We start from the raw sequence: 67,889 nt of genomic DNA, 5'->3' as shown, positions 1-67,889 counted from the left end.
GGGTACAAGCTGGTCTTCTGCAAAGCAGGGCCACCCGAAAAAAACTTTGCCATGTCTCCAAGAAACTTGCACTTCAGGTTTAAAAGTGACTCTGAAGCACTTGCCCCAAGGTGACTTTGTCCTCCTGTCTCAAATTACGATTTTTTTCCCTTTCTCCCCACCACTAAGCACATCAGAGAATCATCTTGGCAAGTTCTTTTTTGTAAGTTTTTTTAAATGGTATTTGAGTGCTCTTTATGTGCCAGGCACCGTACTAAGGGCTGGGGTAGATACAAGCTAATCAGGTCAGACAGTCCACGTCCCACATGGGGCTCCCTTTTACAGAGTAGGAAACTGAGGCAAAGAGAAGCAAAGTGACTTATCCAAGGTCACACAGCAGGTACGTGGCAGCGCTGGGAATGAGAACCCAGGTCTTCTGACTCTCAGGCCCGTGCACTATCCACTAGACCACGCTGCTTCTCACCTAGCCACCCTTCCTGCCATTTTCTGTTCTTTACCCACTTGTCGCAACTGGAAAAGGACAAGCTGGCATGACCTTGGCACAAGGTTAGCAGTTGCTGTGCCGATGGGGGACATTGCCCTGACATTGGCAGTCAGAGGGGGCCAGACCTCCCTGGGATGCTGTCTCTTCCCTGAGGGTGTGAGACTAGACAGGGAGAAGCTGATGGTTGAGATCACTTTGAAAACAGCCAATAAAATGTGACTCATTTAAAGTGAAAGCATGAGCTGTTTCAGAACAGTGGTGCTTGATGATGATAATAATCATGGTATTTGTTATTCTTATTATTAATAGTAATAATAATAGTATTGGTTAAGCACTATGTGCCAAGCACTGGGGTAGATAAAAGGAAATCAGGTTGGATACAGTCCCTGTCCAACATAGGGCTCACAGTCTTTCATTCAATCAATCATATTTATTGAGCGCTTACTGTGTGAAGAGCACTGACCTAAGCTCCTGGAAAGTACAATACAGCAAATACAGAGAGGCAGTCCCTGCCCACAATGGGCTCACAGTCTAGAGGCGGGGAGGCAGACATCAATACAAGTAAACAGGCATCAAGATAAATAAATAGAGCTATATACATAAGTTTTATTGGGCGGGGAGAAGAGGGAAGAGCAAAGGGAGTGAATCAGGGTGAAGCGGAAGGGAGTGGGAGCTGAGGAAAAGTGGGGCTTAGTCTGGGCTCAGTCTTAATCCCCAATTTACAGATGAGGTGACTGAGGCCCAGAGAAGTGAAGTGATTTGCTTAAGGTGACAGAGCAGACAGGTGGCAGGGCCGGGATTTGAACCCATGTCCTCTGGCTCCCAGACCCGTGCTCTTTCCACTAGGCCATGCTGTTTCAGTGCTTGCTATGTGCCAAGCACTGTACTAAGCACTGAGGTAGAATACGAGATCATCAGGTCTCACAGTCTTAAGTAGGAGAGAGAGCAGGTTTTGAATCCATATTTTACAGATGAGGAAACTGAGGCCCAGAGAAGCGAAGTGACTTGCCCAAGGTTACACAGCAGGTAAGTGATGGAGCTGGGATTAGAACTCAGGTCCTGTAGACCCCCAGGCCCAGGCTTTTTCCACTAAGCCAATCTGCTTCTTTTGATGAAAAGAAAAGGCAAATGGTAGCCTTGGGAGGGGCAAGGCAGGGTGGAGGTCAGACTGTAAATTTGGCCTGGCAAATTAAAGCACTATCCTGAAAACATCCAGCTAGTTCTCTTGACTGATTCCATGATGGTAAGGAAAAGAGCACTCGTCAAAGTAGAGTTTTCCCAAGAAAATAATGTAAAGTGCATTAGTGCATTCCCAAGATCCCAAAAATTGTCCAGAATAATATGGATGTATTTTTTAAGTCATAAAAACACACAAATGTAGTTAATGCTATTTATTAGCTTACATGATCAAAGAGCAATGTAAATATGTACTAATAATAAAAGATTATGAATTGAAACAGTAAAATGTTAATATGTAAAGGAAAGCAATGTTGATTTGATGGTTACCTCGTTCCAGACACTTCGGCACATCTACTTCAACTCCGCCTGGACTCGATCGTTTACTCTGTTTCCTATTTAATAATTGGGGTATTTGTGGAGCGCTTACTGGGTGCCAAGCACTGTTCTAAGTTCTAGGGTAGCTACAAAATAATCGTATTGGACACAGTCCCTTTCTCAGACGGGGCTCACAGTCCGAGCAGGAGGGAGAAGAGGTGTTGAATTCCCATTTTTCAGATGAGGAAACTGAGGCATTGGGAAGCTAAGTGACTTGCCCAGGGTCGTGCAGCAGACAAGTGGCGGAGCCGAGATATGAGCCCAGGTCCTCTCACTCCCTAGGCCTTGCTCCTTCTTGCCTTGTAGCACCTGACTCTGCTCAGAGCTGCCTGATTGCTGCAATTCAGTTTACACCTGTATATCCCTGCTACTTCCAGTCGGCCACGATTACTGCACTACTCGGGCTTTATTTTGAGGTCATGATGTACTTTATCTATCTACAGCAGCAGCTCATCAAAACCAGGTACGTCCAAGTCGTAGCATGCACGTACGCAGCCCAGACCGTTCTCACAAAGCGTGAGACCGCTCAAAGGAATGCTGACATTTAGATTCAGTAGCCCTGTCTCAAAAAAGGCATGATCATCAGGGCTGGCCTGGGTAGAGGCCAGGTCCTCTCTCTACCCAGGCCCAGAAGTGAGACACACTTACACGATGCAAGTATGTCATGCCATACATGGCACGCAACATGACATCATGCATCGCACTGACAGGACATCAACATATGATACTCCCCCCTGCAACCCCCAGGACCAAATAATAATTTGCAGAGTCAGCCAGTCCTGCCAGCAAAACAGGAAATGCTTTTTGGGAACACCTTGTGACCCCCTGGGCTGCTGAAAATGTGCAACATCAGAGGAGGCGGGGCGGGGGAGCCGGGGTGGCAAGGAACTCTACATAAATGGAGCCACCGTCTTTAGGAGGTCTGATTTGGGCACCATCTTGTCAGTGCCCCTAAGCAACAGCCACCTTGAGAGGTGTGAGGAGCTGTGACGTTACCCTGAGGTGATTGCTTACCTCAATTAACATCTGAAGCTGGCTCTGGTTATAACTTGTGGGTGGGGGCCTCGGGGGAGAGGAAGAAAGGAGGGGGGTCACTGCATATCGGCTTTGAGTGAAGACTGAAGTCCCCTAAAAGTAACCAAGTGAATTTGCAGATGTGTTCCCTCTCCATCCAGCACAGACTAGCAGATTACTCCCTTCCCTAGGAAAGATATCCGTACCCATCAGGAACAGTTCTACGACTGTTCCCTCAGGCTGGGGAAAGATGTGGGGAGAAAAAATGTTCTTTTTGAGTCAGTGGAGGAAAAGGACTGGATTTCAGCCAGTTTCGTCCACCAGCAGTCCGGGCAGCCAGCCTTCTCTTGGCCATCAGTGATATTTGTTCAGTCTCAGCTAGTGTTGATCAAATGAAAATCACTTTAACCCTGTGTAGTGGAGGTCTCAGGCCCCCACCGTAGTGGCAAAAGCACAGGCCTGGGAGCCAGAAGGACCCGAGTTCTAATCCTGACTCCACTTGTCTGCTGTGTGACCTCGAGCAAGTCATTTAACTTCTCTGTTCCTCAGTTCTCTCACCTGTAAAATGGGGATTAAGACTGTGAGCCCTATGTGGGACAGGGACTGTGTCCCACCCGATTATCTTGTATCTAACCCAGTGCTTAGAACAGTGCCTGGCATTTATTTATATTAGTGTCTGTCTCCCCCTCTAGACTTTGAGCTCCTTGTGGGCAGGAGTGTGTCTGTTGTTATATTGTACTCTCTGAAGCGCTTAGGACTGTGCTTTGCACACAGCAAGTGCTCAGTAGAAATGACTGAACGAACATAGTAAGCGCTTAAATACTACAATTATTACTATTACTGTTATTATTCACCTTCCAAAAAGCCGCCAGCTTCGGTGCTGAGTCTTGGTGCTCGTCATTTAATTGGAAGGAAGCAGGCTTCCTCTCCCTCAGTTGCTTTCAGGGAACCACAACTTTAAAACCCTCAGAAGTTGAAGACAGATGGGGTCAGTAAGAAGTGAGGACCAAAAGGCCAGTCTGCAGCAACAGAATCACCTATGGTTTTTATTGAGTGTTCACTCTGTGCAAAGCCCTGTACTGAGCCCTTGGGAGAGTACACAACAACGGAACTGGGAGACGCGTTTCCTGCTTGTAAGGAGCTGACGGTCTAGAGGGGGAGACAGACATTAATGTAAATGGCCCAAAGAGAAATGGGCTAACCCCTGTGCTACCGAAAGCCATTCGAGGCACTTATTAAGGCGAGACAGCCTGGTCTGGTGGCTAGAGCAGAGGTCTGGAAGTCAGAAAGACCTGAGTTCTAATCTTGGCTCTGCCACTTGTCTGCTGCATGGCCCTGGGCAAGTCACTTCACTGCTCTGTGCTTCAGTTACCTCATCTGTAAAATGGGGATTACAACTGTGAGCCCCACATGGGACAACCTGATCAACTTGTATCTCCCAGCGCTTAGAATAGTGCTCTGCACATAGTAAGCGCTTAACAAATGCCACCATTTATTTATTTTTATTTCTCTGCATCAGTTACCTCATCTGCAAAATGGGGATTAAAACTGTTGAGTCCCATGTTAGACTGTGTCCCACCTGGTTAGCTAGTGTCTACCCCAACGCTTAGTGCAGCGCCTGGCACACAGTCAGTGCTGAACAAATACCATAAAAGAAGCACTTTTTTATTTTTTTATTTTTTAAAAAAAAAAGGATCGCTACTCACCTTTCCCCCAAGTCTGAAACTCAATAGGTGTCTATCCTTCCAAAGGCCATTATTGAGTCATGGAGGCTAAGGGGCAATTGGACTGCAAATCACTCCTGAACTGGTGGGGAACAGAGTGTAATGCCCAGGTTCCAAACAAAAGAGGAACATGCTGGAAGAAAAAGTGCTTCGTGCCCAATCGAGGCTTGGGAGAGAAAACCTGCCGAGAAGAGTTTTACTTCTGTGGCTCCCTCACATTTTGTCAAGCTGTCCTTCTGTTGGAAGACAACACAGCTGATGGTGAGATTGTGTCCACGTGAGGAATCTTGTGGAGAAAGAACTGCCCAAGAAATTATAATAGGGCACTTTTCCTGTCTCCTTTCCATTCAGGAAGAGTGGTGCTCAGGTAAATTGCATGGCTGCCTGACCCTCAGCAAGAGGTCAGACTCGAGTTCACCATCAGCAGTTGTTTTTGCAGAGGTGGTGATGGTCCGCGCAGAGCCAATCACACTCTCCTGCCGTCCCTCCCCTCCCCCGGGGCCCAGCAGCACACGCTGCAGGATAGGATAGCAAGGAGTAATGGGCACAGATGTCACCATACCCTTGCCCATTTTATAAGCCACCGTTGGGAATTGCACTCAGAGTGGCTTAGTGAGGGATCGGAGAGCTTTACACTTTCTTGCAAACCCCGAGGGAAAACCAAAATTGAGAAAGATAATGAAAATGTCCGCCTCGGCACCACCAGGCGGGCCCAAGCTGGAAAATGGCCGGAGCATTGGGGCGGGGCTGTCGTTTCAGGGTGCAGCATGGTGCTACTGGTCGCTTCCACTTCTGGACTGCTCTGCCCGGCCTCGGCAGTTGTCCGACTGTTGCCTTGGAGAGGGAAGGCCCCTCCAAAAGATACTTCCAGCTCTCGTCTCCATGAGCTTTCCTCCATCAAGCCATACAGCCTCATCTGCGTGCTGGGATCTCAAAGGCAGTTCCCGCCCTCCTTTTCGGCCAACGACTGCTCTCATTGTTCCAAAGCCCTTCGATCAAAAGGCGCTTAAAAGTTGTCGATCAGGAAGGGGTGGGCTAGAAAGACTTATGAACTACGCTGAACCGTGTTAGCCGGGAAGCTAGAAATGGGGGAACTCTGCTTCCCCAAAAACCCTCCCCACCCTCCTTTTCCTGGGCCAGGTCAGTGGAAGGATACATAATAGAAATGTTTTATCCTGCTTGCTACTCTCTTGCCAGGTGAGGCACTCACTTCCTCCATCCCAAGAGACGGAAGAGAAGGGGTTCGATAAGGAAGAGCCAGCTGCAAGTTGGGGGGAGGGGGAAAGAGAAGGAAAACACATTCCCATTTCCCAGTAAGAACCCAGAGCTGAACAAACACCAGTTATCTGGGTCTGAATCGTGTCAACATGTGCAGCTTTTCATGAGTTTTAAGTATTCATAACAGGCCCGACCCCACAGATATAACCAGGGAGCACTTCGGGCTCTTGCTATCAGAGTAGAGAATTTGAGGAATTACTTAGACGACTCAAGCAAGAGAGGGTTTCATGGACTCACACCAGTAATTCACTTTGTAACTGGAAAGCGGCATAAAAGTCTTTCTTCAGCTCAAGGGAAATCCCTTGGCCCTACCTCATCCCCAGAAGTCCAAGGGAAGAGTTTTCTACCTAAGGCACAGCTTTCGGCGTGGGCCCCAGGAACCCCAAATCCCACTCTGTGACACACATTACAGTATCCTATTGGTTTCCCACTTCCCTCCACAGCCAACAAAAACTCACAATCAACTGCCCACAGTCGACTGTCCGCCGACTTTCCCTATTTTACCGTATCAGCTCAGAATAAGGGCCTAGGACCAGAGAACCTGGATTCTAATCCCAGCTCTGCCACTTGCCTGCTGTGTGACCTCGGGCAAGTCAATTATCTTCTCTGTGCCTCAGTTACCTCATCTGTAAAATAGGGATCCCCCCCACATACACACACCCCTTTCCAATTTAGACTGTGATCCCCAAGTAGAAGGACTGTCCAACCTGATTATTTTGTATCTACCCCAATGCTGAACACAGTAACTGGCACATAGTGCTTAACCAGAATCATTTAATAATTGAAAAATAAATCAGGTCTATCAACTACCGTGCTCTCAAGTGCACTTCTCTGTGCACAGTTAACACTCAAGTACCACCAGTTGCTATGCCTACCCCCACCCACGGGTGAAGGGGCTAGAGCCATGAACTTTTCTAACGAAAACTGGGCACGGGCTCCCGTTGAGTGTGACGAGCAATAGGCTTGGCTCAGAAAACCCTATGGGCATCAAAAGAGGACTGTACAAAAGCATACTGGTGAAATAGAGCAGAGCGGAGCGGCACCAGAGATCTTTGTTCTCGTTGCACTGTCCTCCCCGATGGACCAGTTGGAGCTGCCCACCTACAAACTGCTTCCAAGCAAGAGGGAACCACAGGGGGAAAGGGACAGGGTTAGCCAGGCTCCATAGGGGATCACGTGGCACTTGAGACCCAGGCACCAATACTGTCCGGGAGTCCTTGGCTTCACCATTTCCATCAGGTCAGTCAATGGCCCTTCCATTATTCTCCGGAGCCAAGTGACGCTTGTCAAAGCAGTGCAGGGGAAGAGTCCCAACAAGACAGCTCAACTTGGTGACATGCTAGCTGCAGTGGCTGTGTATATAGGCAGCAGCTGCCAGCCCCACTCCACAGAAAGGGCTGAGCAGTGCCAATTCAAAGAAATACACACATACTTCTTTCTCTGCCACATTTATTATTTTTTTTTATATATAAAAGTCAGCATTTTGGAACATGATAGCTATGAGTTCCTCCATTGGGGGGGGCCGGGGGACGGGGCAAGAACACTCCCGAGGGGTGGGGGGGTGGGGGTAAAGAAGAGCAGTCTTCAGAGGAAGCGAGTTACTGTTTCCCAAGCAGGAAAAAACGAGGATGCAAGGCTGGCAGTCACAGAAGAGTGCCGACGTTGCAGGAGACAGGCACACCACCTTTCTCGCCACTTCCGGGGAGGAGAGGACACTTGGGGAAAAACCACGTGCTGCAGAGCATGAGGGCACAAGCCCAGCACATTCCATACACTGTCTTGGATGATATTCAGGGTGTTGGGAGGAAGTTGCAGGGCACTCACACTCCACTCGTCCTGCCCTTTGGCTCAGGGAAGGAAATCAGTTCCAGAGGGGGAGGATGGAAAGCGGGGGGGAGGGGGAGGGTGGAAATAAAATAAAATAAAAAACAAGCAGGTCCCATTGGAAATGCAGGCAGTTTTGATTGACAGAAGCAGACTCTAGAGCCAGCTCCAAGTTTTTGGTAAACAGCCGCTGCATCTCCACTCTTCACAAGGCCAGAAGAGCCAAGTTCCTCTCAGTCTTGTTCCCCAAACCAAGGAGGAAGCAGTGGATTCAGGGATTATATGGTGGTTTTCACCCCACTCACACCTTCTTGGAGGAGTTAGAGGCGGGGAGGACATGGAGGGGAGAGAGGAGCACTCACAACATATTAGTCATGAAGAAGTATACATATATATATATCCCCCTTCACCACCCCTGGTTACAGCCTAAGGGTGCTGACCAATGAGATCAGACCATGTGATTATTAAAGCATTACTTTTAAAAATACCGGTGATCCATCTTTAGCTCAGTGAGGGGAAAAGGGGAAATTAAAAGGGATAGATGGAAAAAAAAATTTAAGCACCCTGTTATTCAGCAGCAAGCTTCAGGGTTACACACGTGCAACTCTTGTGCCTAAATAACAAGCATCGACACACGATGGAGAGTAAGGGAGGGCAGCTCTGGTTACAAGAACAAGGCATGTGATTTTTTAGGATAGATTTCCTTCAGAGGAAGGAATGTTTTCTTACCAGAAAGCATGAAATGTCCTGGGCTTTTAAGAATTAGAAAAAAGAAAGCATTTAAAAAAATACTTCTGCTTGTTCTGGGGATCTTAAAAAACTGTTTTAATCAGCAGTGCCCAGGGTGGTTAGTTCAGTAAAGGTGCAGCGAGCAGCTACAATGGGAAAAGGCTGATACACCTTTTGAAGAGTGTCAGGATCCAAATCCGACTCAAGAGGAGGGATGAGAACATCCCAGATGGGAACATAGGGATGGGTGGACGATTCTGCAGGAGTAACTTTTATAAGGAGCCAGCAGGCAACAGGCAAAACGCCATCAATGCTCTGCAAAATGTTCAAGCAGCAATTCAGCATCTCAACCAGATAACACTTCTGAAAAGCAACGTAACAAAAGCCACTGGACGGAATAAAAGGATGCCTGTCGATAACTGGTCCCGGCCAGACCTCCTAAACCCCCAAGCACGAGGCAGAGGACAGGGAGCCAACCAAGGCGCAGGAACTGAGGACCTCATTCAAGAGCGAGTTGGGAGAAGGGGTGTGCTGGCCAAGAGGGGCTCGTGGAGAAGATAAAAATGTTGGCCGGTAAGACTAGGGGGTGAGGACTGAAACAGAGGCAGGTACAGGCCCAGAGAAAGGCTTAGTAGCTGTTCCAAGCACTAGCCCAAGGTCAGAGATAAGTCAATCCAATTCCCAGGCTATTTTTTTTTTTTAAAAAGAGAGAGAGAGAGAAAGAGAGAGAATGGTGAAAATAGGGGAAAAAAGAAAAAATGAAAAAGGGGGAAAAGGATAAAAGGGGAAAGAAAAAAAAAGGGGGGGGGGTCCTGATAGTTCTTTAGTTCCTAAAAGCAATGGGCAAGGAGGGAAAGAGAGAAACTGAATTCTCTATACTAGGAAGTCTCAAAAGTCAAGTGCTCAAAGTATAAAAAGTAATAGAGAATCGTCCTCTGGTGCCAGAAAGCTACTGAAGTTTTCTTCTGTGTTTAAGTCCTTGGTGAAATTGCTATTGTTCTTTTGCTGCTTTAAATAAGTATGTACAATGTAGAAAGTCCTTGTTGGGAGAAAAAGCTATTTAACAAGGGGCCGGGTTTTGTCATCATCGCTGCACTGATGGGCTTTGTATTTTTTCACTTCCGCCATGTATTTTGCCCACGCGTCTCCTTTACTTGTCAAAACCTGCAGAGGGGATGGGGAAGGTGGGGGGGAGGGGGAAACGCACACACAAAGAAGCTATGAATACAACAGAATCTGGCCGGACGGCAAAGCTTGGGAACAAGCTGAGCTTCTGAAATGGTTACTCCCCTTCCTGAACAGTAGCCAGAGGCCAGCCCTTTCAGGACAGGATATGCTCATGGGAAATAAAGGCTAACAGAATTCCCAGAGTCTAGCCCCCAGCTCCACTCCTCAGCTCCTCGGTGACTCTAAGAGCTTGGTCGAGCAAGGACACGACTGGCTTATGAAAGAGGAAGTGCAACATGAGGGCACTTAATGGGATCTGGTCTCTTGACTTCACCCTGGCTCCAGACCGGCCCTCCATCTAAACCCAGGGATTCACCCCCAAGCCCCCAGTTTCCCAGCCAGAGGTTGCACTTCCGACGCCAGAAGAAAGCTTGTGGAAGGGCGTTTCCGCTCAGGATCCCGCCATAAGAAAGGGGGAGGGAAAAGGAGGCAACCCCTGATCCGGGGGGGCCAATCCTTCTCCCCGACATCGACTGGCCTCAGGGGAAAAAAAAAAAAAAAGAATCGTTTGCGCTTGGGCACTTGGTGTCGGCAATTCCCGACACCCTGACTTACCTCATCCTCCGTCTTCTGCTTCTTGGCTACTATTCCTGTCTTGAGGGCTAGCTTGTTCCCACCTCTCCGCTTGCCCACCTGAGTTAAGGAATAGAAGACTGCAACCGTTATAGGAGCCCTGGAAGCTGCAATGGCAATGTAGCCCACTACATAACAGGACAGGGAGTCCTTCATTTAGATCATCTTAGCTTGTCATGCCTGTCGTTCAGTACAGTCGAGCCTGCCCAACCTACGCAGCAGAGAGGAGTACAAGCAACTCTTAGGATGATGCAGGAACCTGCTCGGCAACAGGCAGCGGGCCTGCCGGTGCCCCCCATCTGACTACATCCCCCGCCCGGCCACACACGAGCCCACCGAATCCAGGCCTCGGTCCTCCCTGGGGCCCCCAAGCCCAAACTACTCTAGGGGAGCTAACGCTGGAGCAAGCCTGAGCACTGGCGGGGCACCCCAGAGGAGAGAGACTGCAGCTTCCGACTGATATTCTCGGCTTTAAGTGGGCGAGGTGGTGTCTAGAGGGAGGAAAAAAATAAAATCGGACCGATGGATCCATCGAGTCTTTTCTTCCATATTTACAGTCCCACGACACGCCCCATTTTGCCATCTCCCTCTCTGGCGTTGTTTCTAGCCAGCGCGCGCACACGCGCGCGAGCACACACTTCCCCCAGCTCAATTGTTCTAAATGTTGACACAAAGGTAGTCTTTATGGGGGGGGGGGGGAGGAAAAAAAGGAAGACAAAGAGACGGAGAAATATAAACCCCGACTGCAGTCCGCGGATCCATGCGCCTGCTGTCTTTGCGGCCCCCCGAGGGTGGCGTGATGGCGACACCCCCCCTACTCTTGCAAGAGACCGAAGCTGCGGGAGGGGAGGCGTCCGGGGTGAACAGGGTCGGGGGGAGAAAAGAAAAGACGAGGCGGGGAAAAAAAAAAAAGGGGGGGGTGGCAGGAATCGTCCAGCCGGACCCAGACGGGTCCAGGAAGTCACAAGGACAAAAAGGCAACTCCCCCGCCCGCCTTAAGCAGTCTCTCGGCTCGCCCGGCTTCCTGGCCTACTTCGAGCAGAATCCATTATTAAGGTCACTTAAAATGAGGGAGGCCACACGTGGAAAGACGGGGCCCGCGGAGAAGGAGCTTCGCCCCACCACTTAAAAACGCTCCCCCGCCGCCTCTCCTCCCTCCCCCTCGCTTGCATCTGCCCCCGATTATGCGGCTCGGCTCTCACTACGCTCTCCCTCCTCCTCCTCCTCCTCCTCCCTCCTGAAGTCCCGCCGAGAAAGCGAGCCTCCCCCCCCCCTCGCCCTTTCCCCGGGGGCCGGGGGTTTCGGCGTCCCCGACCCCTCCCCCCGGAGAGTCCTTACGAAGCTGAGTGTTGGGACGGGCCCAATCTTCCTCTTCTGCTCCCCGGGGGCCGCGGCTTGAGGGCCAGCGGTCGAACCCCCCTGGCCCGGGAGCGGCTCCTTCTGTTCTTCTCGGCGCCTTCGTTGCTCCTCCTCCATCTTCCGCTTAAAAAGCTCCAGGAAGCTGCCATCGTTGGCGAACAGGTTCACCCCCCCGGAGGATGAGCCGCACGCGTCGTCCTCGGCGGCGGCGACGGCGGCCACGGGCCCGGCAACCGGCCGGCGGACCCCGCCGCCGCCCCCCCCCCGCGGGGCCCAAGGGCTCCCGACCCGCAGGATCCGCCCGTCTCCCTCGGGCCGCCATTTTGTGACCAGGTGCCGCGCAAGGGCCTGTGGGAAGAGCCTCGCCGCAAACCCCTCCTCTCGCCCCACTTCCCGGGCCCCTACCCCGGCCGACCATTCCGCCCAGAAAGCCGCCTCTTCAGCCCTCAGCCCCCTCCTGGCCCGCCCCTCGTCCCGCCCCGCGGCCGATGGGGCCGGAGGCGGGGCTGGGGGAGAGGAGCATAAAGAACCAGAGACGGGCCCGCAGCCCCCTCCCCCACTTCCCTTCCCTTCCCCGGTGAGGCGGGTGCCTGGAGATGTAGAACAATATTGACTGGGAGCTACTGTCTCCCTTCACGCTTTGGGGGATGATACCACCCCAATGCGGATGATTTTCCTCCCCTCCCCCCGCCAAACCTACTCCGTGTAGTCTCAGGGTGAGCCTCGTGGGGCACGGGGACTACCTGACTGTACTTAGTTCGTCTAGTGTTAACCTCCTCACCGGGGCTCCATCTCGCCCGCCTCTATCCTCGCCGACCCCTCGCCCACGTCCCGCCTCGGGCCTCGAACGCCCTCCCTTCGCTAATCCGACAGACGATCGCTCTCCTGCCACTTCAAGGCCTTTTTGAAGGCCCCTCTCCTCCCAGAGCCGCTTCAAAGCCTTTACGTAAGACCCATCTCCTCCAAGAGGCCTTCCCAGACTAAGCCTCACTTTTCCTCATCTCCCTCTCCCTTCTGCGTCGCCCTGACTCGCTCCCTTTGCTCTTCCCCCCTCCCAGCCCCACGACACGTGTACATATCCGTCATTTTATGTGTACTGATGTTTGTCTCCGCCCCCCCCCCCCGCCCCCAGACTGCAAACCCGCTGTGGTTAGAGAATGTGACTGTTGCTATATTGTACTCTCCCAAGAACTTAGTAATAATAATAATGTAGGTATTTGTTAAGTGCTTACTATGTGCAGAGCACTGTTCTAAGCGCTGGTAGATACAGGGTAATCATGTTGTCCCACGTGAGGCTCACAGTCTTCATCCCCGTTTTACAGATGAGGTAACTGAAGCACAGAGAAGTGAAGTGACTTGCCCACAGTCACACAGCTGACAAGTGGCAGAGCCAGGATTCGAACCCATGATCTCCGACTCCCAAGCCCGTGCTCTTTCCACTGAGCCACGCTGCTTCTCATGCTAGTACGGTGCTCTGCACACAGTAAGTGCTCTCGATAAATACAATTGAAAGAATGAATCCTATTGTACCTACCCCACCTTTCAGCTCAGTTCTTTGCGCAAGATAAGCACTTGATCATTTGTTTCATGGCACACTTCTTCTTGCATCCCGGACATCACCACCCGGGTGGCCTGCTGGCACTCTAAGCTCACAAACTTCCTCCCAAACCCACTCCAGCCAGCTTTTCCATCCCAGTTCACAACAGTTTCACATCACCATTATTCTCCCCATCTGGGGAGCATGGTGAAATATGGACTGGAGAGGGGAGAGACAGGGAGATCAGCCGGGAGGCTGATGCGGTGGAGAGTCAGGCTGTGTGAGTGCAGAGACCGGCATAATGTGTGTCTGGATGGAGAAGAGGCAGATTCAGGAGATGTTGTGAAGGAAGGACGGATGAGATCGGGTGGTAGTCTAAATGTGGGGGTTAAAATCAATCAATGGCATTTACCGAGTGGGCACTCAGTGCAGAGCACTGTATTAAGCACTTGGGACACTACAAAACAACAAGGTTGGTAGATTCATTCCCTGTCCACAAGAAGCTTACTAGTCTAGCCGGGGGAAACTGACATTAAAATAAATTAGGGCTCTGAACATAAGTGCTGTGGGGCTAAGGGTGGGGTGAATATCAAGTGCTTAAATAATAATTGTGGTATTAACTAAGCGCTTACTATGTGCTAGGAACTGTACTAAGTGCTGGGGTGGATACGAGTAAATCGGGTTGAACAGTCCCTGTCCCACATGGGGTTCAGTCTTAATCCCCATTTTACAGATGAGGTAACTGAGTCACAGAGAAGTTAAGTGACTTGTCCGAGGTCACAGCAGACAAGTGGCAGTGTCAGGATTAGAAGCCAGGTCCTTCTGACTCCCAGGACCCTGCTTTATCCACTAGGCCAGGCTGCTTCCTAAGGGGACAGATCTAAGTGCAAAGCTGATGCAGAAGGGAAAGGGAGTAGGGGAAATGAGGGTTTAGTTGGAGAAGGCCTGTTGAAGGAGATGGGATTTTAATAAGGCTTTGAAGGTGGGGAGAGTAAGCATCTGTCATATATTGAGGGGGAGAGCATTTCAGGGCAGAGGCAGGATGTGGGTGAGGGGTCAGTTCATTGTATTTATTGAACGCTTACTGTGTGCAGAGCACTGTACTGAGTGCAGGGGAGCGTACAGAATAACACTATAACGGACACATTCCCTGCCCACAAGTCAGCAGTGAGATAGACGAGATTGAGGTACGATGAACAAATGTGGAGTGCAGACTGGACCGTAGGAGGAAATCAGTGAGGTAAGAAGGAAGGACCAAGCTGATTGAGTACTTTACAGCCAAGGGTTAGGAGTTTCTGTTTGATGGGGAGACGGTTGGGCAACTGCTGGAGGTTCTTGAAGAGCGGGGAGATGTGGACTGAATGTTTTTTAGAAACAACTCAGGAGGGAGTTAGACATTAAAATAAATAATTTACAATATATAATTTAAAGATACATACTGTGGGGTTGAGGGTGGAAGGAATATCAAATGCTCAAAGGTCACAGATCCAGAAGGGAGAAGGAGACAAGGAAAAGAGGGCTTAATCGGGGAAGGTCTTTTAGAGGAGATGTGACCTTAATAATGCTTTGAAGGTGGGGAGAGTGGTGGTCTGGCACTTACTATGCGTCAAACACCGTTCTAAGTGCTGGGGTAGCTAGAAAGTAATCACTTTGGGTGAAGTCCCTGTCCCGTGGGGGGCTCACAGTCTAAGAAGGAAGGAGAGCAGTTATAGAATCCCCCTTTTATGGATAAGGCAAGTGATGGGTCCACGGTCATGCAGCAGGTATTGTGGCCAAGGGGGCCTGAGAACCCAGGTCCACTGGCTCCCAGGCCTATGCTCTTTCCACTCTGCCCCCTGGTAAGGTAATAATAATAATGTTGGCATTTGTTAAGCGTGTACTATGTGCAGAGAACTGTTCTAAGCGCTGGGGTAGATACAGGGTCATTAGGTTGTCCCACGTGAGACTCACAGTCTTCATCCCCATTTTACAGATGAGGTCACTGAGACACAGAGAAGTTAAGTGACTTGCCCACAGTCACACAGCTGACAAGTGGCAGAGTCGGAATTCGAACCCATGACCGGGCTCTTTCCACTGAGGGGGAGAGCTGTTGGACTGCCAAAGATAAACTACACTTCGTTTAGTCCTTTTGCGCTTAAGACTCTTACTTGCCTGAAATCGCTTCCCAGCGCCAACCTGGCTTTTTCAGGAATGGTTGCTCCCCCCCGCCCCCCCCCCCGGTTCTCCGGAGTGGGGAGGGCCCTGAGCCAATCCGATGAGAGAGAGGGCGGGTCCAAGGCCGGAGCCCCCCCTCGAGGAGAGAAAAAAAATAATATTGACAGGGAAATGAACCTATTGGACGAAGGCTCGATGTAACGCCATCGGCCACGGCTACGAGGAGGAGGAATGTGATTGGTTGTTGCGAAGGGGGTGGTGGGCGGCTCTAGGGCGTTGGAGCCGAACGGAAGAAGCCAATCGAGGGGGAGATCCTGAGAACGGAAGCCAATCAGGTAAGGCGGGTTAGGATGGACGGTACCATTACCGGAAATAAGCGGGGGAGGCAAGGGGGGAAAACGGTGGGCAGGCGCCGCGTTAGCGGCTTGGCTGACCGCTACCGCCCAGCAAGTGTAGACGTAGAAGAGAGTCGACCCTCTCTCTGGGACTTGGAATCAAAAATTTATTTCTCGCACATCGATCGATGACGATGTAACGATCGCGGTCCCCCTAGAGGGTGGTTGAGTAGTTGAAGCTCTCCAGGTCACGTGAGCCGCTTCCAAAATGGCGGCCGGGGCTGCCGGCTGGGGGCCGGAGGCGGACGAGTTCGAGGATGCCCCTGATGTGGAGCCCCTGGAGCCCACGCTGAGTAACATCATCGAACAGCGCAGCCTTAAGTGGATCTTCGTCGGGGGCAAAGGCGGAGTGGGCAAGACCACCTGCAGGTGGGGAGGGCTGAGGAGAAGAGGCTTCGGGGGGGGGGGGGGGCGGTGTGTGGGATGTACCAACCTCGGAGGTGGGGGCGGTGGCAAGGAGGAGTAGTTTTCCAGTCGGCGTGGGGGTTGAGGGAAAAAGAGTGCGACACGCCACCCTGAGTCAGCGGGGGAGGGAAAAGTGCCGATTCACCGTGGGTCATCCAACCGTTGAGGATTGGTCCTAAGGGGAGGGGATTTGGGGCCTTCGTCGACGTGGGTAGCTGAAAAGTAGTGCGAGCAGGTGTCCTTGCGTTCCCTGTGAAGATGGCAGAGTCCCCTGGATTATGCTACTCATCTGGCATCCATTTTATGCCCACGCCTGCCCTCCCCTCGACATCTTCCGTGGTCTCTTCCACGCCTCACTCTTTTCCCTCCCTGGGCCCCCGCTGCTCCGTTTTGCGTGGGGCCCGGTGTTCCCCCTCACCCCCCTCGAGGACGGGGGTGGAAGGGAGGTGAACGCGGCTAGCAGTTCTCTGCTGTCTTGTCCCATCCAGTTGCAGCCTGGCAGTGCAGCTGTCCAAAGGGCGGGAGAGCGTCCTCATCATTTCCACCGACCCGGCCCACAATATCTCCGATGCCTTCGACCAAAAGTTCTCCAAGGTTCCCACCAAAGTCAAGGGCTACGACAACCTCTTTGCCATGGTGAGTGACCGAAGAGGGCGGAGGGGAGGGGGAATGGAAGAGAACCACCGTGGCGAGGCCTTTGGCAAGAAAAGAAACCACTCTAGACCGCAAGGTTGTTGCGGGCAGAGAACGTACCTACCAGCTCTGTTATAGAGTGCTCTCCCAAGCGCGTGGTCCGGTGGTCCACACGCAGTAAGTGCGCAGTAAATACCATCGATTGATTGAAAAGACCACCCCTGCGTGGGAGTGAGTCGGTCGCGGTTCCCCCAGAGAGCTCTGCTGAGCTCTGAGACTAGGGGTCTGGTGGTTGGAAATTCCCCCTCAGGTCCCTGAGCCTTTTTTCCCCACCTGTCAGGCAGAAGGAAAGCTGTCCACCTCACCCTCTCTTTCCAGACCAGGCACAGGGTCCTGTGCGTAAATTGATTTTTGAGCACGAGGAGGATGATGGCTTATACCACTGAGAATGACAAGGGAGAACATGCCTGAGGAATTGGATCCTAGTGTTCGTGGCTTGTGTAGTGACACTTGCTCTTCTCCCTGCCAGTCCTGTTCCCTCTGGGGCGGAGAGTGCAGCGGATTGTGAAGCGCATGCGGAGGGTTCGACTTTAAAACAAAAACACACACTGAATCCGTTTATGGTCGAAGTGACCGCCGTACAGTGCCGATTGACGCTGTGCTGTAGCACCAGAACCCAGCAGGCAGTAGTCACATTAGCCGCTGTGGTCTTCGCTGCCCACTAGTCAGTGTCCTCGCAGAGCCGAGGCTAGAACTCTGGTCTCCCGATCCCCAAAGCCACGCTCTTTCCACCGAACTAACGTTAATGACGTGCTTCTTTCTCTGTCTCCCAAGCCCTCTCGGTGCTCTCCCATCTATTTTCATCCCGGGCTGGGAGGGGAAGGGGTTATTCTTTGCATTTTCAGATTGGAGAACCGAGGTCCAGAAGGTTAAGTGACTCTCCTGAGGTCACACAGCGAGTCGGCAGCCGAGCCAGGACCGGAACCCAGGTGACCCGCCTCCCAGCCCAGTGCTGCCTACCCATTGGACATAGCTGCCAGAAGTCAGCTCTGAAACCCAGAACCTGCTTGTTCAGGGCTCCTGTATTCGTGCCCTCTCAGTCTGGGCCTCACCCCGTCCTCTAGTGGGTTCCACTCCATGGGGCATCCCCTCTGCAGGAGATCGACCCCAGCCTGGGAGTGGCAGAGCTTCCCGATGAGTTTTTCGAGGAGGACAACATGCTGAGCATGGGCAAGAAGATGATGCAAGAGGCCATGAGCGCCTTCCCTGGCATTGATGAGGCCATGAGCTATGCTGAGGTCATGAGGTGAGGAGGGTAGGGGAAGGGGTGATGGCGATGGTATCTGTTAAGCGCTTACTATGGGCCAAGCGCTGGGGTAGATACAAGGTGATCAGGTTGTCCCACGTGGGGCTCACCGCCTTCATCCCCATTTTACAGATGAGGTAACTGAGGCACAGAAGTTAAGTGACTTGCCCAAAGTCACACGGGTGACAAGTGGCAGAGCTGGGATTAGAACCCATGACCTCGGACTTCCAAGTCCGGGCTCTTTCCACCAAGCCACGTCCCTGCCGGGTAGAACCCCTTGGACAGAGGGCCCCCAACAGAGAACCGAAGGAGTGGAGAGGAGCCGGGATGTCGGTGTCTGACCCTGCCACCAGAGCCTTTCCGGACCTGCTCTTAGCAGGTGGCAGCGTAAAGTCCACATCTCAGACCCTGACGTCCCAGCTCTCCATGCTCCTCCTCCTTGTGAGCAGGGAACATGTCTACCTAAACTGTTGTACTCTCCCAAGCGCTTAGTACAGAGCTCTGCACACAGTAGGTGCTCAGTAAATACCAGTGATTGATGTCTACGCAGCACAGAGTGAGCTATTCGGCAGCTGTCTCCCTGTTTCCTCTCTCCTCTCTCTCCTCCTACCCTGCCCCAGTTCGCGCTCTTCACTCCTCCCACGTTAACCGAATTGTACTTTACTTGGGGCTTTCTCTCGGTCTCACCCACTGCTTGTGCCTTTCGTGCTGCATAGAAACACCCCCCCCCTCAATTTTCCAAACCTCTCCCTCCCCACTTGCTAATCTTCCTAGAAAGCCACTTCTTTCTAGAGGCCTTCCCCAACTGATCCCGGCCTCCCTTTTCATAATCTGCCAGCCAGTTTAGCACTCAGGTACACATATAAAATTAGGCCAATAGACTGAGTAACTGTAGTTGTAGATATAGACGGATGGATATGGATCTGTATATCAGTCTTGGTCTATTTGCCTACTTTTGACGGGTGTTTGTTTTTTTTCATTTTTTTTTTTAATACCCTTTGCATATGGTTTCTTCTTCTTGTGCCTGTTGGCTATTGCCAATTCAGTTCTGCCTGTCTTCCCTCTTTATATTGCAAGCTCCTTGAGGGGCAGCACCACAACTTTAACTTCTGATGTGTGTTCTCAAGGACCTAGAATGGTGGTCTGTGCATGGTAGACAGTAAATGTTAGTGGCGGTGGGTGACGTTTCCTGTGTGTGTGCCCAGGCTTGTGAAAGGGATGAACTTCTCCGTGGTTGTATTTGACACGGCCCCCACCGGCCACACTTTACGGCTGCTCAACTTCCCCACTATCGTGGAACGAGGCCTAGGCCGGCTCATGCAGATCAAGAATCAAATCAGCCCCTTCATCTCCCAGGTAGCTGGGGGGCTGGGGAAGAAGGGGAAGAAGGCGGGGGGCACAGCCTCGTCTTACCGAAGCGATAACAACGGCCGGGGTTACCCTTGCAGATGTGTAACATGCTGGGCCTGGGTGACATGAATGCCGATCAGCTGGCGTCCAAACTGGAAGAAACTCTGCCTGTCATCCGCTCCGTCAGCGAGCAGTTCAAAGACCCGGTGAGGCTGGAGCAGGAGCTAGCGTGGGCAACGGGCCCCCTGATCCTGGGAACTCGAGCTCCCAAGACCACCTTCCTCCAGCAACCTCTGCTTCAGAACAGATCGGGCCCCAGGCTCCTGACTTTTTACCTCTTCACTCCCCCCAGGAGCAGACCACCTTCATCTGCGTGTGCATTGCTGAGTTCCTGTCCCTCTATGAGACCGAGCGACTCATCCAGGAGCTGGCCAAGTGTAAGATCGACACCCACAACATTATCGTCAACCAGCTGGTGTTCCCAGACCCCGAGAAGCCTTGCAAGATGTGTGAGGCCCGGCACAAGATCCAGTCCAAATACCTCGACCAGGTACGGCTGCCACCCCGGCTCCACGTAGCCTAGCGCGGTTGCGGCCTGGCGGCCAAGTCCCCCTGCCAGGTGGTGAAGGGAGAGGGCGCGGCTGTAGAGCAGAGGCGTTCAGTCGCCGGGTCCACGGGGCCGGGTTTCCCCGCTGACTCCGTCGGAGTCCCCTTTGGTTTCCGAGGGGGAAGCAGAGGCCACGACTCCAGGGGAACTGCTGCCTCCACCCATCTTTCCTTTCCTCCCTCTCTCCCTCCCTCCCAGATGGAAGACCTGTATGAAGACTTCCACATCGTCAAGCTGCCGTTGCTCCCCCATGAGGTGCGAGGGGCCGACAAGGTCAACACCTTCTCCAGCCTCCTGCTCGAACCCTACAAGCCGCCCAGCACCAAATAACCACCTCACCCCCATGGGACTTCTCCGGTTCTGACCATTCCACTCCACACCCCCGGCCCACCACCTGGCAGATGAAGGATGAGGGGGGCTGGGGAGGGGGAGGGGGAAGAAAGAGGGAGGAGCAGGGGCACCCACCCCAGCATCAACCTTTTAGCGTCTCCCCCAGCCCTCCCCTTCCCTAGAGCAGCAGTGGCATCAGTTGTCCGGGGGGCCTGCATGGCCACCTGTGGTCGCCGCCCTTGGGGAGCGGAAGGGGAGAGGGTATTTATTTTCTTTACGGGGGCCTGGCTGGAGTGAGGTTTGATTTGGTTGAAAATACTCTCCTCCCCTCCCTGTTCTTTTCCCTCCAGGAGCCAGGGCTCTAGTTTTCGCAAAGGGCGAGTGCCCTGTAGTGCCCACTCCTCTCCCTCACCATCCCCATGACCTCCCCTTCTCCCATTCCTCCCCACTTCTGTACCACCATTCAGTTCTCTTCAATAAAGAAAACTAATTACCAGTGTTGGTGCCTGGCTGATTCTGGTGAGGAAGGAGAGGCAGGGTGAGATAAAGGCAAGGGCTTGGCCTGCTGCCCCCAAAGGCGGTTGGGAGATGAAAAGGGGAGTTAGGAGATGAGGACAGGACCCTGCCTTATAGAGCGAGGGGATGATGAGGATGATAACGGTATTTGTGAAGCGCTTACTATGTACTAAGTGCTGGGATTGGAACAAGCAAATGGGGTTGGACATAGTCCCTGTCCCACATGGGCCTCACTGTCTCAATCTCCATTTTACCGATGAGGTAACTGAGGCACAGAGAAGTAAAGCAATTTGCCCAAGGTTGCACAGTAAGCAAGTGGTGGAGTCAGGATTAGAACCCCTGAACTTCCGCCTCCCAGGCCCATGCTCCATCCACTATGCCATGCACTTCAGTAAAGGAGGGTGAGGCAAGGCTTGCCTGGCCCTCTTGCTCGCTTGTAAGAGGCAGCCCCCCTGGAATAGAGAGGTAGAGGCAAACCCAGGCCTTCACCCACATTTCATTGCTCTCAGCAGCCCTGCTGCTCCCCAGCCCAACCCCCCTGCCTCCTGGGTTTGAGTGGTGTTCCAGCTTCTAGGGCCCTGGATCCAGTTCCTGCTGCCAGCCTGGGGCAGGAAAGCTCAAACTCTGGGAATGGGTGGGGGAAGAGCCTCTGCTGGCACTAGCTCCAGTTCCCTGCAGGGTGACTGCCCACCATCAACTTTTCTCTGCAGGGATGAGAAAAGCTCAGTGCCAGCTCCGTTCTCTCCCCTTGTAATGGATGTTCGCTGGGCGGCCTTGGGCTGGGAACCAGCCGTCCTCATGGCACTGCTGCAGCACGGGCCTCTCGGCTCCACTAGGACACTAGAAATTTAAGGGGGGCAGGGGGCGGGGGAGCCCATGGGAACGGGGCCCGGTGGGGCAGGTGAGCAGCCAAGGGTTGGGGGGGAGAGCGCTGGCACCTGATTGGAAGCAGGAGGGAGCCTGAGCCGGATTACTTGGCAGGAGTGCTGGCCTTGGCAGCTGTTTGTCCAGGGAATAACGGCAGGGCATTGGACAAGGGCTGGCCATGGGATTCGCAGGAGGGGAGGGGTCAATCCCCCAGGCACGCCACCTCCCCCCACTTGTTTTTTCCACATTCACTTTTCATTCTGAATACAAACAATTATCGGGGCATTTGCTACTCCCTTACTCTCTGGGAAGCGCTGAGGTAGATATAAAATAATGAGATCGGACACGGCCCCTGATTGTCACTGTTTATTGTTGTATTTTCCCAAGTGCTTAGTACAATGCCCTGCACACAGTAAGCACTTAATATGATTGAATGAATGACTGAATCCACATGGGGCTGTCAGTCTTAAGGGAGAGGGAGAATGTATTTAATCCCCATTTTACAGGTGAGGGAACCGAGGCACAGAGAAGTGAGTTGCTCAAGGTCAGACAGCAGACAAGTGGTGGGGGTAGGATTAGAATCCAGGACTCTCCTGGCTCCCAGGTCTGGGCTCTCCCCCTCAGGTTAATGCTGTCTCCAGTCCTGAGTGGGGTTGCTGAGACACCTCATCTTGGGCCCCCCTGGAGAGAAAAGCGACCTGGGCGTGTTTGTTTCAGTCCCAGTGCAGGTGAAATACCTGGGTGAGTTTGAGAGCTCCCCTGAAAAAAATGTTACCCAAACACTGTACTAAGAAGCACTGTACTGAGAACCAGCGCGGCATAGTGGATAGAGCATGAGCCTGGGAGTGTCAGAAGATCGTGGGTTCTGATCCCGGCTCTACCCGTGTCTGTGGTGTGACCTTGGGCAAGTCACTTCACTTCTCTGTTCCTCAGTTCCCTCATCTGGAAAATGGAGATTGAGACTGTGAGCCCCACGTGGGGACAGGGACTGTGACCAACTCAATTTGCTTGTATCCACCCCCAGGCTTAGTATAGTGTCTGGCACATAGTAAGCACTTAACAAATACCACAACTATTAAGCACTTGGGAGAGTACAATAGAATTAGTAATAGCCCCTGCCCTCAGGGAATTTACAATCTCGAGAAGGAGATGGACACTTTAATAAATTACAGGTAGGGGAAGCAACAGAATAAAGTGTTTTGAGGTTGGGGTGAGTATCAAAGTGCAAAGTGCATAGGCCACACAGAAGGGAGGGAAAGTACAGAAGGGAGATAAGAGATTAGTCAGGGAAGGCTTCCCGGAGGAGTTACAATTTTAGAAGGGCTTTGAAGATGGGGAGAGTAGTGGTCTATAGGTTATGAAGGGGGAGGGAGTTCCGGGAAGGTGTGGGTGTGACCAAGGAGTCAGTGGTGCACGAGGGACAAGATTGAGGCACAGTAAAGAGGTTGGTACTGGAGTGAAATGTGGGGATTGGGTTATAGTAGGAGAGGGCCAAGGATTGGTGGGAGGGAGATAGCTGACTGAGAGCCTTAAAGCTAATGGTTAGGAGTTTCTGTTTGAGACTACCCCAGCACTTAACACAGTGTTGACAAATATGATTATTATATCAAGGATTTAGGAGGGTGGGAGTTTCGGGGAGGGTGAAATTGGAGTCTAGAGATGGAGCTGAGAGCCTCGGAAGTGAGCTGGAAAAGGTTTAGGGAGACGGGGTGAGGACAGGAGGGGGGAGCTGGCAGAGGGATTTTTAGGATATGTGGTACCTTTTTTCTAGACCCTTTCCAGGCTGGGGGGGTGGTAGGAGCAGGGGGGTGACAGCTTTCTCTTCCCCCAAGAGCTTCTCTCCCAGACCCCCCAACCTTTCAGGAGACCCAAGCCCCAGAGACCTCTCCTTGACCTGGATGTGGGGCTGGGTGAGAGTTAAAGGGGTTGTCACTGTCTGGAATTTTCTGTCTGCCCCAGTGAGGGGTTAGCCAAATCCATTAGCAGGTCAGTGCTCAGCTGGGCTGGGTTCCAGGTTCCAGCTCTCCAGGAGGAGGGAGGAAAGAAAGGGAAATTGGTAAGGAGGAGGGGTGACTCCTTCTCCTAAAGAGCCCCAACCCTAACACTTTCCCCTAGCTAACGTGACCTCACTAACTTTTCTGACCTCTGGGCTATCAGGGGAGAGATTGGTCAGACTCTGGTCTGACAGTGCCACATTTCTGCCCCCGCCCCAGGTATCTGAAATTGGGGCTCTTTGACCATCCTGTTCTGGATGTAAGTTTACAGGCCCAGTTTATGGTTGGAAACAGTTCTGCTCCCTGGGGGAGGCCTCCCCACCTGGCTGGCTCTTCAACCTTCTTCTCTGCATGGCCACATGCTTTATAACAAAGTAATCTGGTTCCACGTGGATTTGGTTTGATTTGTCAATTGTCCCAAATTGTCCCAAACCCCTGACTCAATTTAGTGCTCAGAAAGAGGGTAGGGGTGGTTCCCCCGTACAATAGAGAAGCAGCATAGTCTAGAGGGAAGAGCCTGGGCGTCAGGGGATCTGGGTTCGAATTCTGACTCTGTCACTTATCTACTGTGTGACCTTAGGCAAGTCACTTTACTTCTCTGGGTCTCAGTTCCTTCATCTGTAAAATGGGGATTAAGACTGTGAGCCCCATGTGGGACATGGACTGTGTCCAATCTGATTATTTTGTATCTCCCCCAGTGCTTGATACAGTGCCTGGCACTTAACAAGTACCATTTTAAAAATTACACACCTCCTCCTTACTCTTCAGTTTCTAAACCAGCACATCCCCATTCCCTTGGTTGGGGCTCAGGGGGCTGGGGACCAAGCAGCCAGAGTCGGGCTGAGGCAGGTGAGAAAGGTGGAGGGGAGGGAAGCTCCTGTGCACAAACACAATGACCGGCCTATCTCCCTCCCCTAATCCCCGGACAGATAGGCAGCTGCTGCAGATCCCTGGGGGTGGGGGAGGGTGGAGGAGGGGAGGCAGGCTGCTCTCCCATTTCCTAGGAAAGGAAAACTGAGTCGGGAAAGAGGCCAACCCTAGGGGCAAAGTCAAGGGGTTACTTTCCAACTCATCTACTCCCCATCTCCCGGGCTTCTCTTGGCATCCCAGTGGACCCCCAAATCGTGACAGGGGAGCAGCAATGGGTGGTCTTGGAGTTGTTGGAAATCTTTCCTTTCCCCGCCCCTGCGCTCCCGGCCCGGGCTTCACCCAGGCATCCTGGGCTGGCTGGATAGGCAGAAAACACGAGCTCGGCAACCCAGGCCCCAAAAAATAACCCCCACCCACGGCTAATTGCAGGGTGAGAAGCCCGCAGGTCCCACGTAATGGCTATCGAGCAGAGCCCTGGAATTAGGGGAAGCAGGGCGGGGGTAGGGAGAGGGCAAGAGGGGATGGGAGGGGGACAAAAGTGAGACCGAAAGGGGCGGGAGGAAGAACGTGGCCGTGGGCCCCGAGCCTCTCCTAGCTTTAGCCTAGGGGAGGTGGGGGGCGAGGAATTTCAGCTTGCGGCGGTGAGTGTTGGAAAGGGGTCGGACTGGATGGAAAGCCCGCAGGCAGCTGCAGCGATTGAAGGCGAGTTACCCCCAAGCCCGCTCTTTCACTCCTTCTCCGCCCTCCTCCGCAGGGCCCAGGTCAGAATTGGGGCGGGGAGGGGCAGGGGGAAAGCCCTGGCTTGACCCTGAAGTATAATAGGAGGGAGGAGGAGGGGATTGGGGACAGGAGAGGGCACCGATCGGGCCGGGTTATGGGGGTGGGGGTGATGGGTTTGGTGGGGGCGGGGGCCGGCTTGACCTCTCGAGACCTCTGTTCTCTCCCAAGATAAGGGGGGAGAGCCCCTCCCCCATATCCACACCTGCCCCTCCCCAGGGCAGCAGGAGGAACGGGAATATTCTGGCAGGCCCAGCCCCTCCGGGGGAGGGAGAGAAATCCCAGTCCTCCCGGTTGTCTCAGCCTTTCCCCCCGAATGCGCCTTCGTACAGTCCTGTGGGCAGTGAGGACGCCACGGCAGAGAAAAACCGAGATTCGCTCCCTTCCTATTTGAGGGCAAGGTATTTAGGGGCTTGGATGGATCTATCTACTTTCCTGGCTTTACCCTCCCCGCAACTCCGACTCCTGTCTTCCCCCCTCCCCAGGATGAAAAAGCAACGAGCGGCTTAACCTTGAAGGCGTTGACTCGTTAATCGAATTTTTTTAAAACCAAAGTCGAACCAGGGTAGGGAGCCTGGGGCAGCAGACGCCTGTATGAAGGGCCAGAATTTGGATGCTTTGGGGAGGGAGTCCCGTCCTTCCCCTCCATGCCGGGAGCCGTGACCGGGATGGGGCGGGGGGAGGGGAGAAGAGGGTGGGCAGGGCCAATGGGTAAACTGAGGTCGGGGGAAGAGTTGGGGATTGCCCCGAGGTTCCAGGCTATATGCCTCAGTTTCCCCCTACCGCGGGTTGGCGGGGCCTCTAGCCAGTGGCCTTCTTGGTGTGTGGGGGGGTCGGCGTGCCCCCGGCACCTAGGGGAGGAGAAGGTCAGAGTGGGGTGGAGCCGGGATGGAAGAGGGGGGCGCCGCTGGGGAAGAACGGCCTTTTTCCATTGGTCCAACAGACCCCCTTCTCGCCACACCCACCCGGACTCCTCCTCCCCCCCTCACCCGGGGTCCGGTTCCCGTTCCGCCCGTCCCTCTGTCCGTTCTGCCGCCGCCGTCGCTGGTGAGGAACGGGTACAGGGGCGCCAGGTGAGGGAGGGGGAGCTGGGGTGCGGCCGGGGAGAGGGGAACGGGGGATCCAGAAGGGAGAGGGGCAGTGGGCTAACGGAGTAGGGAGAGGGGAAACTCGGGATCTTTGAGGGGCTTAGGACAGTGTTCTGCACACCGTAGGCACTCGATCAATACTGGTCATTGGATGGGTGGATGGATGGGTGGATGGATGCGAGGAAAACGCGGGCGCAGGATAGGGTGGCGAGCGCTGAGGAACTGGATCCCAGAATTGGGAGTCTGAGGGTGGACGGGGAGGCCCCTGATCGGGGGGGGCGGGAGGTGCGAAGCGGGACTGTCGGCCCTCGTCCCGGCCTGGCGTCCTTTGGGGCCGATGAGGCGAGGGCACCGGAGCTGTGCCTCCCCGGCCACGACCTCCCTTCCCAGCGGCGTCTTCCACCCCTAGGTGCGAGTCCGGTCCGCTCGTCCCCCCTCCCCCCCACCCTCACGCCGTCCACGCCATGACGGTGACCTACACAGCCCGGGTGGCCAACGCGCGTTTCGGCGGTTTCTCGCAGCTGCTGCTGCTGTGGCGGGGCAGCATCTACAAGCTGCTCTATCGGGAGGTGCTGGCTTTCCTCTTGCTCTACGTGGGGCTCAGCGTCACTTATCGGTGAGGGGGCGGGGTCATTCATTCAATAGTATCTATTGAGCGCTTACTATGTGCAGAGCACTGTCGGGAAGGGGCAAGAGGGGCAGCACCGGGGCTGGGGGGACAGTAGCCGGGAAGGAATGGGAGGCCGAGGACTCTAACACTTCCTCCTCCCCGTCCTCCTCCATCCTCTCCCCTCCCTCCCCCCACCTCCACACTCAGCTTTGTCCTGTCAGAGGCCCAGAAGCGGTACTTCGAAAAGCTGGCCATCTACTGCGACAACTATGCCAACCTCATTCCTGTCTCCTTTGTCCTGGGTAGGAGCTCTCGCCCTCATTCCTCAACTGGCCCTCCCCAACCCTTCCCCTCCTGAACCGCCACCCACAGAGGGGAAAGGGAGACTGTTCACTGGAGCCCCAGGTGGCTCTCCCCTTTGCTTGGGAGACGGTTCTCTGATCCACACCTCCCCCGAGACACACACACACACACACACACATACCCCACCTCCCTAACGCCTCCCACCTCCCTGTTGCCCCTAGGTTTCTATGTGACGCTGGTGGTGAATCGCTGGTGGAACCAATACACCTGCATGCCCCTGCCTGACCCGCTCATGTGTGCCATCTCTGGCACAGTGCATGGGCACGATGAGCGGGGGCGTCTGTACCGCCGGACCCTGATGCGATATGCCAGCCTCTCCGCCGTACTCATCCTCCGCTCCGTCAGCACTGCCGTCTTCAAACGTTTCCCCACCATCGACCACGTGGTGGAGGCTGGTGAGGGAGGGATGTTCTTGGAAGGAGGAGGCAGGGATGGAGGGGAAGTGGGGGGGGCCTCTGGAAGTGGTTAGGTGACCCCATCCCACCCCAGAAGCGGCTGCAGGAACAAGTATGCAGCCTGAGGCTCTCAAAACCCCACAGGTAGCTTGGTGGGGGAGGGGGAGAACAGTGAACATCACAGGTGGCTGCATTTGCACCTACCTGCAAAGGATGACGGGGACATCCCTGGGCGCCCTTCCCCGACAGGATTCATGACCCGCGAGGAGCGAAAGAAATACGAGAACCTGAACTCCTCATACAACAAGTACTGGATCCCATGCGTCTGGTTCAGCAATTTGGCTGCACAGGCCCGCAAGGAGGGCCGGATCCGGGACAACAGCGCTCTCAAGCTGCTCATGGAGGTGAGGAGCCCAGCTGGGGCAAAAAGGAAGGGGAAGGAGGGCCCTGGGACAGGCCAGCATGGGGGCGGTCAGGGAGGTGGGTTTCTCTGGCCAGGGACCACTGTTGGGACTCCCCTTTCACCTGATCCCCACAGCAATCCAGATGTTCCCTCGGATCTGGGATTCTTCTCCCACAAGTTGCTGAATAGCTCGCATTGCGCTGCAAAGGCATCGGTCACTGGTATTTATTGAGCACTTACTGTGTGCAGAGCACTGTATTAAATGCTTGGGAGAGTACGATGTAACAGATTTGGTAGACATGTTCCCTGCCCACAAGGAGAAGCAGCATGACCTAGTGGAGAGGGCATGGGTCTGGGAGTCAGAAGGACCTGGGTTCTAATCCCAGTTCTGCCACTTGTCTACTATGTGACCTTGGGCAAGTCAATAATTTATCTGGGCTTCAGTTCCCTCATCTGTAAAATGGGGATTAAGACTGTGAGCCCCATGTGGGACGGAGACTGTGTACAGCCTGATTAGCTTGTGTCTACCCCTGTGCTTAGTACAGTGCCTAACACATAGTAAGCGCTTAACAAATACCGCAATTACTGTTATTGAGAAGCAGCATGGCTTAGTGGAAAGAGCACAGGCTTGGGAGTCAGAGTTCATGGATTCTAATCCTGACTCCACTTGTCAGCTGTGTGACTTTGGGCAAGTCGCTTAACTTCTCTGGGCTTCAGTTACCTCATCTGTAAAATGGGGATTAAGACTGAGCCCCTCGTGGGACAACCTGATGACCTTGTTTCTCCCCCAGTGCTTAGAACAGTGCTTGATACATAGTAAGCACTTAACAAAAACCATTATTATTATTATTATTAATAAGGACCATACGGTCTAGAGGAGACACAAATGAAGGGTTCCTGGAGCCAGGAAAGGCCATCAACATAGGGTAAAAGGAATTTTCATTGGGAAGGGGGGGACTGCAGAGCCTCCCCTCCATACCAACTGGAATACACACAACTTCCCCTCCTCCTGGGAAGCTAGGGGCCAAGGGGAGGTCAGGATGGGCTAGTTCAGGCCTGACCTCTCCCACCACTCCACCTCTCCCCCCCCCGCCCCGACCCCCACAGGAGCTGAATGGTTTCCGAGGGAAGTGCGGCATGCTCTTCCATTACGACTGGATCAGTGTCCCTCTGGTCTACACCCAGGTAACCTTCTACCCATAGGGCCTGAGCTCAGGAACCAGGGACCAGCCACTCTTGGGGATGTGCAGGATGGGATGGGAAAGTGACTCCCAGGATTCTCCCCACGGTTCCTGCCATTAATGGTGGCAGGGGTGGGGGTGCCTGAGCAGGGGGAGGGAATACTACTCCAAGTCGGTGGTGACTCCAAACCTGACCTCTTGCCATCAGGTAGTGACCATCGCCGTGTACAGCTTCTTCTTGGCCTGTCTGATTGGGCGCCAGTTCCTGGATCCCACCCGCGGGTACCGAGGGCATGACCTGGACCTCTGTGTACCCGTCTTCACCCTGCTCCAATTCTTCTTCTATGTGGGCTGGCTCAAGGTGCGGGGCAGGGCCTGGGGAAGGGAGGCTGTGAGTGTGGAAAAGAGAAGGGAGACTAGAGGTGCTAGCATTCTGATCTGCTGAGAAGCAGGGTGGCCTAGTGTAAAGAGCATCAACTTTGGAGTCACAGAGCCTGGGTTCCAATCCAGACTCTGCCACTTGCCTTCTGGGAGACCTCGGGCAAGTCACTTAACTATCTTTTGTATCTACCCCATTGCTGAATACAGTGAATACAGCACATAATACTTAACAAGTATCATTTAATAATACTAAAAAAAAAAAATCAGGTCTACCAACTATTGTGCTTTCCTAAGTGCCTAGTACAGTTCTCTGCACACAGTTGACACTCAAGTACCACCAATTGCTACACCTATCACGACCCACTGGTGAAGGCTGCTCTGTGCCTCAGTTTCTTCATCAGGAAAATGGGGATTAAATACCCGTTCTCCCTCCCACATCCCCATGTGGGACAGGGACTGTGTCTGACCCGATTATCTTGTATCTAAACCAGCCCTTAAACATTGGCTTCTACTCCCTTTGGTTGTCCTTTCCCAGGCACTAACACTGGTGTTCTAAAATTAGTTTAGGAGAGGAAAGGGCCTAGTGGTGGTGGTGGTGGTGATGGCAATGGGGTGGGGCACAGGACAAGAGTAACTGGATAGTGGTGGGAGGTCTCAGAGGGGGGAAATGGTGGGGAGTAAGGAATGAGAGGGGCCAGAGAAGCCCCACAATGCTCCAACCCTTCACTCTTTTCAGGTGGCTGAGCAGCTGATCAACCCTTTCGGAGAGGATGACGATGACTTTGAGACTAACTTTCTGATTGACCGGAATTTCCAGGTAATCTCCCGCTTACCTCCCCAACCAGCTAGGCACCCCAGGTCCCCTACCCCCTCAGGGGAGGGGATGAGGAGGAGCCTGGGCTTGTGGTGGGAGAGAACTGGCTACCTCTGCTGGGGCCTCACTCCTGCACAGGCGCTTCGAGCCATCCCTCTGCTCCTGTCCTCTCCCCCAGGTGTCCATGCTGGCAGTAGATGAGATGTATGATGACCTCCCGATGCTCGAGAAGGATCGGTACTGGGATGCTGCCAATGCCCGTGCCCCCTACACGGCTGCCACACTCTTTCTGCTCCACCAGCCCTCCTTCCAGGGTTCCACTTTCGATATCACGTGAGTCCTTGATGGGGATGGGGCCCCCGAAGGGAGTGGGGAAGCTAGAACCCTGCCTAGGTCTGGATTGGCCCCCAGTTCAGGCCAGATGGCAGAGCCTATCATTCCCCCCCAAACATCAGACTCTCTGTTAGCAGGATCCCTCGACCAGCAACATTTCCATCAGTCAGACCCCGCAATTCCCAAAGGCTAAGTCAAATTGCCCCCTAGGGACACCCAAATCCCTCCAACTGCAAATGATACCGCTCCCCACCTGGATTCTTATCCCCAGTCTGCCCTTTGTCATGCTCAGCCCCTAGCAGGTCTCCCTTTGTTCTGAGGGAGTGTCTCCATTGGTTGAACTCATCTAAGTACCACACAAGCACCCTGTAATTTCGTCCTTTTCTGTAACCCCTGGACCATCAATGGTAATGGCCCTAGGCCAAGTGCTGGGGTGGCCACCCTCCTGGGTGCTAACAAAGGAGAAAACCAAGGTTATCCAGTTCTCTTTTGACTCTCAGGCCAAAGACAGAGTGTTTTCCTCCCAGCCACAGTCCCGGTAAACTCCAAAGGCTAGCCATATCCTCCTGCATAAAAAAACCTCTCTCCACTGACATCAAGGCACTCACTCGACTCTCTTAATCATGATATATCGACCATCCCCTCCCCAGTCACCTTAGTAGTAATAATAGTAGTTATTAAGCACTTACTGTGCACATTCTACTAGACATTGGGAAAGAATGCACAGGTAGGGGTGAGGGGGAGGAACTCTACCTTCTAACTCTACCCCATTCTCAGCGGCCTGTGACCCTTTGCTCATGCTAATAATGATAATTGTGGTATTTAAGTGCTTACTCTGCCAAGCTCTGTACTAAGCACTGGGGTAGACCAAGATAATCTGCTTTGCCCTTGGATTTGTACCCTTAATTCACCCCATTCTCAACCCTACAGCACTCACCTACCTAGCCGTAATTTATGTATAGTAATGTTTTTCTCCCCTTCTAGAGCGTAAGATCCTTGTGGACAGGGAACGAGTCTACCAACTCGTTGGTATTGTACTCTCCCAAGGGCTTAGTACAGTGCTCTGCATATAGTAAGCACTCAATAAATACCATTCAATTGGTCACAACATAGCCCCTGACCCTCAAGGGCTCACAGTCTAAGTAGTGGGGAAAATGGGTATTTAAACCCCATTCTGTAGATGTGGTATTTAGAGAAGCAGTATGGCTCAGTGGAAAGAGCCTGGGCTTGGGAGTCAGAGGTCATGGGTTCTAATCCCCGCTCTGCCACTTGTCAGCTGTGTGACTTTGGGCAAGTCACTTAACTTCTCTGGGCCTCAGTTACCTCAGCTGTAAAATGGGGATTAAGTCTGTGAGCCCCACGTGGGACAACCTGATTACCTTGTATCCACCCCCCCCCATCCCCCCCCCCCCGTGCTTAGAACAGTGCCTCACACATAGTAAGCACTTAACAAATGCCATTATTATGTATTGAGTGGTGCACTGTACTAGGTGCCTAAGAAAAACAGAATTATGGAAGGAGCTAATGCTCTAAAAGAGACAAAAAGAAAAATATTTACAACTAGAAAGATTGAAATTAAAATGGAAATATACATGGGTGCTATGGAACCCTCTTTAGCACTCATATATATTTCCATTTAATTTCAATCTCTAGTTGCAGGAAGTTGGCAGAGAAGCAGCATGGTCTACTGGTTAGATCCCAGGCCTGGGAATCAGAAGGACCTGGTTTCTAATCCCGCAAAATTGTCTGCTATGTGACCATGGGCAAATCATTTCATTTCTCTGGGCCTCGGTTACCTCATTTGTAAAATGGGGATGAAGACTGTGAGTCCCATGGCAGTCCCATTGACTGCCCCCAAACTGACTAGCTTATATCTATCCTGGCACTTAGTACAGTGCCTCGCATGTAGTAAGCGCTTAAGAAATACCATTTTTAAAAAGGATGACATGGCTCAGGGTGCTGGGAAATGAAGAATCAGGTAAAGTTTGTCGAAAAAGGTAAAGAGGTGGGATTTAAGGAGGGAGAGCTGTAGTCCGCACTACATGGCGGGGGGGCAGCCTGAGCAAGTGGACAAAGAAAGATTCTCCTGTAGACACTTTTCCCCTCCCAGCACCACCACCCACAAATAGGCCAGACCTCAGCCCTCCTCATTTTCAAAGCCTCCCTTAAATCCCCCTTCCCTTCCCCAGTGAATTCCTATAGCGACTCAACAACAGCCCACTCAGCACTTCTGAAGATTCAGTTTTTCAAATTCCTCCTACTCCCTATCTGCTCCTTGTTCTTCCTACTGCTCCCACTATTTGTAAATATTTTGTTCTCTCCCCTCCCTGCCGAAGAGGAGAGTAAGCACCACGTGGGCAGGGAACGTGACTCGTGCTTTGGTTGTACTCTGTTCAGCACAGCGGTTGCCCTCTCGGTTGCCCTCTCACACTCGGCAGGTGCCGAACACCCTCATGACTCCAGCTTTGGGTAGGGCGGGGGGGAGCCAGCCAGCCCACAGGGTTCCTAGTGCCAGGGCTGAGAGGAGTGGCTTTCATAACCCGCCCCTCCCCACCTTCCCCTCAGGCTGCCCAAGGAGGACATGCAGATCCAGCGGCTGGAGGACATCACCGAGCGCATGGAGGAAGGGCAGCAGGAGCCTGGAGACCTGCTGCACCGCCTGCTGCCCGCCGGCCCCGCCCCCGGCTACTTCAGTCGCCGCCTCTCGCTGCTGCGCCGGAAGAACAGCTGTGTCTCTGAAGCCTCCACCACCTACAGTTGCCTCTGCCCTGATGGTTCTGTCCCAGATTGTGCCTGTGGACCGTTGGGCCCCCAGGACCACAGGGAAGGGGGTGCCAGCTGCGAAGGGGGTGAAGACGAGGCCCTCGCCGACGTGGGTGCCGCCAGCCCGCGAGCCCGACAGGGGGACCCAGACCATGACCCCCACTGCTTCCTTGACTCCCCTCATCATCCTCAGAAGGAGCTTGGGGCTGGGGAACCCTCAGTGGCTATCTCCATGCCCACACCTCGGGGAGAATCTGCAGTGAAAGGCGGGACTGGGCCAGTTCCACTCTGGCTACAGAGCCCCATTGGAGAAGAGGAGGAGAGCCTGGCCTGAGTACCCTACTGGCACCATTTGCCTGACCATGTGGCCTTCAGTCCCCGTGTCTCAGCTGGAGATGGGGGTGGCGGGGCCCAGTTGGGGGCCCGTGACGTCTAGATGGAGGTAGTCCCGGGCCAGTTCAGACCTTCCATCCATCGCCCACTGAAGGGGCTGGGGGAGGACGCGCACAGAATAGGTACCCAATGGCAGACTTCTCAGTTTCTTGTGCCCACCCCAGAGACCTGATGGGCATCTTATTCAGAGCCACGCAGTCAGCCTTGGCTGAGCCCCTTCCTGTCTTACCTCCCACTATTCCTGCACTGCACTGTGGTAGGAGCTACTAGTGAGTGATGTGTGTGCACGCACACACACACGTGTGTATTTGTGCACATGAAAAATGACAGGGAGGGGGGTGGGGAGGGACTGGTATCCCCACTCTGCTCTGCCCTGGGGACTTGACCTCCTCCGTCCCTCTTTCTGATTAAACATCTAAATATGACTACTTCCCCATTCTCTTGGGGGACAGGGCAAGAAGGGTTCCTATGGGGACCACGGGAGGGCTTTGAGGGCTGGTGCCGGGGCTGTGATCCTCTTCCAGATTCTGACCGCCTCTGACCACCTCTCCTGGGTGGCTTCCACTGCAGGAGTTGGAACTAGGGTCCAGGACCTTGGCCTAGTGTCCCTGCCTTGGGGGCAGAGGGGTCTTGCTCGGTCTTCCACCTCAGGCCCCTGACCAGGCAAGGAGGGAACTATAGGGAGGAGGTGACAGACAGCCCAACCCCTGGTCCTGGGGAAGAAGCTGGTTTTGGAGAGAAGAAAACAAAATGACAGGGGCCACCAGGTGGTTTCATTTATTTTATTTGTAGTGTACTAGACTGGGGGAAGGTGGAAGCCATCTTCTCCCACCCCTCTGAGCAGAAGATTTCAAACCCTTCCAACCCCATCTTTAAAACAAACAGAAGGCCCAAACAGAGTTTGGCAGGGCCCCGGCAACCAGTTCCCAGAGCAGGGACCGCCCTTCCATTAAAAAACCCAGTGGAATCCCTGAGCTTCCCCTACTGGGCCCACTCCACCTTAGGATGCAGCTAACCGGGGAGTGGGCTCTGCTCAATTCACTCTTTGTTGCCTGTAAGGAATCTTAGCCAGGCACCAGGAGGGGTTAGCCGGGAGCTTCAGTGCTTCTCGCTAAGCCGGAGGAGCAGGGGATGGGTTCGGGCAAGGGGCCCCCGGCGGGCATTGGTGGCAAGCCGTTGCTGGGCCAGGAAAGACTGGGCGTGCGGGGGGCCAGGGGCACGTTCTTCTGTGGCCCGCTGCTGCAGCGCCATCCCCTGGAGAATATAAGTGGAGCTCAGCTCCTGGCGGTCCCGCCCCTGTGCCCTCCTGTCATGTGCTAAGACGCCTCTGTTCAGCAGAGTCACCCTGCACTCACCATGTTGTACCAGGCACTGATGATGAGCTTCTCCTCCTGTTCCCGCTGAGACTTGCTCTTCTCAAAGTCAGTCTGAGATGAGAAAGGTTTAGGAAGTGGGGAGGAAGAATGTGCGTGAGAGAGAAAAAAGTGAAGGAGTGTGTGGTGTGTATGTGGGGGGGGTGGTGGGCGGTCCCCTAGTTGGGGAACCTAAGCCTACTTGGAGAGTAAATCAGGGCAGCTCAGAGTGATGTTCCCTTAACACTCCCAACCCAGGGCATAAGGCAAGCGCCAGACTCACTTCCAAATGGTGGATCTTGATGTCCTTCTCCTGTAATTGGGTCTTGAGTGCCTGGATCTCCAGTGGCACCTTGACTGGGCGCTGACGGGGTTCCAAGGTCTGGAAGACCTGGGTTGGGTGCAGAGCCCTGGCAATTAGTCTGAATCCTCCTGGCCCAATTACTGCGGAAGGAGGGGCCCACGGGGCCTGAGAGCTAGGTGTCTGGGACCTGCCAGCAGAGCATCTGACCAAAAGGGTTAGCACCTGCCCACACCCCACACCTGACAAAGTCAACCTAGACGGGGGTGGAATGAAAACAGCTGAACCCAACCACCTGTCTCAGGCAGGGAGATGGCCATCCACACCCACTCCTCTGAGCACCCCCAAACTCACCGTCTGCGATCTTTCCACATAACGCCGATATCGCTCTTCCATGGCTCGTAAGTCTTCATCCTTCTGCTGCAGACTCTGCTGCAGCTCTCCAATCTTCTTTACCACTACGGGGTGGGGAAGCACTTTGGCAGGGGCCCAGGGTCAGAGGTGACAACAGCCTGCCTAGATTGGGCTCTAGGCCTGGGAAATGAAGCAGGGAGGGAGACTCTGAAGACCAAAGGAAGGGGAGAGGGGAAAGGAAGCTTACTGCTGCTATCCACCCGGGGCTCCAGCTCCTCGATGTATTCCCGCTTTCTCTGCAGCTCTGAATGTGCTTCATGCAGCTTCTCCCTGCAAATGCACCAGGGGGAGGGAGCTCACAGCCAGGCCCCCAGCCTGGGGAACCCCCTCAGCCAGAGAACCCTCAGTGTCCCAGACTCACAGATGCTCCTCCAGCTTGCGCTTCAGGAGGGAGGACTGCAGAAGAGAGGATAAGAGATGAGGCCAAGGTCCTGCGTACCAGGCACTGACCTCTCCCAGCCATCATCCGTCCCCAGCTCTCACAGCAGGCCCCATCTCCGCGCCACCGCCACCACGCCCTAGGGCACAGCAGCCCCATGCAGAGTGTGCATGGCCAGAGCTCCTGAGCTGGGTACTCACAATGGCCTAGTGGTCAAACCAGGTGGCAGTCAGAGAAAGAAAGAGAAATAGGGAAGGAGTTAGTGAGGGTGTTGCAGGCGACCAGGGACCCAGACCATGGTCTGCAGGCTGGGCAGGAGAGAGAAGGCTTAACGTCTGCCTCTCCCTCTAGTCGGTAAGCTCCTCGTGGGCAGGGGAGGTGCCTACCAACTCTGTCTTATTGTACCCTCCAAAAAGCTTTAGAATAGTGCTCTTTCTACCGTAAACACTCAATAATTACCACCGATTGATTCAGGCCAGGCCTGGCCCAGGGGCAGGCACCGGCTGGTGGCAACTTCCAGGGACCGTCCCCTGCCAAGTACCGAAAAGTGTTTCCTGGCACGTTGCGGTCCACCCGATGGGTAAGCTCTGCTGGGAACCCCACTACGTATCACTCGGATGAGGGCGGGTGTGATGTGGCCCAGATGGGTGTGGACAAAAAGCAAGCAAACCCTCCTTGACTCTGGGGGAAGAGATGCTGCTGAGGAGGGAGACCGGGAGGGGGCATCTCGGTTCCACAGTGAGGGAGGGACTTGGGGCGGCGTGGCAGCACCCGCAAGGAATCCGGGTGGCTCTGGGCCGTGTTGGACTGGTCACCCAGGGGCACCCTTGGAGACAGGCACTCACATCTTCAGCCTTGCTGCCCTGATCCTGCAGTGCTTTCTGCAGCTCCTCCACCTGTGCCCGCAGCTCTGCCATCTGCTGCTGGTTCAGCCTGGGGCGTGGAGGGGGGTAGTGGGAACAGAACGTGGCTCAGGATCCCGCTCCCTGGTTGGGCAAGAACCCCTCCTGCCCTCGGATCATCTGGCCCCAAGTACCTGTGCTGGGTCTCCAGTCCGTGCTTTGCCCGATTTGCCTCCTCCAGCTGCGCCTGCAGCTCTTCTTGCCGCTCGCGGTCGGCGGCCTCCTGCACACACAGCCGTTTATTCTCCAGCTGCAGCCTCATGATTGTTTCCCTGGGTGGGGGGGAGGAGGAGGAGAAGGAGGCTATTGCGGGGGGGCATTCTACCCCCACCGAGGCCTAGTCGACGAGATGTGTCCACAGAGAGTCGGAGTGGGGAGCAGGGACAGCCTGGCTCTCGGGTAGCAGTCACGGTCCAGAGTGGCACTCAGGAATCTACCACAGCTCCCTCCTCTGGGGCACTACAGCTCCCAACCCCAGGTGGGCTCCACCCCGAGTCAGGGCGCACATACGTACTTGAGCTCAGCAGGCAGGATCTCTGCAGCCAGGTTGTCCATGGATGAAGATGTTCGCTCCAGCAAGGAATCTGGGGTCCGGAAGCCAGTCAGGCAGGCCCAGCCCTGGCACTGAACCCTCAGGCTTGCCCATTTCTCCATCCCCGCACACCAGACAAGGGCCCTCTTACAGCCCAGCTGAGCAGGTAAGGCAGCATCCACGAACGAAGGGTGCTTTCACCTTTCACCCCACCTGGGGGATGGGGCGCACAAAGGCCACCTGAGACACCCTCACCAAGATCCCGCAGCCCATGCCAACTCACCCGCCTGACTCAGGCACTTCTGCTGCACCTGGGCACAGCGCAGCTCCTCATTGGCCTCGCGCAGGGAGTCCCGCTCAGCAATGAGCCGCTGGGGAGGCATGCGGGGGTCAAGGGGGTCTTCTGTGGCCCAAAAGGGCCAACAGAGCAGGCAGGATATGGTTAAGAAGCAGGACTCTGGGGTTCTGCCCTGTTGCGGTGCTCAGAAGGAGGCACTGCTTCCTCTCTGGAACTCAGTTTCCCTCACCTCTGAGGGAGAGGGCGGGCATAGGTTTGGGTGGCAAGAAGGGGGGCGGGGGGGGGGGCGCCTCAAGCCCTGATTTTACATGAGGGGAGGGGGAAGGGCTTGGTGGGAAAAAACACGGAGGGGACCGCCGGCACACACCTCCTTTTCCTTGGTAACCGCTTCATACTTCTCCTCCAGGGTCCGACACTCAAACTGCCACTTCTCAGCCTTCACAGCCTCTTCCCTGTGCCGCCCGGCCAATTCCTGCACCTAGAGGGGAGGCAGAGGGGATTATGGAACTTGAAAACCCACCTTAAATACCGCCCCCCTCCCCGCCCCCAGCACCCCCCCAGACACGGCTTTCCCCATCTCCCGTGTATTCTCCTCGGCCCTGCCAAAGCTGAAATTCCGGGGCCTGGCTCTCGCCGGCCTCTATGGGAGCAGGTCTTATGCCTAATCTGGTTTCTCCTTGACTCCCGCCCTTTAACGGGGTGCCGAAGGGAGCCCAGGACAGGGTGGGAGAATGGAGGGAAGGGGGAAAAAGGGCAAGACCTGCCTCTGCGTGCCCTGTTTTGGTCCGGCCCGGTTCCTCATTCCTCACCCCCCGGCCTCACCTGTCTCTTGTGAGTCTCCAGCTGGGACCGCAAGAGGCCCATCAGGCGTAGCTCCTCCTCCAGCTCACAGGTGCGCTGTAGGTGGCCGGTGTTCCTCTCCTCCAGCAGTCGCACCTGCCGCCTCAGCTCACCCAGTTCCTCCAACCGGCGTCGGGCCGAGCTCAGGGTCGCCTCCAGCCGCCCCACCTTGTCCGACGAATGCCTGGTGGGTTGGGAGGAGTTAGGGGTTGGCCAGGACCCTGGGATCCCAGACGTGCCCGACACCCGGCAGACCCTCTCCACCCACTGCTCCTCACCGGAGTACATCCATCTCATCCTTGAGGGCCTGAGCCTCCTGAGCCAGACTCATCAGCTGATGGTTCCGCTGCTGCAGGTCAACCACCTCACGTTCCAGTTCCTCGCAGCGGAGACGATCGTCCTCTTTCCCGCTCTCCAGCCTGGAGAGGTGTGGAGGCCATGCTCTCCAAGTCTAAGTGGGTGAGTTCCCACAACCAGTCCCCCTTTCCCCCTCAGAACCCACCCCTCCCTACCATCTTTCAGCTTTCCCCGTAACTCCCAGGCTCAGCCTGAGGCATCCTGGCCCCCATCCCCACCCCACCTGAAGTTCTCCTCCTGCAGCTGCTCCAGCTGAGACTGCAGAAGCAGCAGCTTAGAGGTGACACCTGCAGCCTCAGGCCCATCCAGGTGATTTCTCTGCTCCCGGAGGGCCCGATTCTCCTGAGCCAGGCTCTGTTTCTCCTCAGTCAGGAGGGACAGCTGTGAAGGGGGGGGGAGGGGGAGAAGGGCAGGGAGAGACCCAAACTCAGATGCCAGCAGGACAGACAGCAGCTATGCAGCTCCCTTCTCCAATGCAGAAGGCTCTTCTGTCCCCACTCCCGGCCCACCTCCCATCAGCCCAGGGGCCCAGATTATACCAGGGCAAGCACATGGTTAGTGTGCTTGAGGCCTTGGGGAGCAAAGGGTTAAGCACAAGGTTAATAAGAACTGGGACAGGGTAGATTCTTTTTTCTGCCCCAGTGCCCTCCTTGAGCTGGCATGGACCCCGGGGCACTATCCCCACCTTAGAGGGGAAAAAGAGGGAGGAGCCAGAATAACAGGTCAGCAGGCAGGAGGGAGTCCAGAACTTCTCTGAACCCCAACTACAGCTTGGCTTAGATCTCCAGGAGGAGGGGCGGGGGTGGGGGGTAAGAGGGAGTTCATACCTCACAGAGCCCAGTGGGAAAACTAGGGGACAGGGCAGGGAACCGAGCTTGACTCCCTCACATCCTTTCCCTGCCTCCCTTACTAGGGGCCTAAGCCTTGGAGGTAGGGGGGAGGAGGGGGTGAAGAAAAGAATGAGAGAGGGAGCTGAGTTAGGCAGAGCCAGGCTCAGGCACGTGCTCATGCAAGGGGTGTCCCCCCCATTAACACAGGCAAGCAAGCAGAAAGCCAGCACAGCGGGGACCCCGAGGCAGCGACAGGCTGAACCGCGCCCGCACACACTCACCCCGCCGCAATCCAGCCCAGGGCCACCGCTGCCCAACAACCTTCCAGAGCAAATGCGGATGTGGGCAATGGGAAGAGGGGGGCAATTATGGGGCATGGGGGTAGAGGGGACAAGGAAGTTGTGGGTGATGTGGGGGCTTCCATGCCCCAAGGACCAAGCTTCTCTTGGGTCCCCCAGGACAGGTGATTTGGACACAGAGCAGCAGTTCCTGCCTTGGGGTGGGAAGGGTGGGGAGGACATTCAGAGTCAGGGCCTATTGCACACCAGCTAGAATGCAAGAACCCAGGAGGGCCTTGCTCCCCCCACCTTCCCTCCCACCCACCTCCAAACCATAGAGCATCACACATCAGAACAGACATCCCTGACCTCATGCATTTGTAAACACCAAGCTAAAGGAACCCGGGACAGGGCAGGGGAGTGGCTGCTCCCACCTGTTGCTCCAGGTCATGGCAACGCTGCCGTACGTCGTCTGTCTCCCCGAGCTCCTCACTTAGAAAATAATATCTGCGGGACTGGGGAGAGCAGGGAAAAAAGACTGTGTGGTGGCCGGGGGGGAGGGGGAACTGTGGGGCTCAAGAGGCCAAGCCAAGGCCCTGCACCCTCCTCCCTCAAATCTTCCCAGGAAATCTGGGCCATCCTATTTTTGATCCCACATCCCTGGGCAAATGGGAAGACCCTCCAGCCACCTCTCACTGGGTACCTGACTATCGAAGTTGCCATAGGTCTCAGCAGTCAGGGGGTCTGTGCTGTCCTTCATCATGAGCTGGAGGAAGTGGAAGAATTGAAAGTACTCTCAGGTACAGTTGTTTGTTTTTTTTTAAATGGCATTTGTTAAACACTTACTGTGTGTCAAGCACCATTCTAAAACCTGGGGTAAAGACAAGTTGATCAGGCTGGACACGGCCCCTGTCCCAAGTGGGGCTCACAGTCAAGTAGGAGGGAGAACCTTGGGTCTGGGATAGATACAAGGTAATTGGGTTGTCCACATGGGACTCACAGTCTCAATCCCCATTTTACAGTTGAGGAAACTGAGGCACAGAGAATTTAAGTGATTTGCCTGAGGTCAAACAGCAGGCAAGTGGCAAAGCTGGGATTAGAACCCAAGTCCTCTGGCTCCCAGGCCCCCTGGCCCATGTTCTTTCCACGAGGCCACGCTGTTTCCCTATACAACTCACGCTTCTTCTCCCATCCGACTCACAGTGCCATAAACCGAGGGCCAGAAGCCTGGGGACCGCCCCCCTGAAAGTTGGTAGAATAGTTGGTCTCTCAGCCCACAGGCGACAGAAGGGGCAGGAGGAGCCTCACTCCTGGGTCCAGACATTCTCCCTTCGCTCACCTCCTGGATTGCTGTCATCACCACATGCTGCACGGATTCCTCCAAGGTCATGATCCTCTGAATGTGCTCTTGGAGGAGAGAGAGAGACAGCAAAGGCATTGGGAATTCCCTCTTTCTTTCCCAGGGAGAAGGGATGGAGAGAGAGAGGGACAGACACACATGAAGAGAGCCCCGCCACTGGGGTGAGACCCTCCTCTGCTACAGGGGAAAACTTTCTCCTTCCCACTTCTCACCTTGCTTCTTTTCACAGCTGATGGCACAGCCTAACACCAATTGCAGCAGCTTCCCCAGCTCGGCAGCATCCGAAAACTCGCCAATGAGATTCACATCTGGAAGATGCTGGTCAGACACCTGGTGCCCCAGGATCTGCGGTGGAGGGTATAAAACAGAGTCAAGGTAAACCAGGGACAGAGAGTCGAGGATGTTACCCCAATTCCATGAGTCAATAACCACGCCGGGGACTCTACCTTTCAATCCACCCTATCTCCTGTGCCCACTCACCCCCACTGCCCAGAAGCACCTTCCTCTCCCCTGACCTGCTCCCAAAGAAGGGGGAAATCACTCACGTCCTGGGAGTACTCCACCACACTCTGCAGCACTTTCTTCAAGTTGCTCACCTGCCAAGGAGGAGGCCAGCCAGAGTGATTTGGAGCTCCCTGGGCCCCTGCCTCCCAGACCACCTTTCCCTCCCCAGGTTCCATTTCTGGCAGCGAGCCCGAGAAGGGGCGAGAGGCCCACTGGCCGGAGCAGGGACCCCTTGACTCTCTCCCTGTGGAGATGAAGCCCCTGCCTTCCCAGCACCTTTCATTCATTCAATAGTATTTACTGAGCGCTTATTATGTGCAGAGCACTGTACTGAGCGCTTGGAATGTACAAATCGGCAACAGATAGAGACAGTCCCTGCCCTTTGACGGGCTTACAGTCTAATCGGGGGAGACAGGTAGACAAGAACAATGGCAATAAATAGAGTCAAGAGGAAGATCATCTCATAAAAACAATGGCAAATAGAATCAGGGTGATGTACAGCTCATTAAACAAAATAAATAGGGTGATGAAGATAAATACAGTTGAGCGGACGAGTACCTTCAGCCGCCAGTTGTCGCTGGTATCATCCTTGATTCGTAGAAGCCAGGCCTCGTTGAACCAGGAGGGGTCTCTGGGGAAATGGGAAGAAAATCACCTGGAGCCCTCTGACCTGACCTCCATAATAATAGTAATCAAAATAATTATGGTATTTATTAAGCGCTTACTATGTGCCAAGCACTGTTCTAAGGGCTGGGGAAGATACAAGGTAATCAGGTTGTCCCACGTGGGATTTAGTCTTAATCCCCATTTTACAGATGAGGTAACTGAGGCACAGAGAATTTAAGTGACTTGCCCAACCCATCAGACAAGTGGCAGAGCTGGGATTACAACCCACATCCTCTGACTCCCAACCCCGTGCTCTTGCCGCTAGGCCACGCTGCTTCTCATTCCAGCGCACCAACTCTTTGGCCTCTGGGAGGTATCCGGCTCCCGTGGCCCTTTTCCAAGTGTTTAGAACAGTGTGTCACACTCCATAGGCCCTCAAAAACCATTCCTCTAGAAACACCTGGATGGCCCCCCAGTGAACCACTCCCTCCAAATGCTTTAAGCGGCAAGACTTTGAAATCAGGTGAAGGCGAAGGTCCCAACCACGCTGGAATGGGTTCCAGTCCCACTCACATCTGGTGCAAAACATGGGCGATCGTGACCCCACTACTCAGGTCCTGGTGGGTGGTTCTGGGAGTCGGCACATTGAACGTCTGCAACTAAAGCCAGGGAGTGGAGGAAAGAGAGTTAGAGCCTGGGAATCCGAGAACCGTGTGTTAGAGCCTGGGAAACTGAGAACAGTCTGCCCCTCCCTGCAACACACACACACACTCACTCACTCTCTCTCCGTCACCCTCCCCCCTCCCCGGATTTGGACAGCAAACAGCCTCCCAGGGGAGGGGCAGAGAGTCAGGTTGCCTAGATTCTGGACCAGTCGGGGTGTCCCCTTCCCCCTCCAGGTTTTTGAAACTGGGCCTAGGGCCTCCAAACCTTTGCACACTCACCCAGGCTCCGGCCTACATGTTCCCCCTCTCCAACCCTCCCAACTTCCCCAAGGAAGGAGGCTTGGAGCAGGTTGTCACGAGACAGGTAAGCGCCACCTCCTCCAACACCGGGCGGGGGGACAGGAGTGTCTCGACTTGCAGTTGGCAAGGAAGCCGCTGAGAGCAACAGCATTTCCCCCACTTCTCCAAGCGCCCTTCCCTGTTAGGAAGTCGGGAGCGTCGACTTCGCCTGGGAGCGGGGTGGGAAGGCCCGGCTCCGACTGTCTCCACTCCCCAGCAGCCCCCCAGGGGAGCCGAGTGCCTTCCCGGATCGGGGCGCCACGGCAGCTCTCGGGAGCAAAGTCTAGAGTCTTCAGTCGACGCGGTCCCCGCCCCCGCCGAGAGAATTGGAAGGGAGGGGGTGCAACCTCGCACAAAAGCCCCCGGGATCGCTCCTTGAATGGCGGGGTGGTGGGGGAGAGCTGTTAACCCCGTAAATGGTTAGTTCTCCCCGCCCAGGCCCCCACTGGACTCCAAGGGTCGGGACTGTGACTCTGCGGACCGGGCCGGGAAGGAGAGGCCCCCGGCCGGAGAGCCGGGAAGGGTCTGCGGGGGACAAGGGAGGAGGGGATTTAGCGGGAAAACCGGGGGACGGGGAGACGGGGCGGAGGGGGGGGGGCGCCTCAGCTCCGCCCACCCGCCCCCCGTCCTCAGCCCCGCCGGCTTCTTACCCAGGTCAGCAGTGACCCGCACAGCGCGGCCTTGTCCACGTTCATGGTGGCTCCCACGGCGGCCAGACGCGGACCCACTAACCGGAGGAAGACGGAGGGGACCGGAGGCAAAGGCGCCCCGCCCCGCCCCCCTGACGCCAAACCAGCCTCCACGTGACCCTGTCTGAGCGGGGAGAGAGGCGGGGGCGGGCCGGCCGGCCGACCTATCCTACCCGTTGCTATGGAGCCGGAGCCGGAGCCGGAGCCGAAGCCGAAGCCGAAGCCGAAGGATGTCGCCGTCTCTCGCTCCGGGGAGTCGTTCGGTTCAGTTCACCGGCTGGCCATTTTGACTCCGGCTCCGCCGGACGGGAATCTCAGAAATCCCCGGGGAAGAAGATTAAACACTCCCCCGGCCTCTCCCGTTCCTGGGTCTCTCCATTCAGCGTGGCTCAGTGGAAAGAGCCCGGGCTTGGGAGCCAGAGGTCATGGGTTCGAATCCTGCCTCTGCCACTCGTCAGCTGTGTGACGTGGGCAAGTCACTTAACTTCTCTGTGCCTCAGTTGCCTCATCTGTAAAATGGGGATTAACTGAGAGCCTCAAGTGGGACAATCTGATTACCCTGGATCTCCCCCAGCGCTTAGAACAGTGCTCTGCACATAGGAAGCGCTTAACAAATACCAACATTATTTATTATTATCCGTGCTACGTAGTAGTAATAATGATGATGATGATGATGACGGTACTTGTTAAGCACTTACCATTCTAAGCGCCGGGGTAGAGGCGAGTTAATCAGGGTGGACAGCGCCCCTCTCCCACACGATCGAGCCCAGGCCTGGGAGTCAGGAGGGCAGGGGTTCCAATCCCCGGTCCGCCACTTGTCCGCTGTGTGACCTTGGGCAAGTCGCTTCACTTCTCTGGGCCTCAGTTCCCTCATCTGTAAAATGGAGATTGAGACCGTGAGCCCCACCTGGGCTTGTATCCACCCCAGCGCTTAGTACAGCTCCCGGCGCAAAGTGAGTGCTTAACAGATACCAGGAATGATGATGAGTGATCCCCATTTTACAGATGAGGTAGGCCCAGAGAAGTGAAGCGACTTGTCCAAGGTCACACAGCAGATAAGTGGTGGAGCCGGGATTAGAACCCAGGTCCCTCTTACTCCCCAGCCCTGTGCTCTATCCACTAAGCCGCACTGTACTCATTGAGCTCCTGTTCTGTGTGTCATCAAGAGTGTTTATTGAGTGCTTACCGTGTGCAGAGCACTGTACCAAGCCCCAAGGTGAGTACAATAAAGTTAGTAGACGTGATCCCTGCCCTTGAGGAGTTTACAATCCAGTGGAGGGTATAGACACTAAAATAAATTACAGGAGAAAATATAAAAGGTGATCTGTACAGGAGTTAGTGCTTAAATAACAGGATCTCTAAGTATTGTACCTAAGTACTTTGGGGGGTTGTGATTATACCAGTGCCCAGGTGATGCACAACTACTGAAGTGAAAGCTGGGGAGGTACAGCCTGGAGAGATGACAGATTAATCGGGGAAGGTTTATTGGAGGGGATGGGATTTCAGAAGGGCTTTGAACATGGAGCGAATTGTTGGTTGGGAGATACGAAGTGAGAAGGAGTTCCAGGCAGGAGGCAGGATGTGAGTAAGAAGTAGGAGGAGTGAGGGATGAGCATCTACGCCCTGGGCCTCGTTCTCTTGAGAGGAACAAAGAGTGTGAGCTGGGGTGTGGTGGGTGAAGAGAGTGGAAAACTAGGAAGGAAAGAGCCAATTGAGTGCCTTTAAAGCCAGCAGTCAGGAATTTCGGCTTCGACAGTACTTATTGAAAACCTATTAGTATTAACTCCATCCAAACTGCTACATTCCAAACTACTGATCCAAACACTCATCATTTTCCACCTTGAAATCAGTCTCCTCGCTGACTTCTCTGCCTCCTGTCTCTTCGCGCTCCAGTTGTTACTTCACTCGGCTGCCGGGGTCATTTTTCTATAAAACTGTTCAGTCCATAGCTCCCCGCTCCTCATAAAACACCAATGATTACCCATTCCCCTCCACATCGAACAGAAACTCCTTACCATCCTCTTTAAGTCACTCAATCAGCTCTCTCCCTCCTACTTTACCTCACTGATCCCCTTCTATAACCCAACCCACACACTCCACTCAAACACCAACCTACTCATTGTGCCTCGATCTTGTCAGTCTCCCACTATCTCCCACCTCATCCCCGTCTCTAAGCTCCTTGTGGGCAGGGATTGCATCGTACTTTCCCAAGTGCTCAGTAGATACTATCGACTGACTGATTGGTGGAACTCTATTTTCTGAGCACCTACTGTATGCAGAGCACTGTGGTAGGTGCTCGGGGAATGTACCAAAGGAGTAGAATATGGGGTTGGTCCCTGCACTGAAGGAGTTTACAGTGTACTGAAAATGTAATGTAGATGTAAATTGATTAATATACCACATTTAAGAGGGAGTAGATATAAACAATAGACATGAGTGAATTAATAGAAAAATACATGGGTGCTGCAGTGACTAATGAGACTGCATGACCAGGAAGATGGGGGATTCAAATGCCCAGTGCTTAGTACAAATACCTGGCACAAATACCATAAAACCCCCCCATGAAAGTTGTGGTTCAGAAAAGCTGAGCAGGGAGTTCCAGGCAGATACAATGACTGAAGGAAAAGGTCAGAGATGGGAGAGTTGAGATAAAGGACAGTTAGAAGGTTATCTTGGGGGTGGGGGCGGGGGGGGGCGCAAAAAGCAACAACTAGGATGTAGTTGGAGAGGAAAACATAGAGGTAAGAGGGAACTGAAGCTAATTATCATATCGTTTTATACCAGAAACGATGCAAGTCGCTGGAGATTTTTGAGGAGAGATGAGCTCTGATCAGCATTTTAGAAAGATGTTAGATGCAGCTTATCGGTATTTTTTTCAACGGCATGTGTTAAGCTCTTACTATGTGCCAGGCACTGTACTAAGCACTAGGGTAGATAAAAGATAATCGGGTCCCACACTGGGCTCACAGTCTAAGTTGGAGGGAGGATTATTGAATCCTCAGTTTACAGATGGAATAACAGAGGCTCAGAGAACTTAAATGACTTGCCCAAGGTCACGCAGCAGACAAGAGGTGGGGAGGGGATTAGAATCCAGGTCTTCTGACTCCCAGGCCCTTGTCCTTCCCTCTAGGCCACACTGCTACGTGAGGTAAGCTGGAGAGCGGAAGACCAATGAGGAAGTATTCTAGCCTGGAGATGAGTGAGTATGTATCAAGGTGATGGTAGTAAGGATGGAGAGGACAGGCAGGTCCATGAAATATTGAAAGAAGAAGGGCAGGTCAGATTTAGAGACAGACTGAATGTGGAGTAAATGAAAGGAGTCCAGTTTGACGCCAAGCTTGCAAGTTTATCGTAGAGGAGCCTGGTAGGCTGATGGGGTTGACACAAGCAGAAGGTCTTCCTCCGTCTTTCCATTCTTGCTTCATTCATTTGACAGTATTCATTGAGCATCTGCTCTGTTAAAAGCACTGTACTATGCGTTGGGAAAAAAAAATCCATGAATGAGATGTGAGAATCCAAGATGCTCACAATCTGAGAATAGGGAGGGAGGGAGTCGCTGATGGACACCTGAAGATTAAACAATAAAAAAGCATAAAAGACATAATAAATACAATGAGAGTACTGGAGTATTTTGGCTGAAAGAGCAGATTTTCACGTTTCAGTCAATTAATAATGGTATTTATTGAGCTCTTACTGTGTGCGGAGCACTGTACTAAGCGTTTGAGAGAGGACGATACAACAGCTACAGTCCTCCCAACAGGTGGGAAGGCATGCCGACGCTTCAGTCTTCACCCCGTGCAGCAGAAGCAGTGCACGATGAGAGTCCTGAATGGTGTGGAAGCTGGGTGGTTTTCTCTCCAGAAGTGCATGCCTCAGTGCTCAGGAATCAAAGGAACATCCAGAGGCACAAGCTGCTACTGAATCTTCACCTACCTGATGTGAGTTGAAATCCCCTGCCTCTACAGTAATGAAGGATTCCAGCTCTGCCGCTTGCCTGCTGTGTGACTTTGGGCAAGTCACTTAACTTCTCTGTGCCTCAGTCACCTCATCTGTAAAATGGGGATTAAAACTGTGAGCCCCAAGAGGGACAACCTGATCACCTTGTATCCCCCCAGCGCTTAAAACAGTGCTTTGCACATAGTAAGCGCTTAACAAATACCACCATTATTATTATTATTATTTGGGTGGTGTTTTTTTTAATGGTATTTGTTAAGCGCTTACTATGTGCCAGGCACTGTACTAAGCGCTGGGGTAGGTACAAGATAATCAAGTCGGACACAATCCATGTCCCACATAGGGCTCACAGTCTGAAAACCCATTTTACAGATGAGGTAATAATAATAATAATGTTGGTATTTGTTAAGCGCTTACTATGTGCAGAGCACTGTTCTAAGCGCTGGGAGAGATACAGGGTAATCAGGCTGTCCCACATGAGGCTCACAGTCTTAATCCCCATTTTACAGATGAGGTAACTGAGGCACAGAGAAGTGAAGTGACTTGCCCAAAGTCATACAGCAGACAAGTGGCAGAACTGGGAGGCCGGTCATTCTCGGTCTCCTTTGCTGGCGCCTCCTCCCCCTCCCATCCTTTAACTGTTGGAGTTCCTCACGGGTCAGTTCTTGGCCCTCTTCTGTTCTCCATTTACACTCACTCCCTCGGTGAACTCATTCGCTCTCACGGCTTTGACTACCATCTCTACGCAGATGACATGCAGATCTACATCTCCGCCCCTGTCCTCTCCCCCTCCCTTCGGGCTCGCATCTCCTCCCGCCTCCGGGACGTCTCCACCTGGATGTCGGCCCGCCACCTAAAACTCAACATGAGCAAGACTGAGCTCCTCATCTTCCCTCCCAAACCCGGTCCTCTCCCAGACTTCTCTATCACCGTGGATGGCACGACCATCCTTCCCGTCTCTCGGGCCCGCGATCTCGGTGTCATCCTTGACTCGTCTCTCTCGTTCACCCCACACATCCTATCCGTTACCAAGACCTGCCGGTTTCACCTTTACAATATCGCCAAGATCCTCCCTTTCCTCTCCACCCAAACGGCTACCTTACTGCTACGGGCTCATCACCTTGCCCCTTCCTACCTCTCCTCCCTCCTCTCTTTCCACCGCCCACCCTGCACGCTCCGCTCCTCTGCCGCCCACCTCCTCACCGTCCCTCGGGCTCGCCCATCCCGCCGTCGACCCCCGGGCCACGTCCTCCCGCGGTCCCGGAACGCCCTCCCTCCTCACCTCCGCCAAACTGATTCTCTTCCCCTCTTCAAAACCCTACTTAAAACTCACCTCCTCCAAGAGGCCTTCCCAGACTGAGCTCCTCTTCTCCCTCTACTCCCTCTGCCACCCCCCCCTTTACCTCTCCGCAGCTAAACCCTCATTTTCCCCTTTTCCCTCTGCTCCTCCACCTCTCCCTTCCCATCCCCACAGCACTGTACTCGTCCGCTCAACTGTATATATTTTCGTTACCCTATTTATTTTGTTAATGAATTGTACATCGCCTCGATTCTATTTAGTTGCCATTGTTTTTACGAGATGTTCTTCCCCTCGACTCTATTTATCGCCATCGTTCTCGTCTGTCCGTCTCCCCCGATTAGACCGTAAGCCCGTCAAACGGCAGGGACTGTCTCTATCTGTTGCCGACTTGTTCATTCCAAGAGCTTAGTACAGTGCTCTGCACATAGTAAGCGCTCAATAAATACTATTGAATGAATGAATGAATTAGAAACTAGGCCCTTCTGACTCCTAGGCCGTGCTTTATCCACTAGGCCTTGTTTACTTCTCTATTTGTTAAGCGCTTACTGTGTACTACTACTACTACTACTACTACTACTAATAATGATGGTATTTAGTACTATACTGTAGTACTTTAGTCTTACACTGTACTAAGCTCTGGAGTAGATAACAGGATAACCTCAGCGCTCAGGACAATGCCTGGCACACAGTAAGTGCTTAAAAAATACCACAATTATTATTATCAGGTCGGACACAGACCCTGTCCCATATGGGAGTCGCACTCTAAGGGGGAGGGAGAACAGGTTTTTAACACCCCTTTTACAGATGAGGCTACCGAGGAAACAGAATTTAAATGATTTAGTCAAGGCCACACAGCCCATCTCTTTAGCATGTTTTCTCTCAATCTCTAGTATCTCTCACATGCTGGAGAACAACCGCTCCTCCACAATAGGGCTCATCACACAGGCCCTCTCTCATCCTCCACTAGCCCTCAGTCTTCTCCTGATTCAATCAGTATATCTTCTCTGGCCTGTCTTCCAGTTGGCCGACTCAGCTCCTGCACCCAGAGGCATGAGCCAGGCATTGAAGGCTGTGGACAGGGAGAACTCAGAAATTGTTTTTTATATAGTATTTGTTAAACACTTACTATGTACGAGGCACTGTACTAAGCCCTGAGGTAGATACAAGCCACTCAGGTTGGACACAGTCCCTCTCCCGCTTGGGACTCACAATCTTAATTCCCATTTTACAGATGAGGTAAATGAGGCACCGAAAAGTGAAGTGAGCTACCCAAGGTCGCACAGCAGACAAGTGGCTGAGGTGGGATTAGAACCCAGTTCCTTCTGACTCCCAGGCCTGCGCTCTATCCACTAGGAATTGTTGTTCACCAAAACTCACAGCCCTGAGATGGGGGAGGAGATTCAGGTTCCGGTTCAAGTCAATCAAGGGGAAACACTCCTTCACTCAGTAAAGGGTTGACAGATGGAATTCTTTCCCACAGGAAGCTGGAGACAATCACCCTGTCCACAACAACATTATTATTATATTATGTGCTTACTATGTGCCAGGCACTGTTCTAAGTGCTGGGGTGGATACAAGCAAATCAGGTTGGACACAGTCCCTCTCCTACATGGGGCTCACAGTCTGAATCCCCATTTACAGATGAGGTAACCAAAGCACAGAAAAGTGAAGTGAGCTGCCCAAGGTCATACATACAGCAGACATGTGGTGGAGCCAGGATTAGAACCCAGGTTCTTCGTAGCATCCTACTCCCTCTCTCTTCTGCGTCACCCTTGCACTTGGATCTGTATCCTTTATTCATCCCACCATGAATTGTACATTCCAAGTGCTTAGTACAGTGCTCTGCACACAGTAAGCGTTCAATAAATACGATTGAATGAATGAATGAATCCCACCCTCAGCCCCATGGCACTTATGTACGTACCCATAATATATTTATTTGTATTAATTTATGTCTCCCTCTTGTAAGCTTCTTGTGGGTAGGAAGTGTGTTTACCAACTCTTTTATATCGTACTCTCCCAAGTGCTTAGTACAGTGCTCCTCACACAGTGAGTGTTCAATAAATATGATTGATTGGTCCCACCCTCAAGCACTTGGGTACTTACCCCATCCCTACTCTTCCAGCATTTATGCCCATATCCTTATATTTGATTGCTTCCCCTACCTGTGATTTATTTTAATGTCTGTCTCACCCAATAGGGTGTAAGCTCCTTGAGAGCGGGAATCACGCCCACCAACCATATGGTATTTTGAGCCCCTTGCGGCACAGACTTTATGTCTAATTCCCACTTGTGTACTTTCCCGGTGCTCAGTAAAGTGCTCTGCACAGAGTAAGCACCGAATAAATACCATTGATCAACTGGCTAGATTCTTGAACATGAGGTCACTAGAGGGAAAGTCAGGGCTGTTAGCTAGAGGGTCCATCCCTAACCAAAAGAATAAGGGCGATCATCACACAGTTCCTCCAAACATCCTGGCGCCACCGTCAGAGACTCGCACTCTAACCCACAGACGGCAGTGCGCACGATCTTTTGAGAGATCGCCCGTAATCCAGTGGTGGGCAAACTTGCAAGGGTAGAAAGTAGGCAGCAGTGCCGGCCTGAGGTTTCCTGTCGACCTCATCCTGGCGCTTTCCTCCCCGCCTGTGCTATCTGAGGCCCTTGGCCGCACCCCAGAACCAAGCTTTTATTTTTTTAACGATATTTGTTAAGTGCTTACTACGGACCAGTCACTCTCCTAAGAGCTGAGGTGGATTGGACACGGGCCACGTCGCACAGGGAGCTCGCCATCTCAATCCCCATTTTACGGATGAGGTAGCTGAGGCGTGGAGAAGTGGAGTGACTTGCCCTTGATCACGTAGCAGACGAGAGGTAGAATCGGATTAGAACCCGGATCCTTCTGACTTCCAGATTCGTGCCTCTACCCCCTAGGCCCCGCTCCTTCTCTTGCTCTAAGGCAACCCTGGAAAGGGAAGCAGAGTCTAAGGGCATCGGTGCCTATGGTCCAGGAGGGAGGACTGAGACCTTCTCGGGAACGGCTCAGTGAAATCTCGAAGGCCCAGAAAGGGGGGCGAGGGGGGTGTCTGTCCCGAGGTAGCCTCGACTCCCAATCCGGCAAGCCGGGGCGAGATGGCCCTTAGCCTTGGCGGGGAGAGTGCAGGACTCCAGGCAAACACCGGAGGGCGCTGGCCTCCTAGGACAGAGCCGGCCAGGAGCCCGGCCAGCTTAGGGGATCTCGGTTATAACGCTCCTGTTGCTCCTAGCCCGCCCGCCCTTCGGTGGGGCCCGGCCGGCAGGATCTCTCCAAATCCATGGTCTCCGTCCCTCCGTCCCTCTTCTTCCCAGTCTCCCAGGTTGGGAAAGCCACCTTCCTCACGGTCAGCCACGAGGAGCCTGAAATTCTTCTCCTCTCCTGAGTTTTGACTTCGTTTTGTGTATTCGTCCTGGGTTTTAGGCTCTTTTCGTGTTTTCTTGTTTCACCATGCCTCATTCATTTATTCAGTAGTATTTATTGAGCGCTTACTATGTGCAGAGCACTGTACTAAGCGCTTGGAATGGACAATTCGGCAACAGATAGAGACAATCCCTGCCCATTGACGGGCTTACAGTCTAAAGGGGGGAGACAGACGGACAAAGAACAAGACAACTTAATCACCATAAATAGAATCAAGGGGCCTGTCTCCAGCCCCCTCTCCCCGAGGACAGGAACCGACGATCACTCCCCCCACCCCCAAAGCCTTATAATAATAATAATGATAATGTTGGTATTTGTTAAGCGCTTACTATGTGCAGAGCACTGTTCTAAGCGCTGGGGTAGACACAGGGTAATCAGGTTGTCCCACGTGGGGTTCACAGTCTTCATCCCCATTTTACAGAGGAGGTAACTGAGGAACAGAGAAGTTAAGTGACTTGCCCACAGTCACACAGCTGCCAAACGGCAGATCCGGGATTCGAACCCTTGACCCCTGACTCCCAAGCCCGGGCTCTTTCCACTGAGCTACGCTGCTTCTCTGTTGAAGACACATCTCCTCCAAGAGGCCACCCCAGACTAAGCCCCACTTTTCCTCATCTCCTACTCCCTTCTGCATCGCCCTGATTTACTCCCTTTGCTCCCCGCCCCCCAACCCCCCAGCACTTATGTATACGTCTGTCATTTTATTTATTTGTTTTGATGTCTGTCTCCCTGCCTCTATCTGTCTCCCCGCCTCTAGACTGTGAGCTCATTGTTGGCAGGGACTGTCAATATTTATTGTTGGTACTGTACTTTCCCAAGTGTTTAGTACAGTGCTCCGCACGCAGTAAGCACTTAATCAATACGATCGAATGCATGAAGGAATGTCTAAATTCCCATCGGTGTCTTCTTTCCCAGCATTAGTACAATGCTCTGCACACAGTAAGCACTTAATAACTACTATTACTACTAGGGTACTGTCAGGCAGGCCTCAGCCCAGCACAGGAGTCCTCTTTGCTCCAAGATCTGGCTCCAGGGACAGCCCCTTCCCCTAATGCTTCAGTTTTCCCTGCTTCCTCCTTTTTAATGAGGGACGCTGAGCCGACCCCTCTTCAGCCCCACCTACCTTTTTTCAGAATCTGGCTGGTTATGGGCAGGAGGGGGGATTGCCTCAGCCCTCTCCCCTTCGGCCCTCCCCCTGCCAGAAGCCAAGCACCCAATCCTCCAGGAATAAACCTGCCAGCCCCACCTCCCGCCTCTCCCTTTTCCACCCACACTCCCTCCCTCCACCCCCACCTCTGCCCTCTGTCCAGGCTCCTGATACATACCTCGCCCTATTGACCTTTCCAACCTTGTCCACATCTCATTCCTCCTCCACCCCTATTGCCTGTGACCCCTCCTTGCCTCTATTGCCTTCTTTGTTTTGCTTCCTCCCTGCAGCCAGACTGGGCAGTCCCCAGTTCAGCCCTAATCAATGAGGTGGCCCCTTGAACCTCCCTAACCCTGGTTGGTTTTTTTTTTTATGGTATTTGTTAAGCGCTATGTGCCAGGCACTGTACTAAGCACTGGGATAGATGAAAGGTAATCAGGTTGGACACAGTCCCTGTTCCACATGGGGGCTCACTCTTGTCTCCAGGCTCCCCCAAACCCTTTTTCCATTTGTTTATGGTATTTGTTAAGCCCTTACTATGTGCCAGGCACGGTTCTAAACGCTGGGGTAGATACAAGGTAATCAGGTTGGACACAGTCCCTGTCCCACATGGGCCTCACGGTCTTCATCCCCATTTGACAGGTGAAGGAACGGAGGGGCGAAGAAGTAAAGTGACTTGCCCAAGGTCCCACCGCAGACAAGTGGTGGAACCGGGATCCGAACCCAGGTCCTTTTAACTCCCAGGCCGGTGCTCTATCCACCAGGCAACGCTCCTTTTCTCCCTCCTGGCCTCTTCCCCCTCTAGGTTGCTGCCCAAGAGCCCAGGAATGTTGTTGGTTTGGAAAGGGAGGGGGGTTAATGCTACAGGTGGGGGTATTCTAGAGCTGGGGCAGTTGGGCAAAGGCTAGGCACAGGCTAGCTCCTCTTGGGGTAAACTCACTGTAGTTCCCCAAGCTGGGGAAGGGAGCCACTTCTCTTCTCCTCCACTCCCCTGCCAGCGTCCTGTTCTCTTGGCCGAGCTACTAAGAAACTCTGCCTTTGGGAAGGCCCGGCAACTACACTGAGACAAGGATGGGATAAAGAGGTTCGGGTGGGTCCCCACTGCAGTTCTGCAGTGCAGCCCGAGAGGCTGTGAACTGGATAGGATGAAGAGGGGGAGGAGGCTTGGGAAACAGGGGAAGAGGAGGGAAAAGGTCTACTCTGTGGCAGGATCAGGTTCCCAAGGTTCCCGGAGACCCCAAGGGTGTGGAGCAGCCCCCACCCACCTCCTCTCCCTCCATACAGTACTTTTTTTACAGGGAAGGGAGAAGAAGGGGGAACCCAGCTGCAGCAATGGCCAGGCTGGAATTCCCTGACAAGGCTTGGAGGAGGGCGGGAGGAAGGGAGGGAGAATGCAGCCAGATGTTTTGAGGAAAGGAAGAGCCAGGGAGAGGAGCAGAGTCACGGGGAAGGAGATACACCCTTCTCAACCCCTCCCACAAGACCTGGCCAAAGCCTCAAAACTAGCTGCTCCCCTCAAGCCCTGCCACTTCCTGCCCCGACCCAAGCCTAGGTGAGGAGATGAGAGCCCCCGGCGACAGTGAAAATCCCCTCCCTCCAAGCGGCCCCATCTTCCGCTGTTTGCATTCCCCCAGCTGAGAAATGCGGCCAGCTCTCGCCGTAGAAGTTGCCAGGGGAATTAGGGGCAGACTCTCCTGCTAGATACCAGGCCTATAGGCTTCTCGACCCTGATCCATGGGCAGGAGCCAGCCAGGGGCGGCACCCACCTCTGGTTCTGTGGCCCTAGCGCCGGGTGATGCTCTGGGCGCTGCCCCCACCCCTCCAGCCCATCTTGGGGTAATGGCTTCTAATTATAGTCCCAGCCAGTGGAATGGCTTTTAATGCCTTGGTCTTTCCTGCCAGGGCTCCCCTCTCACGCTATCCCATTGCCCCGCGCTCTTAGGGTTTGCCAGTCGGGCTGCTTCTGCCTAAGAGCCATGTTTGGCTTCTCGCCTGCTCTGCTGGCACTCTGCCTGACTAGCTCAGTTCTGGGTGCGGGGTGGGCAGATGGCGCTGCCAAGCAAGGCAATCTCAAGTTCTCCCTCCCTCCCATCTGTCCTTCCTGCTCCACTTCATCGGGAACACAGACACCTGGGAACCTGGCTCCCTTGCCCTCTCCTACCCCCACCCCCTCGCTTTGCCCCATCCTTACCCCAAATACAAACAACAAGAAACACAGCTCTCAAACGCCACCCCTCACCCAAGCCCACCCTACCACACACTCACAACGTGACTAGAATGCAGAAAACATCCCCCCACTCTCCACCCCCAACACACACACGCACATCTACACACGGATACAAGTACACTCACAACACAGAATCTCATGCCTGGCTCTCGCCCACAATACACGTCCACACATGCAAAGCCAGCCTCATTTTCCATTTTCTCTGTCTCTCTCTCTGTCCCTCAGCATGCCAGGGAAGCTCAGTTCCCCTTAGGGAAGGCAACAGGGAGGGAATGGGGGGCCAAGGAAGCCCCAGAGCACCAGGACCAGGAACAGGGGCGGCTCCCTGGAGTATGGCCCACACCGCCTGCTTCCGGAGGGGCCGGAAAGCCGTGGGAACAACCGTTCCCACTGGGATCCCGGCTTCTCTGGCCCGGAACAAGGAAGCAGGAGGCAGCTGCTGAGAAGGGAAACTGGCAGGGAAATTCAGGCCAGCTGGCTGGGACCACCACACTGTCGTGTTTGGGGAGGGGAGGGGTGCTTCAGGTGGCCTGGCAAGGTGAGAAGAGATTCCGGACTGAATAAGACGTGCCCTTCTCGCTGATGGCGCCAGCTCGGGGTTTGAGCTTAGGGAGGGGAGGCTGTGACCCAAAGTGGGAGTGAAGGATAAGGGTCCCACTCGGGGAGCATCGCCACTCACCCCTCAGCTGCCCCAGAGTTAACTGGGAGAGAGGAGTGGGCCTGGCCAGGAGGCTGGGGAATCCTGATCCTGAGGGGATCTCTGCACCTCCCTCTCGGTTGGGGGGGGGGGCCTAAGGCACACAGCCCCCCAGGGTCCCATCCTAGACTCTTCCCTTCCCCTAGCTCCCCCAGGGACCTCCCCCAACCGGCTGTCCAAACAAACGCGCCAAGCGCCTGAGTTTCCAGTAAGCAGCTGGGCTGGGGCGCGGGAGCTGCTGGGAAGCTGGACCTGGTGACTCAACCCCCTTGGCCCTCCTAATCCCAAAGCTGCACACACAAAGCAGCCAGACCCAGACCGCCTCCCCCATCCCTCCCCTGTGACCACAGCCAGGGCCCAACGCCCCCCACCCCCCCACCCCACCGGGTGCACTCTCCATCTCAGCCTGCCTTGGGTCACACGGCATAGATTCCCCACCCTCAGCGTCTCTTTCTTCTCCCCCACAGACACATCTGAAGAGACCTAAAACCCTGACCCCTCCCTCCCAGGGAGCCTGGCGCAGCCATGACTAAACAACCACCCACCCACACCCACCCCCTCTAAACTCCACTGTCAACAGCCACATCTGGATAGGTCCCCCATCGCCTGTCAACAGCCACATCTGGCCAAGGCCCAAACAGGCTGTCTGCCCTCACACCCCCTCCCGCCCCCGGCGGGGAGGGGAATGAGAGGTCTGTGGAGTGAGGAGGTTGGGGGAGGGGGGAGTCAGGCACCAAAGGGTGTGAAGTGGGTGTAAGGCCTTGGGGTTGCTGGAAAGAAGCAGGTCAGAGACAGGCCACAATGACCTCACCAGGGCCGCCCCTCCCACCCACCCCACCCCCCCCCCGTCCATGTACATTCCTGTTACAAGGCTCTCCCTCTTCCCTTCACTCCCCCTCCCCCCCAACCGCCTCCCCCCCCCCCCCAGTTGCTTCCCGGCTTTTCTCCCTGAGTTCTTCCTCCTAGTCCCAGACTCGGCTGACACCCTAGAATGTATGTCTCTACCCTGAATGTGTCCCCCTGTCTGGGTCTGTAATGCCGTCGCCTCTATGCGTCCCTATGTGGGTCAGTAGGTCTGTCCGTGTGATTGCATGTCAGTTCACGCACTGATCTGTTTCTCCACCATGTGGATCCGGATGTGCGTCTGGTGGCTCTACCTTTCGCGGCAGAGTCCGTGGGTCCTCGTGTCCGAGCTGAGGGCGTGCGTGTCTGTGTGCCGTCGCTTTGTATGCGTACCCTCCTGGGGTGTGTGTCCATGTGTGGGGAGGAGTAGGTGCGTGTGTGGGCACGCTGCGGGTATGCCAGGGTGTGTCAGGAGAGTGGTGAGGTGGGACGAGGGGGCGGCTGGGCGCTGGGACCTTAGCCTGGCAGTCCTGCCGGTTTAGCCCCGGTTATGCTACCTGCCCAGAAGAACGCCCCTGGGGGGGCCGACTGCTTGAGGAAGGGGGAGGGCAGACCCTCGCCCAGAGCTGCGGGGGAGGGCGAGGTGGGCAAGCACCTGGTAGGAAGGAGGGCGGGAGGGCGGGAGGGGGACAGGGCCTCCGCTGCAGCGGCAGCCGACCCCCGCGCCCTTTGGAGCGCCACGCGGGCAGCTGGGGATTCCCGCGGGGGGGAAGGATGAGGGGGGAGGGAGAGGACGAGGACCCAAGGGAGGGCGGCGGGAGGCAGCGGGCGCCCTGCCCGGGAAGCCGAGGTTGGAAAAACACGCGGAGTCTGCAGCCCAGAGCTGGCGTTTAGTCACGGGTCTGGGGGCCGGAGCGGGAGGGAACTGCCGGGCCGCTCCGAAGGTGGGGGCCGGAAGGGGGAGAGGGAAGAGGGGGACGGCTGGAGGAGGAGGAGGAGGGCCCGGGCCGGCCACGGGAGGGGGCGTGGGAAGGGGTGGGGGAGGGGGAATCCTGCCGGGAAGGGGGCAGGGGCTGCCACCGCGACCCGAAGCGCGGAGAGGAGAACGTGGAGCTGGGCAAGAGGTTCGCTGCTCCAGACCCCCCGCCGACCGCAGACTCCGCCATCCTTCCGTCCTTCCTCCTCCACCTCCCTGTACCGGAGGCTCCGTCTCCCTGATTCAGTCTCGGGGGGGAGGGCTCCGTCTCCCTCTCCGCCCCCCCACGGGGTCGGTGCAAAGTCGTGCATGCCGGGGCGGGGAGAAGGGAGGGAGGGAGGCGCTCCGTATGTTCGAGCAGGAGAGGCTGTGCATGGGGGCTGCAGGCGAGGGAGGGGGAATCTGCGTGCTTGAAGGCATTGGGCGGAAGGAAGAGTTGCGTGCGCAGAGGGAGGGGCGGCGAGCGTGCGGGACCCCAGGGAGAGAGGGCTCTATGTCTGCGTGCGAATCGGGACCCGAAACCCGGGCGGGGGCTCCCAAATGCTCTCTGGAGATTTCCTCTTTGCCCCCGGGACCGGCAGGCGTCGTCCCCTTCCCTCCCCGCGCGGGGCTTCGGGGAGGGCAGGGGGCTTCCCCGGTGCCCTGTGGAGGCAACCCCCCCCGCCCCCCCCCGAGATACAAAACCAGAGGAAGAAGTCCGCTGCCTCTGGCTGTCAGCCCCCTCCCTCGCGTCGCTATGGTAACCCGGGCTTCCTGCCGGGCTGGTGGGGCCGAGACGTTTCCTGTCTCTCTCCTCTCCTCCCCCTCTGCCCCCCCCCTCCCGCGAACAATGCCCTTCCTGTTCCTGAAACCCCGGGGGTGGGGGACGGACCGTTAATTCCTCTCCCCAGACCCGCCTCGCCCCGACCCGCCCCGCCAGGCCTAAAGGCGCGGGGGGACCAGGTTCGGCGCCCCCACCACCCCGCGTGTGAGATGAGTTGCAGGGCCGTAGCCATCCCGCCCCCTCCTAGGACTCTGACTCAGGTTAGGGACCCCGGGTCGCTGGACCTCGCCCCCTCTCCCCCCCCCCCAACTTCCCTCCCCCACCTGGGTCCCGAGGGGCCCCGCGTCCTGTGTGAGTCAGAAAGGGAGGGGGGACTTGCCCCACCGCCCCCTCCGGCTTTCCCTAGACCCCGGTGACTCAGGGCCCCGGGACTCCCGGATCCAGTCGGTGGGGGGTGGGGGGGGCTATCTGGGAAATTTCAAAGAGCCATCTGCCCAGTGGGGTATGGAGGGAGAGGGAGCGGGCCCAGAGTAGCCCGCTGGCCATGTCACCTCTCGGGCGGGGAGATGGGACCCAGGTGTCACGAAGCTCAGTTCCCCCCTCCCCCTGGAAGGTCTCCTCCCGACTCCCTCTTCCCCATTTACCTCCCACCCCACCATCTCACCACCTCCTCTCTCATCTTTCTCTATTCCCCTTTCTGGGAGGGTTGAAGGTAGTGTGGTAAGAGCTGAGGATGGCAGTACTCTTTGATTCCTTCATCCAGCTCCGGGTTGAAATAGGGGGAAGGGGCAGAGAGTCCAGATTCCCAAATTTGAGCCATGGAGTCAGGAACTGGGGAGCGGGGAGAAGAGAGCAGAAAACGGGACGGGATTGAAGGAAGGGGGGTGAGCCCCATGGGAGCACATTGCAACCAACTAACCCTCGAAGGTGCACTGACCTCAAACACTCATTACCGCCTTCCGCTTGGGGGGGGGGGGAGGGGGAGAGGTGGGAGGGGTGAGTTTCAGCTTCGAGGAGCAGAGGTCTTGACAGTTGCCTCTGCCCCTGGGCCCTCTCCGGGTCATGACACTAATTCCTCACTCCCCATCCCATTGCTCTTGCCATGGGGGCAGGCTGGACGGAGAGAAAGGGTGTATCATGGTTCGCCCACCTCAAGTTTGGTGTTGGAATTAAGAATAATGACGAAGGTGTTATTTATTAACCACTTACTATGTGTCAAGTGTTGTTGGGGTAGATACAAGATAAGCAGATGGGACACAGTCACATGGGATTCACAGTCTAAGTGGGAGGGAGAAGAGGGATTTCATCCCCCTTTCCCAGATGAGGAAACTGAGGCCCAGAGAGGTTGAGTGACTTGCCGAAGGTCACACGGCAGACAAGTAGCAGAGCCAGGACTAGAACCCATTTCTCCTGACTCCCAGTCCCATGCTCTTCCCAATAGGCCACACTGCCTCCCCTTCTTCTGTTGAAGAACATAAACCACGGCATTACTGGATCCCACCAGTAGTCCATTCAACCTAGTAGGATTCTGTCTCCAACAGTAGCAATGGGATGTTTGGAAGAGTCTTGTGATAGTTGCCCTCCTGGGCAGCCCATCTTCAAGGTTAAGGAGGGGCCTGTGTAATGACCCATCCTGGGCCACTCATCCATGAATTTATCCAAATCCCTCAAACCTATTGATGGTTTCTGCCTTCCCGGCTTCCCTTGGGAAATAATTCCATGTTTATGCCACACTGGGTGGAGAAATGCTTCCTTTTTTATGTGCTTGGAACCCACCACCCTCAAGCTTCACTGGATGCCTTCATGTCTGGGGAGGTGGGGTTTGGAGAAGAATTCCAGATGGGCCCTGGCCACCCCTTCATGATTTTCTAGATGTCATTCCTTTCCCCTCCCATCTTGATCCTGCCCAGACTAGAGAGTCTGGTTATGGGCGTGGCCTCAGCCCCTGCATCTCAGCAGGGGTAAAACCCAGAGCCAGGAAGGAATCTTGCCTAGTGGGCAAGGCAAGATGCGGGAAGCCAAGATGCCTGGGTGTTTTGACCCGGCCCTCGGAAGGTCAGGGAAGCAGAGGGGGAGTGGATGCCAGAAGAGGGATGTAAAACTTGGGTTTATCACCTCCTACCTCAAATCCATTGGTCTGTCCCCAGCCCCCACCCCCACCCACCCCTTGGCCTCCCCTGAGGCATCTCCCTTGGGAACCCAGGGGCCTCGCTTGGTCTTGGAGCTCCCGGAGATGGGCTAGAAATGGCCTAACTTCCCCCAGGGATCGTGAGTCTGAGATGACTCTCCGTGTCCCCCGCCTTCAGAGTAAGTAGACCCCAAACTGAAGTCCCCCCCCCCAGCAAATGGAAATAGTGGCCAAGGAATCTGACCTTGCAGTCCATGCTCATAGCACTGAGAAGGATGGGGAGGGTTCAGGGAAGGGCTCCTAGTGCCTGCCCTAGGTATAGGGGCCCATGCCCAGTCGCGGGGTTGGGGGGCGGTGAGCTGAGATCATAGCCCCAGGGCCTAACCCCATTTGAGATACCGACCCCTCCCATCTGGGTCTCGGTGGCACAGCCATCGGCCCCAAAGGTGAGCAGCCCCAGGTTCCTGTGTAAGTCAACGGCACGTTCCCGTGTAAGTCAACGGCACCCACGCCGAGCACCGTGTGCCCACATGTGGCGAGCCCACATGTGGATCTGGGCTCTGTTCAGCCCAAGAAGTATGCCACATGCTAGCAACACCCCAACAGGCTGCCCTGTTTTCCCCTCCCCCTTCAGTCTCTCCAGTAGACAGGAAGTTTTTGCATAGAAAGCTGAGCGGCAGTGAAACGGTTAAAGCCGTTTTCTTATTCATTCCGGCCATGGCCCCAGTCCTGATATTAGACGCAGGGGACTAAAGTTATCTCTGCAGCCACCACGCTCTCTGACTCAGTCCCAGGGCCAGAGTAAACCCAACCCAGCTTCTAGCTCAGCACCTAAAAGGCAAGGGCTCCCGATGGAGGTGTGATGTCCTTAGGACCCCGGAGTTCCCCCTCCACACCCCACTCCACCGCCCCCCCCCCCGTGTGTTCCTCTGGCCAGGCCCCTGGAGAAACCTCCTGACCCCACCGTACCCCCACCCCCACACACTCCTCAGTCCTTATCAGGCCCCTACTGAGTGGCGGAGGGCGGCAGGGCTTCGAAGCACTGGTGAAGGCTGAGAGGAATCACCCAGCCCAGGTCCTCTAGCCTCAGGGGAAGGTCCGAGCCCAGCCACCCGGCCCGCAGGCACCTAGCTCAGACAGAGGGCAGCAGGTTCAGTGGCTCCTAGCAGCAGCCGCCTGCCTGCCCACCCTCCCCCTCCCACCCTGTGGGGCCAGGCACCCAGGAAGTGAGAGGCGGGTAAGGAATGAGGAGGAACTCGTCGGGCCGTTGGTGGCGGGGCCCAGCCGCCCACATTCCCAGGCCCTGAGCCGTCTACCTCCGGGCGTTTCCGATGCTGCCGGCCCTTCCCCACCCTCCCAGAGGCCTTCCACCTCGGATGGGTCCCGGGACAAGGGGGTCAGATGGCCTTAGCCTTTTAGGAAGCTGCTGGCTGCTTGGGTTTGGGGGAGGGGTGGGACCACGGGGTTGAGGTTCCCACAGCTCAGTGTCCCCAAGAGCTCAGGGCCAGCTAGCGGGGGAGGGCTACAGGATAAGCCCAGGACATTCCTCCCGGAACGGGGTGACTCCTTTGGTGCTTGAGTCTGGGACTCTGCAGTGGGGGGAGCGGGGGAGGGGAAGGGCGTCCCTCCCCGGCTCAGGAAGCCCGTCTGGGTCCCGGGAGGGGAGCTGGCCCGGCTCAGAGCCGGCTGCCAAGGGGCCGCTCCAGGGTTAGGAGCCGGCGGTCGGCAGCCCCCGGTGTCTCGGGAACATCCTGTAAACTGGAGAGATTCCCCTCCCCCACAGTGGGGAGACAGAGAGAGAGGGTAAAGGGGCATCAACAGGAGCACCCCTGCACCCGCTAACACCCAGACACATATTGAAAATGCTGACATATACACCTACTCAACCAGAGACACAGGCAGACACACTCAGACGGAGAACCAGAGATACCGATCCTTGGATCCACTCCCTTGCACAGGAGCACACACGCGCTCACATACAGGGTCGGCCCTGCCGCCTCTCTCTGAACTGGCTCTGACCTTCCTGCCAAGGAGGCTTGGGAGTTGGGGGCCGCTGCCTGCCTACCCGCCAGACCTGACACCCACACTTCCTGTCCGGGGAGGTGGCCTTCTGGTTGTTGGAGCAGGCGGGGGACCTGCTGCTGTACAGGCCTCTGAGGCCAGGGCTCCTGCAAGAGGGACATCTTTCTCTCTTTAGATCTGCCTCTTATTTGCCCTCTGACTCATTGTCTCTCCATCTCTCTGTCTCTACTTTAGTCTTTGATCTTTGAAATACATTTTGCTTTTTAGGTTCAGTGGCCTCAACTAGAAACAACTGTCCTTTTCATATCACTGACTTGCTCAGAGACATGCATCCAGAGACAAAGATGGGCAGAGCTCCACATGCTTTCTTACACAGGCACACAGAATCACCCAGAGGCAGATATACACTCGGAGATACCCGGAGGCTGAGATGCACGGTCACACACACGGACATCCATACAGACAGTCACAGACTCATCAACCAACTGAGAGACCCACATGCACACCGAGACACGGATGCACACTGACAGTCTCCCAACGGACACACACAGTGATGAAAATGCCCACATAAACATGCAGACATACCCATGACAGACACACAGAAGGAATCAGAGATATAGATATACCGGTACCCCCAGACACACAGAGAAAAGCAGACCTCCCTCTCTCTCTCTCTCTCTCTCTCTCTCACACACACACACATACACACACAGACTGGCTCTATGGTGAAAGGACCGGGAAAAGCACTGGAGTTAAAAAAGGCTCAGAAACAAGAGTCACCCCCCACCCCCAGTCCTCCACCCTCTACCCTGTCACTTCTCCCTATCCCTTTTCCTCCCATGTCTGTAGTATTTCTAGAGGCTGAAGGACTCTCCAAGCTGTGAAAACAGGAGGGCTGGGGGCAAGACTGGCCTTGTGTAACCCCCTCCCAACCCCTCCCCCATCTCCCCAACCCTGGGCTGGGTGGCTGTGTGCAGCTGAGTCAGAGCCAAGGCCAGGCACTTCCTGCTTCCAAGAAAACTTGTCTCTTCCTCTCTAAGCTGAAGGGGGAGGGTGGCAGTGCAGGAGGGCAGAGTCGGGGAACAGGGCAAAGGGAGCCCTGAGGACCGGAGCAGAGCAGAGAGTAAGGAGGGGCAGAGGGAAGTGCTGGGGAACAGGGCAGTGGACTGTTTGGGGCTTCTTCACTCTGCCCTATAGGGCCTGGCAGACATTTTCTGCCACTCTTCACCGCCCCCCCCCCCTTTTTATGGTATTTGTTAAATGCTTACTAGGTGCCAGGCACTGTATTGAGCACTGGGGTAGATGCAGATTAATCAGGTTGGACACAGTCCCTCTCTCACATAGGACTCACAGACTTCATCCCCATGTTACAGGTGAGGTAACTGAGGCCCGGAGAATTGAAGTGACTTGCCCCAGGTCACACAGCAGATGAGTGGCAGAGACAGGATTAGAACCCAGGTCCTCCAACTCCCAGGCCCGCGCTTTTTCCACTAGGCCACACTGCTTCTCGGTAAGTTCATTTCAGCCCTCACAACAACCCTGTGAGAAAGGTAGAGAAAGTAGGTTCATTCATTCATTCAATCGTATTTATTGAGCGCTTACTGTGTGCAGAGTACCGTACTAAGCACCATTTTGCAAATGAGGCAGCCGAGGGACAGAGAAGTTAGGTGACCTGCCCACGATCACAGGGCAGGTTAGAGGCCCAGCTCGGACTCGAAACCGGGTCCTCCGGCTCCCAGACCGGCACTCTGCCACTTGGCCATGCCACTTCCCCTCGCCCAAGTTGCGGGGAGGGCGTAAGCTAAGAACACCCTAGAGAGTCCGAAGGCCTCTGTGCCCTGAGGTCCAGTCGAGCACCCTCGGGCTGGAGAGCTTAGATAGCTGGTGCTTCCTCTCCCCTGCCCGGGGGCTGAAGGGTGCTGCTTCCTGCCTCTTGAGGAGCTACCCAGCCTGACCCTCAGACCGGGAGCCTAAGAGAGGAGGTGTCAACTTCAAAAAGACCACAGGCCCACAGGCGCGACGAACTGGGCGGATCTCAGCCCCTTTTCCAGACACCCACAACCCCGAGTCCTGGCTGGGGCAAAGCCCTTCAGACTCAGTCCCTCGCCCATGGCGGGTGATGGGCAGCTCCCTTACCTCTCACCTCTTCTTTTCTTCCCCCATGACTCAATCTGAGGCTCTTCCTCTTTTTCTTCCTTTCCTCTCAGGGACTTAGGGAGCAGCGATGAGGAAAGCAGAGAGGGTGGGAGTGGGTGGTCAGGTCTCCCATCTCACTGATTGGCCTTCCTCAAACGGTCTGGGCCTCAGTTTCCCCTTCCAGTCCCGGGGTACCCCCAGAAGCAGCAGCACCCAGTTCCTTGGGGCAGGAGAGGTAGGGACCCCATGGCAGCCAATCAGCAGAAGGATTTCTGGGAGAGGGCGGGGGACAGTCAATCAATCAGTCAGTTGTATTTCTTGAGCACCTACTATACATAAAACACTGTGCTAAATGCTGGGGAGAGTTCAATGATATTAGTAAACATAATCCCTGCCCTTAAGGAGTTTACAGTCTATCAAGGGAGACAGACACTAAAATTACAGATAGGAGGAAGTAATAGAGTTTTAAGATACATATATACATGTTTATGGGGGAGGGGAAGGTGAATGCCTGAGTCCAGGACGGGGTGTGGGCAAGAGGTCACAAGAAGAAGAGATGAGAGTGGGGCACAGCGAGTAGGTTTAGCTTGAGAGGAACAAAGAGTGTGAGCTGGGGTGTAGTGGGCACGGTGAGTTGGTAAGTTGAAGGAAATAACTGATGGGGTGCCTTCAAGCCAACGGTCAGGAGTTTCTGCTTGATGTGGAGAGGAATGGGCAACCAATGGAGGTTTCTGAGTAGCGGGGAGATGTGCAGAATGATATTTTAGCAGAACAGTTGGGGCAGCAGAGTGAAGTATGGACTGGAGAGGGGCAAGACTGGACCCAGGAAGATCAACGAGGAGGCTGACGAAGTAGTAGTCAAGCCGGGATATGACAAGTTTTTGGACCAGCGTGATGGCTAGCTGGATAGAGAGGAAGCGGTGGATTCTGGAAATGTGGAGGAAGAACCAGCAAGATTTGGCAACAGCCTGAAAATGGGGAATGAAAGAGAAGAAGGAGTCAAGGATCATGCCAAGGTTACGGGCTTGAGAGGCAGGGAGGATGGTAGTGTTGTCAACACCACCCCGGCCCCAGTCCCGCTGTGTCATGGGACTATTTATAAGAAGGAGAAGTCAGTAGGAGCCCACACCATCCAAAACCCCCAAAGAGTCCAGAGAGACGGAGGCTGGGCCTGGGGAGGAGACAGGGATCTAGAGGGGAAGACTGGCGCCAGAAAAAAGCAGGAACTTTGACCTCCCAAGCCTAGCCACTTCCTCTCAGCCTTTTTTCTCCCCAGTCTCCTGCTCCAGTGTGCCCAGAGGAGGCTGGCGGGGGCACAGAGAGATTTTGCAGCTCTCCCGCTTCTCTGTGGGAAGTGACAAGCAG

The 67,889-nt window shown here is 54.7% G+C and overlaps 4 protein-coding genes across 5 annotated transcripts; 2 read left to right on the top strand and 2 right to left on the bottom strand.

The window, feature by feature from the left end:
* Positions 1-7,486: 7,486 nt before the first annotated feature.
* On the bottom strand, positions 7,487-12,141 carry TRIR (telomerase RNA component interacting RNase). Its single transcript, XM_029053120.2, is given in 4 exon segments — positions 7,487-9,771; positions 10,390-10,467; positions 11,746-12,030; positions 12,032-12,141. Coding segments are annotated over 4 exon segments (528 nt in total). The 5' UTR covers positions 12,089-12,141; the 3' UTR covers positions 7,487-9,663.
* Positions 12,142-15,919: 3,778 nt separating this feature from the next.
* Positions 15,920-20,982, top strand: GET3 (guided entry of tail-anchored proteins factor 3, ATPase). The gene is made up of 7 exons (XM_029053385.2): positions 15,920-16,221; positions 16,746-16,893; positions 18,048-18,196; positions 19,402-19,552; positions 19,645-19,752; positions 19,899-20,096; positions 20,352-20,982. The coding sequence occupies exons 1-7, from the start codon at positions 16,061-16,063 to the stop codon at positions 20,481-20,483; spliced, it is 1,047 nt and encodes a 348-aa protein (XP_028909218.1). The 5' UTR covers positions 15,920-16,060; the 3' UTR covers positions 20,484-20,982.
* Positions 20,983-27,059: 6,077 nt separating this feature from the next.
* BEST2 (bestrophin 2) lies at positions 27,060-34,459 on the top strand. The gene is made up of 9 exons (XM_029053350.1): positions 27,060-27,211; positions 27,413-27,507; positions 27,730-27,963; positions 28,213-28,367; positions 29,474-29,551; positions 29,756-29,908; positions 30,665-30,745; positions 30,921-31,075; positions 33,641-34,459. Exons 1-9 carry the CDS (start codon positions 27,060-27,062, stop codon positions 34,170-34,172), a joined length of 1,635 nt encoding a protein of 544 aa, XP_028909183.1. The 3' UTR covers positions 34,173-34,459.
* A 539-nt stretch (positions 34,460-34,998) lies between these two features.
* Positions 34,999-44,959, bottom strand: HOOK2 (hook microtubule tethering protein 2). Of its 2 annotated transcripts, XM_029053282.2 has the most exons (23): positions 44,839-44,958; positions 43,758-43,843; positions 43,137-43,209; positions 42,620-42,670; positions 42,287-42,419; positions 42,054-42,121; positions 41,418-41,480; positions 41,149-41,229; positions 39,830-39,987; positions 39,528-39,668; positions 39,232-39,433; positions 38,777-38,887; positions 38,395-38,482; positions 38,094-38,163; positions 37,714-37,851; positions 37,523-37,610; positions 36,878-36,883; positions 36,660-36,694; positions 36,486-36,568; positions 36,239-36,342; positions 35,867-35,974; positions 35,587-35,658; positions 34,999-35,485 (listed from the first exon to the last, which is right to left on the bottom strand). In XM_029053282.2, the coding sequence occupies exons 1-23, from the start codon at positions 44,881-44,883 to the stop codon at positions 35,330-35,332; spliced, it is 2,160 nt and encodes a 719-aa protein (XP_028909115.1). In that variant the 5' UTR covers positions 44,884-44,958; the 3' UTR covers positions 34,999-35,329. The 2 variants fall into 2 exon arrangements, with proteins under 2 accessions (XP_028909115.1, XP_028909116.1); XM_029053283.2 differs by lacking the exon at positions 36,878-36,883 and having other exon boundaries at positions 44,839-44,959.
* Between the last annotated feature and the right edge of the window lie 22,930 nt (positions 44,960-67,889).

The sequence above is a fragment of the Ornithorhynchus anatinus genome, chromosome X2, assembly GCF_004115215.2.
Source record: "Ornithorhynchus anatinus isolate Pmale09 chromosome X2, mOrnAna1.pri.v4, whole genome shotgun sequence".
NCBI classification, from domain to species: domain Eukaryota; kingdom Metazoa; phylum Chordata; class Mammalia; order Monotremata; family Ornithorhynchidae; genus Ornithorhynchus; species Ornithorhynchus anatinus.
Note: the sequence above shows the minus strand (reverse complement) of the source record. Positions and strands in the feature narration are given on the sequence as shown.

What these genes read in the sequence shown, in the direction of transcription:
- GET3 (XM_029053385.2), top strand. Translation starts at nt 16,061, where the DNA reads ATGGCGGCCGGGGCTGCCGGCTGGGGGCCGGAGGCGGACGAGTTCGAG. An exon ending in ACGACAACCTCTTTGCCATG is followed by an intron (nt 16,894 to 18,047) that starts GTGAGTGACCGA and finishes TCCCCTCTGCAG; the next exon opens with GAGATCGACCCCAGCCTGGG. An exon ending in TCAGCCCCTTCATCTCCCAG is followed by an intron (nt 19,553 to 19,644) that starts GTAGCTGGGGGG and finishes TTACCCTTGCAG; the next exon opens with ATGTGTAACATGCTGGGCCT.
- BEST2 (XM_029053350.1), top strand. Translation starts at nt 27,060, where the DNA reads ATGACGGTGACCTACACAGCCCGGGTGGCCAACGCGCGTTTCGGCGGT. An exon ending in CTCTCAAGCTGCTCATGGAG is followed by an intron (nt 28,368 to 29,473) that starts GTGAGGAGCCCA and finishes CGACCCCCACAG; the next exon opens with GAGCTGAATGGTTTCCGAGG. An exon ending in TCTATGTGGGCTGGCTCAAG is followed by an intron (nt 29,909 to 30,664) that starts GTGCGGGGCAGG and finishes CACTCTTTTCAG; the next exon opens with GTGGCTGAGCAGCTGATCAA.
- HOOK2 (XM_029053282.2), bottom strand. Translation starts at nt 44,883, where the DNA reads ATGAACGTGGACAAGGCCGCGCTGTGCGGGTCACTGCTGACCTGG. An exon ending in GCGGGTCACTGCTGACCTGG is followed by an intron (nt 43,844 to 44,838) that starts GTAAGAAGCCGG and finishes CCCTGGCTTTAG; the next exon opens with TTGCAGACGTTCAATGTGCC. An exon ending in GCCATGACCTGGAGCAACAG is followed by an intron (nt 39,988 to 41,148) that starts GTGGGAGCAGCC and finishes CCCCCTTCACAG; the next exon opens with CTGTCCCTCCTGACTGAGGA.